We start from the raw sequence: 72,089 nt of genomic DNA on the forward strand, positions 1-72,089 counted from the left end.
ATCCAGGGAAAAAGGGGCTTTACCAATAGATTCAGGGTCAGATAGCACCCAGGTACAGATATGCATTAAAGTGCATAGGATCCCTGGCGTGTCCCTTTAAGAAAGATCTGAGACAGAGACTGCTGGACAATATTGCTACAAATGTGGAAATCTATTTCGTGGACAAGCAGACAATGTGCCCAAACAGTAGACAGCTCCAAAATTGTTTAGCAAGCACTCTACCAAACAAGTGCTTATATTACATTAATTTACATAACGCCAGCAGATTCTGTAGCGCTGTTACAATCAGTGGAATAATTTCAAGTGACACAGAATAACAAACTGGTACAAAAGGAGAAGAGGGCACTGCTCTTGTGAGTTTACAATCTAGTCAAAAGTGAAACCATAGGGGAGGACTGCTTATATGGGGGTGAGTTCATAGGGTCCGGATAATCTGTTGAAGTTGTTGATCATTCAGATGGCTTGATTAGGATGATGGCGAGAGCATTAGGAAGAAAGGTTGCAAGCTTCTCAAATAAGGTGGGTTTTCAGAGACCTTTTGAAAGACGGGGGATGGAATTCCACAGAAGGGGTACAGCATAGATGAAATCTTGAATACGGGAGTGAGTAGAGATAGAAGGGAGACGCAAATCATGAGAGGAACGAAGAGGGTGGTTAGGGGTGCATTTTGGATAGGAGTGTAGTGACATCGGGGGTGCATAGTTGTTAAGGGTTGTGTAGGTCAGGGTCAGAAGTTTAAATTTAATTCTGAAGGGTATGGAGAGCCAATGGAGTGATGGAACAGCTGAAGAGGAGTGTTGACAGAGAAAGATTAATCTAGATGCAAGTGTTGAGGATGGATTGGAGCGGTAAAAGGTGGAAGACTAGTTAGTAAGGAGTTGCAATAGTCCAGATGGGATATCACAAGGAAGTGGATACATTTTTTGGTTGTTTGATTGAGGTAGATATTTTTCAGGGGAAGGCCGCAGGATTTTGTGAGGAACGGGATGTGAGAAATGAAGGAGAGAGCAGAGTCAAGTATCGGAGTCAGCTGGATAGTGGCGTTGTCAACAATAAGAGATGTGTCAGGAATTATGGACAGAGCAGTAGGTAATGGGACGCCATCCATGATGCTGAAGAGTACTTTAGTATGCATTTTTTACACTAAAATTAGACAAAGATAGCCCAAGTAAACACAAAATGCTGTTTTTAAATATTATGTATAAAAGAAAAAAACTATCCAAAACTACCTCATCCTATATGAAAAATAACTTTTTCATATAGGATGAGGTAGTTTTGGATAGTTTTTTTCTTACCCTATTTACCCTTTAGTTACTAAAGCTACCATTAAACAATTGTAATTGCTAATTGGATTCAAATTTTCTAGCCAGTTCGAGGGTGGCACAACCACTTATTAGTTATAGGGGCAATTACATTTTCACATGGGTGATACAGGTTTTGATTTCATTTTGTGTTTACTCACTTTGTCTTTGTCTAATATTAAAAATTTTCTGAAACATTTAAATGTGAGAAATAAGCAAAAATATGAGAAGTTAGGAAAGGGTGTTAGGGATATTAATGAGACAAAATAGGCAAAACCAATTTCGTCACACACACAAAATAACGACGCTACCAAATATTGTAGGACCACTTCCACAATATTAATTTAAGGAGATACCCTATATTTTATCTCCGATCCTAAATTCTTTCAGATCGCCGAAAATTATAATTCAAATCAAATATATATCACCAAGATAGTCAATCAGAAATATTTATTTATTGTGAATACAATTTATAAAATCTATATATGAGTCACACAGTGCATAATATAAAACACAACGTTCTTAAAACATGTCAAAATTAAATCAATTCAAATACAATATATTATCGATAGTTATCAATATGAATTAGTACTATATGAGTCTAACACACAATTAATTTCCAGTCCACTCAGCAACCAAAAATTGATAATAATCCGGGCAGTAATAAAGATATCACTATTTCTGTTATATTAGTTTAACTAATATGACAAATTAAAAAGTAATTTAATAATGTCTACGAGTATTAGTGAAATTCCTAATAGATGCAAATGATGTCAAACTTCATCTACAGGTAAAAATACCTTTTCATTATTGTTATTATCACGGGTTATAAGCTGCAGTCTCACAAGCCGCCATATACAATAATGCAATATATTATTTCCCAGAAACAGGGAATTCTATATGAAGAAGACAAAATTCATCTCTATTCAGAATAATAAAACAATTATATTTACCACCACTTGTTGCTGTTGTCCAACTGGTCCTTGTAGAAGTTAATCCAGGTTCAGTGGCAAGAAATTAAGTGGGAAAGAATATAACTTTCTAAAAGTTATATAGGTTAGGACTCAAAGTAACTCCAAGAGTGAAATATGGTGCCAGGATCTTTAGATTCCAATTCTCTGGGGTAAATTTGGTGAATCAGTCCGTCCTTTTCCTTTTTCTTTTTTTTTTCTTTCAATTATCCAAGACATAAGCTTAAAAACAGAGCTTATTATCATAGCCTCCACCTCTTGATTGGAATTCTCCAATCATAACGGTGGGTTTTACCCATTAAAATTAGGATTTCTACTCATATTTACACCGTTGTAATTTCTTAATTTACCTGTGAGAGACGCTCTGGTCTAAGAATTAACTTAAAACCATTACATATGTGTTTGGAATTTATCCTTGGTCACCCTAATCGCCAGGTGTTACCTCCTAGATAGTAACTCAGGCCTTGGTAGTCTTACCATGTATCCCCCATTCCAAGTTACATTTCTAAAGATCTACAGCGTCTACTCCTTAACTTTCTCATGGAAGATAACATTAATTGTATCATACATACGCTGAAACATCATTATACATGAATACTCCTTTGTTCTCAATTATTGAGGGAACAAGGACAAAAAGAAATAAAATGGATCTGACTCCATTTTGTGTTCATGTAATATACAGAATATGTGGAATACATGTTTTCTATCATAAAATATCTGACAAGGGACACATGCTTTTTCACAGCACTGTATCAAATACAATAAAGTTATTAAAAGGGTCACTCCAGCCATTTTACAATGTATGACATAACTGGTGTTATCATAAGCTGTTCATATGAAAGACCAGAAACATGTCATGTATTGGTAGCTGTGAGGGATTGGGGTTCTGGAACACAGGGGCAGGGAGGCTGACAATTTTGCATGGTGCCACCAACCAGTAGGGTCTGGTAGAAATACAGGACCACTTAGGCAGAAGTGAAAGCTAAGAAAGATAGTGAAAGATAAGAATCAGATCAGGGGATAGAAAAAACATAAGACAATCTAGGGGTCAAGAGCCTGTAGTAGCACAAAAGAACTCTAAGAACTAGGCATGCTTTAACTAAAGACTGCAACAATACTAGAGCAAGGGCATCAGACAACCGAGCACCAGCTGGAGGGTGTGAGGTTAGCTTATAGGAGGCATTTTCTACTCCCCTTTCATGTGTTAGTCTTCACGTCCAATGGATGCAAAACATCGTATCCCCCCCCCCATACACACTCCACACACTCCACACACTCCCAAAGCCTGGCAGTTATTCTTGCGCATCTCTGCGATACACTGGTTGTGATCCTGGGATGACGTGCAGTCTACAGCCTGGTGCTGTGGCCCCCTTCAAGGGTGTGGGACAGCAGGTAAGGGGCACCAGCTTTGCAGTACTGAAGTACATGACACCTGACGGTAGCATAGGAAGAGTCGCAGAAGTAAAGTTTTCTCTCAAGGTTATGTTTTATTAAATATGTAATCTAAAATTATAGTAGAAATTATTCTGATCAGTGCTGTATATTGAAAACATTAACTAGGACGTCTGTAAAGTGATGCTATCAGTGTGACTTTTGAACATCTGATGTATTAGTCATATTACATTGTAAAATACTGACTCCAAGTGGCCAAATGTAAGCATGGAAACTGATCTATAAATACCAGCGATGGCAAACGTTTTTGGGCCCTAGTGCCCAATTTTCTACATGAAACCAAGATGCAGACCTCAAAGTGCCAACACTGCATATTAACCATGGAAAGGAAGTTTTTTCGGTACAAAATTACTTTAGTGTGCCTCAATTTGCCCATCAGAGCCGTAGCTAGCTCCTTTTGCGCCCGAGGCAAGAATGGAAAATTGTGCCACCCAGCTATTTTTGTTACAGAGGCTATTTTATTTACACTGCCCTTACACAAGACTGCCCATAAACACAAATACACTGCCCTTACACATGTATACACGTATACTGCCCATCCACGCTGCCTTTACACACACCTGCCCATAAACACGCTTAGATGGCCGATTATTTTTTCGATTAATCGGATAAAAAAATTAATGTACATTTTTCATTTATTTAAAATAATTTAATAAACAAACAGGATGTTAAAAACAAATAGCAGAATAAAAAACTTTTAGCCTAGGCTTGCCACACTGCCTCCCAGATATGCCACTCCGCCCTCCCCACATATGCCTTATATACCATTTATGCCTTATACCCCCTGATATGCCTTATACCCCAGATATGCCACTCCATCCTCCCCAGATATGCCTTATACCCCCCAGATATGCCATAGTGCCCTCATAGATTCACAGACTCGTTCAGAGAATCGTTCACAGCACACTAACACAATGCTTTTATAAATAAATACAGGATTAATCCTGACTGCCCCCTGGATTTAGATTCCCCTTAGTTTGCCTCTAATGGCACTTTAACTTAACTTTATTAAATTAATCCTCAGTCCTCAGCTTTAAATTAACCCTAAAGACCCCATTAACCATAACTGCCTCTAAATTAACCCCAAATACCCCGTTCACCATAACTGCCCCTAAATTAACACTAAAGACCCCATTAACCATAACTGCCTCTAAATTAACCCCAAATACCCCGTTCACCATAACTGCCCCTAAATTAACACTAAAGACCCCATCAACCATAACTGCCCCTAAATTAACCCTAAAGACCCCATCAACCATAACTGCCCCTGAATTAACCCTAACGACCCCATTAACCATAACTGCCTCTAAATTAACCCTAACGACCCCATCAACCATAACTACCCTTAAATTAACCCTAAACACCCCATTAACCATAACTGCCCTTAAATTTACCCTAAACACCTCATTAACCATAACTGTCCCTAAATTAACCCCCACCTCCCCTAACTTTCAGCAGCCCAAATATTAATTTTATACTTACTGTTAGATGAGTTGCTGAGCAGTGTGGATGCTATAAGGAAAGGGGCGGGGAAAATCATCAGTGTGATGGCAAGGAGGGGCTGGAAATTAGAAAGGGGCATGGCCAATCATCAGAGTGACAGCAGAGAGGAACTGGGAAGTAGTAACCTCTGTAAGTGAGTTGGTTGTTGCAGCCCTACTACCTTTACACATACCTGCCCATAAACACACATATACGCATACACTGCCCTTACACATGACTGGCCATCCACGTTGCCTTTACACATACCTGCCCATGAACACACATATACACAAACACTGCCCTTACACACACCTGCCCATATACACTGCCTTTACACATACCTGCCCATATCATCATTTGCCGGCACATAGTGATTAGGGAGCAAGGAGACCTTGCACTCCTTAATGTTGGGCCGGTTAGAGAGATCCGTGATCTCCCCAACCAGTCCTGCAGGCTGCAGCTGTTGATGGGGCAGCTGTGCATCCCCTCGCAGCTGAGTCCAAGGCAAACAGACCAGTATGAGCCATATTTGTCCCCAAACAGACCAGCATGAGCCATCTTTGTGCCATAAACACCCTGCTCAAGGCCTCTGTCTTGCACCTCTGCCGCGGTGCGCGCTGCTTCACTGCTGAGCACCGGGGTATGACATCATATTCCGGCGCTCAGCATGGACTGAGGGTGGCAGGGAGTGGAGAAAATGCCGAATGCTTGGTGAAAATTTTTTCATAAGCGACCGCCCGGTGCCCCTCTCTCTCCTCTGCTCCCTGCCACCTGGGTGCCATGCACCCACATCGGCACCTTCCTGGCCTTCGTGATAGGACGGCCACCTGGCACCCCTGATGCTTTGGCGCTCTGTGTGGCCGCACAGCTCGTACACCCGCCGGCCCTGACAGTCGGCAAACTGGCCGCCTGCCACAACCGAAGGCTTTGCGTGCCCAATGTGCCATAGGTTCGCCATCACCGATATACACTGTATATCTAGCTATATATATATATATATATACACACTAACTGGTCACTTTATTAGGTACACCTGTTCAATTGCTTGTTAACACAAATAGCCAAATCAGCCAATCACATGGCAGCAACTCAATGCATTCAGGCATGTAGACGTGGTCACGGCAACTTGCAGAAATCCGAACAGAGCATCGGAATGGTGATAAAAAGGGGATTTAAGTGACTTTGAACATGGCATGGTGCAAGACGGGGCGGTCTGAGTATTTTAGAAACTGCTAACTGTACTGGGATATTCACGCACAACCATCTCTAGGGTTTACAGAGAATGGTCCGAAAAAGAGAAAATATCCAGTGAGTGGCAGTTGTATGGACGAAAATGGCTTGTTTATGTCAGATGTCAGAGAAGAATGGGCAGACTGGTCCGAGATGACAGAAAGGCAACAGTAACTACTAGTTACAACCAAGGTATGCACAATACCATATCCAAACGCAGAACACATCGAACCTTGAAGCAGATGAGCTACAGCAGCAGAAGACCACACCGGGTACCACTCCTGTCAGCCAAGAACAGGAAACTGAGGCTATTATTCACACAGATTCACTAAAATTGGACAATGGAATACTGGAAGGGAAGAATGTTGCCTGGTCTGATGAGTCTCGATTCCAGCTGGGACATTTAGACTTTGGCAAAAACAACATGAAAGCATGGATCCGTCCTGCCTTGTATCATCGGTTCAGGCTAGTGGTGGTGGTGTAATGGTGTGGGGGACATTTTCTTGGCACACTGTCAGCCCCTTAGTACCAAATGAGCATCGTTTAAACACGACAGCCTACCTGACTATTGTTGCTCACCATGTCCATCCCTTTATGACGACAGTGTACCCAACTTCTGATGGCTACTTCCAGCAGGATAATGCACAAAGCTCACACTATCTCAATCTGGTTTCTTGAACATGAGTGCACTGTACACCAGTGTCCTCCACAGTCACCAGACCTCAATCCAATAGAGCACCTTTGGGACGTGGTGGAACGAGAGATTCGCATCATGAATGTGCACCCGACAAATCTGCAGCAACTGTGTAATGCCACTATGTCCATATGGACCAAACACTCTGAGGAATGTTTCCAGCACCTTGTAGAAAGTATGCCACAAAGAATTCAGAAGGCAGTTCTGAAGGCAAAAGGGTGTCTAACCTGGTACTAGCAAGGTGTACCTAATAAAGTGGCCAGTGAGCAGGGGCGTAACTAGAAACTTCAGGGCCCCGGTGCGAGAATCTGTTAAGGGCCCCCCCCACCCCCAACCCAATCTACCCCCTCTCCCTCCCTTCCCCATTCTCACTATCTACCATCTCCCTACCCCCCATTCTCACCATCTACCCTCTCCCTACCCCCCATTCTCACCATCTACCCTCTCCCTACCCCCCATTCTCACCATCTACCCTCTCCCTACCCCCTCTCACACTATCTACCCCCTCCCACACCATCTACCCCCTCCCTACCCCCCTCTCACACCATCTACCCCCTCCCTACCCCCCTCTCACACTATCTACCCCTTCTCCTTACCCCCTTTGTAGGTCACTTACCGTGCAGTCCTGTGGTGGGGGCGCGAGGCTTCTTTTTTGCTGCTCTGCCGCGCAGCTTCACTGCCGAGCAATGCTGAGTCATATGCTGGCACTCAGCATAAAGCGCCGACACCTGAGACAGACGCCTCACGCTCCCACCACTGCAGTAGGGGCAGCGCTGAGGCAGGCGGCTGCGGCAGGCGGCTGCGGCAGGGAGCAGAGGAGGCAGAAGAGACAGAAGGGCGCTGAGCAGTTGCTGAAAACGACCGCTTGGCACCCCTTGGGCCCCCCTGACTGGCAGAACTCCAGGGCCCGGTGGAAGTCGCGACCCCTGGGACCCCGGTAGTTCCGCCACTGCCAGTGAGTGTGTGTATATATATATATACATATATATATATATATATATATATATATATATATATATATATATATATATATACATACATATATATATATATATATATATACATATATATATAAATATATATATACATATATATATATATATATATATACACACATATATATATATATATATATATATATATATATATATATATATATATATATATACATACACACAGTATCTCACGAAAGTGAGTACAACCCTTTACAAGATTGCCAAGACCCTAAAACTGAACTACAGCACGGTGGGCAAGGCCATACAGTGGTTTTACAGGACTGGTTCCACTCAGAACAGGCCTCGCCACGGTCGACCAAAGGTGGCACCCCCCTGATGAGCGGCACCCGGTGCGGACCGCCCCCCCCCCCACCCCGCTAGGTATGCTACTGCCTATATATCTATATGAAATGTGGGGATAGGCTTGTGGGGTAGGATGACACTCCTATCAGCATGTACTGGCTGTCTGGGCATGATAGGAGTGTGCAACTGCTAACATCAATCACACTCATCCTGGAACATGGGCATGATAGAAGCATTGCTACTGTGCCTGCTTGTGCATGATAGGAGTGTCATTGCTATATTAAATATATATTATTACTAACAGCAATCCTATCATACCCAGGCAGCCAGTACATGCTGGATCCTGGGCATCATAGACGTGTTATTGCTGTTAGCAATCACACTTCTATCAGGCCAAGTCAGCCAGTACATGCTGGAATATGGGTATGCCTAAGCATGATAGAAGTGTGATGCTATATGTAATCATATATATTTAATATAGCAATGACACTCCTATCATGCACAAGCAGCCAATACATGCAGATAACCTACAGCTTCCCTGTGCCCTGCCGCCCCTACTTACACATCCATGCTATCACATGCATATTCATTCACAGGGTCGGCCCGACAATGGAGCCGAGTGGGGCAACCGCTCCAGGCGGCACTTTTGAAGGGGCGGCAAAGTCCTTTTTTTTTTTTTTTAAGCGAGAGAGAAAGGGGCGCCGAGTGGTTTTCGCTTACCAAGCTGTCAATACCCGCTCGGCGCCCCTCTCCTCTGCGGCGAGTCTTCCTGTTCGGTCTCGGTGCCGGCTTGTAATGCTGAGCACCGAGACCGAACAGGGAGACTCGCCGCAGGACTGCTGAAAGGTAAGTACAAGGGGGGCGGTAGATAATGGGGGGGGGCGGCAGGGACGGAGGGGGAGATAGGGTAGATAAGGGGGGGGGGGCCTTTTAAAATTCGCCCCAGGCGGCATTTTGCCTTGGGCCGGCCCTGTTCATTCATCACAAACATTCATTCCCTCATTCACATATACTCATTCATACACCCTCCCCCAGCCTTACCTGAACTGCAGATCTTCCGGTGTCGTTTGCAGACTTTTTTGTTTCTGCATTTTGCCGATAATGCTATTTTCGGCCGATACGTTTCGGCCACCGATATATCGGTGCATCCCTAGAATTTTCAATTCAGTGCATCCTTGCTATATACTAAGCCAGCTAATTAAGTGGTAGGCCTACACCACATCAATGTCTGCCTCAGTAAATAATGATAGTTATGCTGTACCATTGTCAATGTTTGCCTCAGTATATAATGATAGCAGTTATACTGTACCACCGTCAATGTTTGCCTCAGTATATAATGATAGCAGTTATGCTGTACCCCCGTCAATGTTTGCCAAATGATAGAAGCTATGCAATTTTAAAGTGTGTGTGTGTGGGGGGGTGCCACATACAGGATCCGCCCCAGGTGCCAAATACTCTAAGTACGCCCCTGATAATAATATTGTTGCAATGAAAAAATTGTACCTTGCTTTTTTAGATTTGCACTGAAGCGCACTTTCGTAACTTTTACTTTTTAACACTAAACTAGACCACCTCCATTTCCAAATTCACCCAACAATTCAACCCCTCCACACTGAAGAAAACAATGTTTTATAGGATGTGACTACAGGAAATGGATCACAGTAAAATACTGACATCAGGGGAAAAGGTATTTTTTTAAGTTTTAAAATGGAACATTTTGTTTTGTTTAACTCACAACTGATTGAGAGAAAGGTGGAGGGAGACAGACAATACTTCTCTATCTGAACTCTGTTAAATCATAGTGATTGTATTAACATCATGAAAGTGCCAACTAGGGCTAGTTACAGTTTATAATTGAATATTGTTTTATTGAGCCTGAGAACGCTGTACCTGAGGAAAGTCCTGTTCTACTGGCCCAGGGAGGAAATTGCGAACTCCAAGTTCTTCAAGAAGGACCAGCTTAACCTGACAAACACTTGACTGATTCACATTAGCAGACAGGAGCTCTGCATATGTAAATGTAGATGAGATGGAAAGATGAGTGGTCATCTAGGCTATAGTATAGTATATATAGCCCCTTGTGCCAAAACATACCATCTGTCCATTGGCTCAGGGCTGATTCAAGGCTTTGGTGGGCTTGTGGCAAATAAATATAATGGTGCCCCTCCCACACACATACCAATACCCAACTAACGCATTCATGCTTACACACAAAGTTTTGGACTGGCCTGGGGGCTACCTGCCCCTGTGTGCCAGTGTGGCACCCAGGCACGCCACTGCTCCCATACACTTCCACAAAGGGGCCAGCCTTTCCCCTCTTCAACCAATCATGGTAGAGGGTGTACCCATAAACTTCCCCATTTCGCAGAAGTGTAATGAGAGGCCAGAACAATGCAGATTCACAAGAAAGACAGGTGCAGAAACGCTTCTTTCTACACCAATCTATCCTGAAAGAACATGTTTTGGAGACACATATTGTTGCCCCTGTCAAAGTGGCCATAAGGGCTGGCTCTGGTGGGCCATGAGCATATGCCCACTTATTAATGTGGCACTGCCTTGGGTACACTACACTCTATGTTGGTCTACTAAAAGTGATGTAAAATTAATATAAGTTTCTTAAGACTCAAATTTAGGACTTGCATTCTCTAAATGTTCAACTCAGCATCCAGTGTTTTGCATTGTTTTATTGCTGCTTAATGCTTTAGCCCCTTCGTGACAATGTTTGATTTTATTTTTTGTACCCTTCTAACTTTTGTAACTAGACACTCCATGAGCATTTAAACTGCCAGTATTTTTAACTCTTTCCATGCAAGAATTTATGTGAAAGTATAGCGCAAATTTTAGGACTTGCTCAACCCCTCTATCTATCTATCTATCTATCTATCTATCTATCTATATATATATATATATATATATATAATCACACATACATTGGACTTTTTTTATAGTTTGTTGGAACTGGATGGTTCCCCTGATGGTGACACCAGTGGGAAATTATTTTTACATGTTATAATTTTTTTTTACATTTATTTATGCTACTAATCACATTTTGATTAGTAAGCTAGACTTTATTGGCTTGCATGGTTGAATGCAGTGCCTGTGCTTAGGGGGAGCCCAGAGTTGTTTATTTTTTTAAAGGGTACAGGGGCGTACCTAAAGTATTTGGCACCTGGGGCGGATCCTGTATGTGGCACCCACACACACACACTTTAAAACTGCATAGATTCTATCGTTATATACTGGCGCAGACACTGAAGGTGGCATAGCATAACACCTATCACTATATACTGAGGCAGACATTGACGGTGGTACAGCATAATCCCTATCACTATACATTGAGTCAGACATTGACAGTAATTCAGCATAACTCCTATCACTATATACTAAGCCAAACTTCATTGTGTGGCTTAGTAGTAGGGATGCACCGAAACTTATTCTGGACTGAAACCGAAAATGCAGCATTTACCTGGCCGAAACTGAATATGACCCCCCCACCATAAAAAAAATCTAACACTTTTATTTAACCCCTTCGTGACAAAGGCTGATTTTACTTTTTGTACCCTTCGTGACAATGGCCGTTTTAACATTTCTGCGCTGCTCGTGTTTAGTTGTAATTTTCTTCTTTCCCGTTTACTGAACCCACACACATTAGATATTGTTTTTTCCAGGACAAGAAGGGCTTTCTTTAGATGACATTGTTTTGATTGTATCATATTATTTACTATTAAAAAAAGTATAAAATATGGTGAAAAATTTAGAAAAAAATGAGTGTTTCTAACTTTTAGTTGAAAAATCTTTTACTCCTCTATAAAAGGTAATGAAAAAACCTGCTAAATAGATTCTACTATTTGTCCTGAGTTTAGAAATACCCAATGTTTTTATGTTTTTTTGCTTTTTTCTACACATTATGGGGCAAAAAGTACAGGTAGCGTTTTGCTATTTTAAAGCCTTTTTTTCCAAATCTGGTAATTCTTCCCCCCATGTGCCATTTCGGGTATCTTTGAAGCCGGCCAATGCATTTTACCCCATCAAGTCATATATTTTTGAAAACTAGACACCCCAGGGTATTCCAAGTGCTAGTATTTTAACCCTTTCCAAGCACTAATTCTACCATCAGCCTTTGTCAAACTTTATGGTAGTCATTTTTTTTGCATTTGTTTTTTCATACACATTTTACTTTAGGTATGAATAAACAGGTTCTGGTATATGTCACTATCATAAAACAACCCAATATGTGTTTAGCAACATCTCCTGAGTACAGCGATACCTCACATGAATGAGTTTGCCTGGCTGTTTGGGGGCAAAAGGGCCACATTTGGGGCATGCGCATTTTCAATGTTGAACTTTGGCATTTGGGGATCCACTGCCCATGCCCTATTTGGTACATCTTTGAGCCGGGCCATTTCAGTATGCCCAATAAAGCCATATATTTTTGAAAACTAGACACCCCAGGGTATTTCAAATGCTAGTATTTTAACTCTTTCCATGCACCATATCTACCACCAGCCTTTGTCAAACTTTGTGGTAGTCATTTTTTTGCATTTGTTTTGTCACACACATTTTACTTCAGGTATGAATTAAAAAGTTCTCGTATATGTCACTATCACAAAACACCCCAATATGTGTTCAGCAACATCTCATGAGAGCAGTGATACCCCACATGAATGATTTTGCCTGGCTGTTTGGGGGCAAAAGGGCCACATTTGGGGCATGCACATTTTTCAATGTTGAACTTTGGCATTTGGGGATCCACTGCCATGCCCTATTTGGTACATCTTTGGTACATTTCAGTGTGCCCAACAAAACCAAATATTTTTGAAAACTAGACACCCCAGGGTATTTTAAATGCTGGTATTTTAACTCTTTGCATGCACACATTTTACCACCAGCATTTGTTCAAAGTTTGCAGTAGTATTTTTGTGTGTGTATTTTTCCCACACACACCTAATTTATGTATGAATTTACAGCTCCTGGTATATGCTGCTGTCACACGACACCCCAATATGTGTTCAGCAACATCTCTTGAGTACAGTGATACCCCACATGCATGGGTTTGTCATTTTTGGGGGGAACTAAAAGGCCACATTTGGTACGTGTGCATTTTTCTAATTGGAAATTAGATGTGTGGCCATCCTTCCCCCCGTGTTAATTGGGACATTGTTGAATTTTTTTTTAAAAGTAGACACCCCATGGGCATTTAATATGCCAGTATTTTAACTCTTTCCATGCGAGAATTGTTTGAAGCTAATGTGCTAATTTTAGGACTTGCTCACAAAAATATATTTTTAATATATATATTTTACATTTTTTTTGCCTTTTTTTAAAACATTTTTAACATTTTTTTTCAACTTGAAGGTTCCCCTGATAGTGACATCAGAGGGAAATTATTTTTACATTTTACTATTTTTTTACTATTTTTTTTCTAATGATTATTAATTTTATTTTATTTTTAATTTATTTTTTTCTAATCACACTGTGATTAGAAAGCTGGGCTCCATTGACTTGCATGGTTGAATGCAGTACCTGTATTCAACCTGCAAGTGGAGCCAGAGTTCTCTAGAGGGTCAGGAGACCGTCTAGCGAACTTTTTCGTCTTTATTATTTTTTTTCCCGGGCCGCCGCTATCTTGCTGATGGCGAAGATAACCGGCAGCTTACATCAAGAGGTAAGTGTTTGGTGTCGCTGGATGCCTCCTGATCGAGGCATTCCAGCGACACCATTTAAGTTTAGGAGGTGATCGTTGATCGCCTCCTAAACGCTTTTAAAACGGGCGTCCGCCGCCATACATTGTATGGCGGATGTTGACGCCCCGGGGAGGGGCCAGACATGGCCCCTGATTCCGATCATGGCGTTGCTGAATGCCTCGAGGTCGAGGCATTACAGCAACGCCATTTGGGTAAAAAAATCGATCATGGATCGATTTTTTTTACCCGTTTTAACAAATGACGGTCCTGGCACGTCATTTATCGTTAACGACATGTTTTTCCGTGACGTGCCCGGACCGGCAATTGTCATCAAGGGGTTAAAGTAAGTCACACACCGAAATAGGACAAAAAATAAATAAATAACAATATTAATATATATATATATATATGATTGTTAACAGCAATCACACTCCTATCATGCCCAGGCATAGCCAGATTCCAGCATGTACTAGCTGACTTGGCATGATAGGAGTATGATTGCTAACAGCAATCACACTCCTATCATGTCCAGGTTCTAGCATGTACTGGTTGCCTGGACATGATAGGAGTGTGATTGCTGTCAGCAATCATATATATATATTAATATTGTTATTATTATTGTTCACATGTGAACTCAGCACTGGAGGCATAGAATCAGACATACAAAGCCCGTATTTTCAAGTATACAATAATAATGTATGGAAACATAGCATTGCAGGTATAGATCAACTGGAAATCACATAAAAACTCAGCAATAAAGGTAGAGATAAAACTACAGGCATAGATGATAGGTTGCACAACCCAAAGCCAGCCCTGGCGTCCACACTGCCCACATAGAACCTGACCAGCACCCAGATTACACACAAAGGACCTGCCATATTTGTCCCCAAACAGCCTAGCATGAGTCAACTTTGTCCCCAAACAGCCCGGCCTGTGCCATCTTTGTCCCATAACCACCCTGCCTCTGTTATCTTGGTCCCCAAGGCTCAAACATCCTGCTTCTGCCATCTTTGCCTTTCCACAAATCAATTATACATCTATCATACACACAAACACTTTTACAGTCACTCACTAATTCACACTTCCATTCACATAATTAATTCACACAATCATTTATTCTCTCACTCATTCACACAAATTTTCCACATTCATTCATTCATTCTCTCACCATGCATCCACACATTCATTTATTCTCTCACTCATTCTCACTGTTTATTTATTCCAATATACTTACTACCCACCTTCCCCCCCTTTTCTACCCTCTTCTCACTCCCTTCTGCCCTATCTACCCCCTTCTCACTCCATTCTGCCCTATCTACCCCCTTCTCACTCCCTTCTGTCCTATCTACCCCCTTCTGCCCTATCTACCCCTTCTGTCCTGTCTACCCCCTTCTGCCCTATGTACCCCGTTCTGCCCTATCTACCCCTTATCACTCCCTTCTGCCCTATCTACCCCTTATCACTCCCTTCGTTCCTGTCTATCCCCTTCTGCCCTATGTACCCCGTTCTTCCCTATCTACCCTGTCTCATTCCCTTCTCCCTATCTACCCCCTATCCCCTCATCTCACTCCCTTCTGCCCTATCTTCCCCTTCTCACTCCCTTCTCCCTATCTACCCCCTCCTAACTATCTACCCTCTCCCCCTTTGAAGTTCACTTACCTGGAACAGCATAGAGTGATGGGAGTTATGATGTACTTTAGAGCGTAATTATAGAATGAAAAAGACATTGGAATGGTACAGCATAACACCCATCACTCTCACACACATACCAATCCACACATACTAATCCACACATACCAATCCAAACATCCCAATCCACTCTCACTGAATGCTTTCCTACCTTTCCTCTGTCACTTTTCTTCTTACAGCAGTCAGCTCCTTTTCCTCCTCTTCGCTCTTCTTCTTCTTCTGTCTTCTTCCGGTTCAGAGGTCACAGACGGCAGTGGGCGCGGCTTCAGTGTTGTGCGCCGGGATCTGACAACAAACCCCGGCGCACAGCAGCAGTTGCCGCGCGCATTGCAAGGGAGCGGTATCGGAGGTCTTTAACCCCTTAACGTCCATTGCCGGGTCAGGCACGTCATGCAAAACGGTCACTTAACGACCTATGACATGCCTGACACGTCATGAGACTTAAACAAGCTTAGAAAGTGATCAACGATCACTTTCTAAGCTTAAACGGTGTTGCTGTAATGCCTCGATGTCGAGGCATTCAGCAACACCGAGATCGGCATCATGGGCCATGTCTGGCCCCTCCCCGGGGCGTCAACAACCGCCATACATTGTATGGCGGTGGACGCCCGTTTTAAAAGCGTTTAGGAGGCGATCGACGATCACCTCCTAAACTTCAATGGTGTTGCTGGAATGCCTCGATCAGGAGGCATCCAGCGACACCAAACACTTACCCCAGGATGGGCTGTGACCGCTCCGGAGAGTGGTCACAGCCGCAGCTGCATGCAGTCTTCACCATCCGCAAGATGGCGGCGGCCCGGGAAAAAAAAAATAAAGTTGAAAAAGTTCGCTAGATGGTCTTCAGACCCTCTAGGGAACTCTGGCTCCACTTGCAGGTTGAATACAGGTACTGCATTCAACCATACAAGTCAATGGAGCCCAGCTTTCTAATCACTATGTGATTAGTAAAATATTAAAAAAAATTATGAAAAAAAAAGGGAAAATAAAAAAAGCTTAATTTAAAAATTATTATGCATCAGAGGAACTATCCAGTTCCAGCAAAATGTATAAAAAAAAGTCCAAAAAGAATAAAATAAATAAAATTTAAAAAAAGTTTATTATTATGAGCAAATGCTAAAATTAGCACAGACTGACCGAAATGGGGGGAAAAAAGCGCACTTCCAAAATGTGGCATTTTAACCCCAAACACCAGACAAACCCATGCATGCCTGGTATCACTGTACTCGAGAGATGTTGTTGAACACATATTAGGGTGTTGTTTGATAGTGACGTATACCTGGAGCTATACATTTATACCCAAAGTACAACTTGTGTAAAAAAAAAATACCAAAAGAATACTACCCCAAAGTGTGGCAAAGGCTGGTGGTAGAATCTCATGCATGGAAAGGGTTAAAATACTAGCATTTGAAATACCTTGGGGTGTCTAGTTTTCAAAAATATATGGTATGATGGGGTAAATTGAATTAGCCGGCTTCAAAGATGGTCCTATTAGGACATGGGGGCAGAATGACCAGATGTAAAAGTTCCAAGTTAAAAAATGTGCACTTCCTAAATGTGGCGTTTTACCTCCCAAACAACCCGACAATCCCATGCATGGGGGGTATGACTGTACTCGGGAGATGTTGCTGAACACATATTGGGGTGTTGTTTGAAAGTGTTGTATACCAGGAGCTGTAAATCCATACCTGAAGAGCAATTTTAGCGATAAAAAAACACAAAATAAATTACTACCACAAAGTTTGACAAAGACTGGTGGTAGAATTAGTGCACGAAAAGAGTTAAAATTCTAGCATTTGAAATACCTTGGGGTGTCTAGTTTTTAAAAATATATGATTTGATGGGGTAAGTTGCATTGGCCGGCTTCAACGATACCCGAAATGGCACATGGGGGGAAGAATTACCAGATTTGGAAAAAATGGTTTTGAAATAGCAAAACGCTACTTGTACTTAATGCTCCATAACGTGCAGAAAAAAGCAAAAAAACATAAAAACATTGGGTATTTCTAAACTCAGGACAAATAGTAGAATATATTTAGTAAGTTTTTTCATTAGCTTTTTTGGATGAGTAAAAGATTTTTGGGGTAAAAGTCAGAAAATGTGTTTTTTTTTAAATCTGTCATCATATTTTATTATTTTTTTTATGGAAAATTAGATAATATGATCAAAACAATGGAAAAAGCCCTTCTTGTCCTGAAAAAAACAACATATAATTTGTGTGGGTTCACTAAATGAGTGAGGAGAAAATTACATCTAAACACGAACACCGCAAAAGTGTACAAACAGCCTTGTACCAATGGTACAAAAGGTAAAACACAGCCTGGTCCTTAAGGGGTTAACAGACCTCCGGCTCCCTTGAGTGATTTTAAGCCGGTTAAAGGATCTCCCTTTAACCGGCTTAAAATCACTCAAGGGAGCCGGAGGTCTGTTAAAGACCTCCGATACCGCTCCCTTGCGAGCCTGCTCCTCCAGCGGCGGACATTACTGTCCGTCTCTGGAGGGGCACCCCCCTGATGAGCGGCACCCGGTGCGGACCCCCCCCCCCCGCTAGGTACGCTACTGAAAGGGTACCACCATCTTGGGCGTTTGTGAGAGAGCAGTCACAATGCCGCTATCGAGGCATTTCAGTGACGCTATTTAAGCCTAGGCCTAACTTATTTTAAATCAGGCCTCCATTGCTGTATTTTTTATGATGGACGTTGACATCTGAGGGAGGAGCCACACAGAGCCCCTGCTGCAGATATCAGTGTTGTTGAATGCCTCGACATCGAGGAATTACAGCTTTGGGTGAAGAAAGCAATCATAGATCGCTTTCTACACCTGTTTAAAGTCGTCAAGGGGTTAATATGCAATTGCAAACAACACATTTGTTTTTCTACTGTTTTGCCAGTCATATTACACGTTAATTCTTTTGTAGTCTAGGAACTAAGGACAGAGCACATATTAAGATGCGCACCAGATAAGAGGCCCACGCCAGAGGTCTGGAAGGGGACTATACTGTTTCTGTGTGTAACAGATGTAGATGTGTTTTTGTGATATCCTCACATTTTGTAAGTATACAATGTGCACTGTAGAATTTACTTTAGTTAAGAGGACAAATGAGTTAGCTATAAAGGAGGAGGAAATACATATTGCTGTGCTATTTACATCTGTGTGAAGAATGTATGAGCTGTAGTTCTTCAGTGCTACATTTAAGAGGTGTTTGTGCTCTGGGAAGAAGGGAGTTCCAGAGATAAGAAACAGACAGGGCAGTACAAATGGAGACAAAGACAAGAAGACACAGAAACAGAACGCATAGAAGACGTATGCAGATGTATTCACGTTGAGCACAGAAAACATGTTACCAGTTTCCGAGGATTACAGAGCACTGTAGGTAAGAAAGGTTTTAAAAGTCATGTGTTACTTCTGGAGAAGTCAGATTAGGTTTTTAGTGGTAAGAAACAATGACCCCAAAATAACCTCTTATATCAATGAATAACCCTTTGGGGAAAATAAATTGATAGAGTAAAATGGAGACGCTTACAATACATCAGTTATTAAATTATATCCAGTAAGTACATCATTTTCAATCAATTGTCACCTAAAACCAACTCCACTAATCAGCAGATTGTTAAAGGGCCAGTTTATTACCTAGGATACAAAGAAAAATTAATATAGCCTTATTAGCCCAAGAGAAGATGGAGTCTTTACTCAAAGTTTGTACCTTTAAGTAGGGATCCTTCTGTATGTGATATAATATAATATATGTATATATATATATATATATATATATATATTATATGTCTGGGTGTTTGGGGTAAACTGCAAGAGTAATGGGAAATGCATTCAACTGTGACCTTTATTGTGCGCACACATTGTATTATATAGGGATGGTATTTTTCCTAACACACACTTCACAGGGATTCCAAGACTCCTAGTTTACATAATTTTGTTAATGCTTTTAAATTAGTCATGTTTAAAAATAAGTTACTATAAGAACTGCCACCTTGTAGAAGAATGATAAATACAACAGTGTAATTGCATTATTAATCCTGTGCAGTTAAAGTCAGTTTCTCCTATATAATCTATTATTCCCTCAAATAGGGTATATGGCATATTTATCTCGTCAGTAGGCTGCCAAGCAATGCGTGATAAGTTTTTGTTACTTAAAGCAGAAAAGTTTTAGATTGTGCTTTCCCAGTGTGATTAACAGGCAGTAAATCCAGGGTTTGGTACATTGAGTGGTGCCTTTCCTTTCCAGACTAAAGAGCTGTATTAGAAACATAGAAAGTGACAGCAGATAAGAACCATTCAGCCCATCCAGTCTGCCCAATCTCTGAGTACTTTCCTTAGTCTTTATTCTATATCTAGCTTGGCCTTATGCCTGTCCCATGCTTGCTTAAACACCTTTAACATCTACCACCTCTGCTGGAAGGCTATTCCATGCATCTACTACCTTTTCAGTAAAGTCCTGATGTTACTTTTAAACCTTTGCCTCTTTAGCTTAAGACTATGTCATCTTGTTGTGGTAGTATTTCTCCTTTTAACTGTCTTCCTTTATCATGTTGATTCCCTTCAAGCATTTAAATTTTTCTATCATATCCCTGCCTGAGGCGGCATCAGAAGTGCCATTAGGAGGGGTATTCTCACAAATGTTTTTTTTGTTTCTGACAATACATGGCTTGCATTAGGAAGTCTGACACTCTTGCTTACATAAATATTTTCTTAATTATTTGACAAACTAAATTTCCAAATAGTAAAGGATCATAAACAGGCATAACATATAAACTTTTGCAACATTTATTACTTCTTTACAACCACATCACTAATATATATATATATATTAGTGATGTGATTGTAAAGAAGTAATAAAAGTAATATATATATATAGCAATGAGAGATGGGATTTTCAAAACATGAAAGTGTTGTGCTTCCATTGTCTGGGGAAAACCAGTGACAGGTGAACTTTGCTCCTGGTAGGGCCACAGAGGACACTAAGTCCAAACCTTTCTCTTCTGGGCTACACTCCTCATTGGGGATATGCAGTCCCTTCCTTCCCAGATCTTCTTGGCCCCTCACAAGAGGAATGCGAGAGCCACAAGGTCAACCCACGCTCTCTACTGAAAAACCGCATTTTCTGGGAACCCACCTCCACTGTGGCATTTTTAGTGCAACCTAAAACCAGAATCCACATATGCTCATAAAATGTCACCAAACAGTGTGATTTGTGCAATTTTTCCCCACCCCACGGCCAGCCATAAGCAAGGGCAATTTAAGTGAGAGGTTAATAATATAAAAAGGGCAAAACAATACAAAGAGTGAACATGGTGTGCTTGCCAACCCATGCTGGCAGAGGGAAAACAAAGTAGGCCCAAATATCACTCAAAAAGCAGACACTTTGACAGCCCTCAGGCTTCATAAAGCAACCCCAGCCTTAAACGCAGAGGACCAAGCTTTCCCTCTCTCACAAACACACGTGACCTTAAGCAAGTGGCCAAGAAGCAATAAAGCAATGCGAGATATAAAAGGCAATGCGGTGACAGCCTGGGAACCAGTTACATTATATCATAATTTCTCTCATTGCGCTTGTTCCACAGCTCGGGACTCATGTGACTCTAGGGCACCAATCATAAGGCTAACACTCAATTTCCCTAAATAAAGCGCGTACTGCCGGTCACATGACCTGGGAAAAAAATTGCAAGCGACGAAGAGAGGGCGTTCCTCGGGCTAGAACTAAAAACAGTAGTTTGCTCATTTCCCTGCTCCCGCCTACTTCCCCTAGCTTGTCAGTCGCCACATCGATTTCTATCGACTGTCGTGAGGGGAACAAGTCCCGCCTCCTGTTAGTAACACGTTATTCACTGGCCATTACATGGTGACGCCTCCTGGTTTCCATAGTAATAGCGGCTCTCCCTCATGCGCCGCTGCTGCCCGGTTCTGTTTGTAAACAGCTCCGGAGACCCTCCGCCCCCGTCCGCCTCCACGTGCTCCCTCCCACCTGAGCCACCCCCATCCAAGATGGCGGCGGGTGGGAGCGGCGGCCTGTCGTTCCCCGGGGTGGTGGGTAACAGCGCCCCCAGCAACCGCAGCGGGTCCTCGGCTTCTTCGTATAACTACAGCGGAGGGGCTGCGGCCTCCTCCCCTGGCAACCAGGCGGCTGTTTCTTCGTCCGGAGCCTCCCCTCCTGCAGCTCCTCCCCCGCCTCCCTCCTCCGCCGCCGCCGGCCTCCTTCACCGGGAACCCGTGTACAACTGGCAGGCCACCAAGACCACGGTGCGGGAGAGGTTCACCTTTCTCTTCAACAACGAGGTGCTCAGCGACGTGCACTTCCTGGTGGGGAAAGGTCTCGGCAGCCAGCGCATCCCTGCACACAGGTAGCAGATCATAGGCATGCACCTGGTGGGATTTACGTAAGGCACACGTTCAAGCTTCGATCACCTGATTATGTCCACTGAAACATTTCGTGTCCCCCCCCTTTCACTGTATAAACATCCACTTCTTAGCTAGCGAGTCATCTGGGGGCCAGTACCCCTGTCCATCATCTGTTTATGGGGAGTGGAGGGGCCAAGTATATGCCAAGGTGAAAGACACGTTACCTAGACAGTTCCGAGTGCAGGTGTGTACTATGTGCTCTCGTTATGTTGTGGAATGTCGCTAACCTGACTTCCTGGGTTGCCCATGGCCAATCGTGGAGGTGTTTGGTTTGAGGGAGAATGTTGTCACTAAATATAGAGTGAGTAGTGGATGTCATTTTAAAAGGTAGTGTAAATCGCACAGTCACACATCTCATCTAGTTGGTGTACTTTAATCTAGATGATATCATCATGCTGAAAATATTGTACCCGCACCCAATCTTGATGCATTTGTCTCAAAACAAAAATTAAGATGCACATTATTAGTAAGGTAACTAAATGCATATTATTAGCAAGGTGACTAAATGTTAATCCTAAATATAACATCCATAGGGTTTATTTACCATGTATGGATGTTGGCAGTTTAATGTTGGATTTGAAGTTTTGCCCTACTGCATATCTCTTAGTGTTGGCCGTTGGTTTTAGAGATTCTCGGTTTTATTCTCCGAGTCTGGAATTTGCAGGATAGGTTGGCCGCAATTTATTTCTGTTGCATAATTTCATACAGGTACCTATGGATTATGATTATAGAAATAGTGTGAATAGTCATTCTCGTTTTGTAGTATACGTCAACCGCTTTTTATTAAAACCTTCCTTTTTTTATTTGTCTGAACAGAAATAGTGTGAATAATCATGATCATTTTGTTCTGTAGGTAGGGATCACTACATGGGGAGATTAATTCCACTAACACAGTCAAGATTTCTAAAGGCATGTGAAGGGAGTCCAAATTGATATACCATTTAAGTGACGTTACAATCGAAGCTGCTTTCTTATATGTCCTCTTTCATAGCTCCAGCACCCGGTGATTAGGAATTACATTTTTACCATTAGAAATATTTTTTCTCATTAAAATTTTGGGACACTGTGACATCAAGCTAATTAGTCAATTCTGCTGTTTCCTGGGGAGAATAAATTACATTTCAAACTTTTTGCAGTAGCATGAAAAGATGATTTTATACAATACAATTTGTATCTAATCTCCATTTTATACAAGATTTTATGTTTTTATTCAATTTTTGGTCTCTTAAAGGCTGCTGGAGACTGTTACTAAGTGAATGATAGAAAAGGTAGTAATTAATTTGCTTATACTTGTTAGGTTTGTCTTGGCAGTTGGGAGTGCAGTGTTCGATGCTATGTTTAATGGTGGCATGGCTACAACATCCACTGAAATTGAACTACCAGATGTTGAACCAGCTGCTTTCCTTGCTCTGCTGAAGTAAGTCACCTTGTAGTTTTGTTTAAAAATTTATGCTCCGGTTGTTTGAAACAGACTGTTTTACATTTTTGTTTGGTCGACCTTTCAAATGCACGGAGGGGTTCTACAGAATCCTCCTATATGCATTTTTTTTCTTTTCCCACCGCTCCTAAGTTTGCACAATATGTCTTCAAACGCATATCTTGCCTGCTAAATCACATGCACGTGATACTTGCAGCCAGCCATTGGTGCTGGCTTACATGAGAATTCAAAATGGTCTTATGAGACTCATGCTCAGATGGTGCTCCCATTGACTTCAGTAGGGCACCTTCCTGCCGCTAATAAGTTGCTTCAAGGCACCAGCAGGGGGCAGTGTACAATGGCTTCTGCTAGGGGTAAGTGTTGAAGAATTAATATTAAAGTACTTTAGTATAACCTATTTATTGATGGGGTTGTATGGGACACTAATGTGTCCATGGATAAATGGGTATTTTATTATTTAGACACAGGCCATAGGACTAGTTGGAAGTCAGCTACAAGATCTGCATATTCCGTAACCAAAACAAAATAAAAACTTCCTTTTTTTACAACCCAACTACTACTACTCAATAATAGTATTCAGTATTGCACAGGGCTGGACAGATCAACACATTTTAGGGCTTAAGGCTGTCACTTTGGGGTTCATTCCTTAGATAACCTCCCTGTGACAATGACTGAGCTAGTTCTGTATGACCTCACTATTTTAAACATACTATACACAGGGCTAGAAGCTCACTGGGTTGTGCTCTGTAATGTAAAGTGAGGTTAGGGAGATATGAATCCAGTAGTGTATGTGTCTTTCTTGAAATGACATGACATGGCAAAAATATTTTGCCTCATCTCTGCCTTCTGCCCCCCTCACTTTTCTCTCTCTCCTTCCTTGCTTTCATTACACAGGGACATTTAGTGTTGACCCTTCATAATGAATAATAAAGTGAGAGTTAAAACCACAAATATTTCTTTGGTGAATAGACCTCCCACTCTCTCATTACCATCTCCTTCCCTTCTATGCCCAATTTTTTTTACAATTAACATCCCCCTCCTGCTCCATACTCAGGTAATGTTTGCTATCGTAGGTTCTGAATTGCCAAGTGGGAGGAGGGAGTCACAGTGCAACAAGCAGACTATTATTGGACCATTCTTTAAGCCCCACACAGAGTGATGGACGATTCCACGGTGAAAAGTCTAATAAATCTTAGTTTCACAATGCCCTACATTCAATCTTACAAACACATTTGCTAAACATCCAACAATTGCCACTGATTTCATAGTGAATAAAAACCACAGACCAGGCCACCTTCTTCCATTGTATACAAAAAACAAAATACTGTCTGCGCTTCTCACCCTAATAAAGTTGGCAACAAATATATAAACATAATATAAATGAGAGGTTTTGGTTATATGAATTGGCCAAAGCATAATTAAGCTCACCCGCTTCATCAAGGCACACTCTCAATAGGGTGAGAACCTACTCTCGCCTCCTACATAGTGGGCACACAAAGCAGTTTATACTGCTACCAAAACCAGATTAATGTGTTGGGGGAGGTGCAGTTAAACCTCCTCCCATTTAACCCCTGGACAGCAAGCTGCAACCAGACTGATGAGGAGCCAACAACCTCAAATATATGCAAACAGGGAAAAAGAAAAAATGTCGGTGCGCTGAGCTAGTCTCAGGCTCAAATAATACAAATGTACAAATGTATGGTAGGCCTCATATTATACATTTGTATTATTTGAGCCTGAGACTAGCTTAGCGCACCGACATTTTTTCTTTTCCCTGTTTTCACCTTCCATTGCTCTGTGGTCCAGTTCCTATGCTCACGTGCCCATAGAAGGCACTTCCGGCAGTGGACAGGTGGCACAGGCACCCTGACTGGTCTGCGGCTATGGCGCTTGTTTGTTGGATTTGACCACATGGCCAGCCTTCGCCCCCCTCCTCGTGCATCATGACCCGGATAAGTACTGATCACTGCAGACCGGGAACACCACAAGAGCCACGGTTTTGGAGATGCTCTGACCATCACAATTTGGACCTTGTTAAAAGTCGCTCAGATCCTAACATTTTTTCTGCTTCTAACACACTCTAAAAACTTTGAGGATGGAATGTTCACTTACTGACTAATATATCTCACCCACTGACAGGTGCTGTGATAACAAGATTAACTGTGTTATTCACTTCACCTGTAAGTGGTCGAGTTAGGGCTGATCAGTGTATATGTGTGAGTGTATATATGTAATATATGATATACGTCAATATTGGAGACATGTCTGATTATAAACTTTATTTACACTGTTTGCACTTTAAACTTCATAATGGTGACCCCTGTGAATTAAGGATTGATAAGTCAATCAAAAATAAAGGAACTGACGAGACCCCAGGAAAGGAATCCATGAAATCAACGTGCGTGTAAATTATGTGCGCTACATTTCAAATATTTGGCGTCACTTAGAAATCTCCTTGTTTTTTGGGGGGAAAAAAGCAATCTGTCCATTAAAATGGCAGCTGGATCAGAGCTGCATTGTGGACATTTTGCAATTATGTTAGCACAGCTACAAATTAACCTTTTTTTCCATGAACACGGCTAATTGAAGTGATTTTTAACGGTCGTATACGTTGTACAACTTAATTTGCGGTCCTTTTTACAAAACAATAGTAAAAAATTTTTAAAATCAGTTCATTTTCAGTGTATATACATTTGGTCTAATGATAACAAATGCTTTTTTAAGGTTTCTGTATTCTGATGAAGTGCAGATCGGTCCAGAGACTGTCATGACTACGCTGTACACAGCCAAGAAATATGCAGTGCCTGCTTTAGAAGCACATTGTGTGGAATTCCTGAAGAAGAATCTCCGCGCTGATAATGCTTTTATGTTGCTCACTCAGGTAATAAAACATGCAGTGAGATCTGATGTTTGTTTTTATTTATATAAAGTGTAGACCATATGTATTTGACAATCCATGCTCTTCTTGTCCTGAAAAAAACCCAATATATAACTTGTGTGGGTTCAGTAAAGGGGGAAATAAGAAAATTACAGCTAAACACGAGCAGCGCAGAAACGGTAAATCGGCCATTGTCACGAAGGGTACAAAAAATAAGCAAATATAGCTAACCGGTAGCTTTATTTGTTATTGAACTCCTGTGGTTATTTGTCTTCTGCCAACAATGCAAACACTGAGAATCACAGTCAAGTTGTACTTCAACAACAGGAGGAGCTTTCTAAACTAGAAATAAAAGTATTTCTGTTTTGTAATGTTTCTGCTTAACATTCACTTCTTTCCATCATGCTGTTCTTTCTGTACCTACAGGCTCGATTGTTTGATGAACCTCAGCTTGCCAGCCTTTGCCTGGAAAACATAGACAAGAACACCTCGGATGCCCTAAATGCTGAAGGTTTCACTGATATTGATTTAGGTAATCTGCTTAAAGCTCTTCCTGCGCTCTTGTTAAGGACATGGTGATGTCCATTGGGAAAAGCATTTTTCTTGTACATAAAATACAGTGCTTTACGGAGTAACGTAGGTTAATTCCGTTTTGTTCTTGTAAACTTCCCTCATATGCGGACTGAGGCTGCCATTCTTGTTAGTTGTCATATTTTGGATGATTTTCAGTGCTCAAACACCACACTGAACGGCTTCTTTATGAAATCCTCCATGGCTGGTTGAGTTATTCTATTTTTTTTTACCGGAAGACGATAAAGAGTCAGAAACATAGAATTTGAAGTTGAATAGATACCATTCCGTCCATCTAATCTGTCTGTTTTTCTTGTTGTAGCAGTAGTGGTGTTTGACTAGTAGACTCTACCAAGATAACACAACTAGAGTACATAAAATGCCTAATATGCTGTTTGGAAGAAAATGGCACTGTACGTTTGTTATTTTAATATGATACTAGAAATAAAGAGGTGGGGAGTTTCCCTTTGAGGATTGTTCTGCATGCATGAGGTTATTCGACCCTAAGTATAGGATATTTGTATTCTGTCTCACAAAGTTTCCCTGTCTGCCACTTCAGGGGTAACTCTTTTCTTATAGCAAACCTCTACAGTAACATTTTAAGTTATTAGAGGACCTCTTTTTCTTTTTTCCCAGGTGGAGAACAGTAAGAAAACAAAAACTGTGGAAATCATGGTTTTGACACATAATTGACATGGTTAATGTGTAAACTACATTTTTTCTTAAGAACGCTATACGTTATTTTGGGGTTTAAAAGAAAAATTTTGTTTTTCAAGGAAAGAAAACCTATTGTCCTCGTACTTAGCCTCCCCGCAAACCTGCTGCTTCCTTTCTATTCTAGCTAGTGCTCTCGCAGCATAACAAGGCACAATTGGGTTCCGTGCAATAGCCAATGCTGCATAACACGATGAAGCAGTTATCAGGAAAGCGAACTTAGTGTTTCCGAGTGAAGGTTTGCTTAGTTTACAAATAGTGAAATGGTTAGTTGAGTTATGTTTCTTCACAACTAAATTGGGCAGGACTACCTGGTCATTGTAACGGTGTTCTTTGGTAGTTGTCGGGTGTGTGTCATTTTCCAGCCTCGATAAGACGCTGTCTCATTGCACACGAGGGAGGTATCAGAGCACCTTGTATCGTTTATAATTTTTATGGCAGTGTTGTATAGTGTATTATTCTTGTCTCTCACTTCTCTTTTCTACTCTTCGCAGACACACTGGTTGCAGTGCTAGAAAGGGATACGCTGGGGATACGTGAGATCCGTCTCTTTAACGCAGTGGTACGCTGGTCGGAGGCAGAGTGCCAGAGGCAGCAGCAGCCAGTCACATCGGAAAACAAACGCAAAGCTCTTGGCAAGGCCTTGTCTCTCATCCGTTTTCCACTTATGACCATTGAAGAGTTTGCTGCAGGTATAAGCAAATAATATCTATGGTAGACATTTGTGATATGACAATAGCACGAGTGGTACTTCATAAAACATAGTTTTCGTTAGATGTTTTTCTTTATCGGGAACATGCTTTACAGACTGTCTTATGGCACGATCAGATCCAACATTACATTTATTAACCCATTCAATCCCAGGGGTTTTTGGTACCTCAAAGCCCGGAGCAATTTTGCCATTTTTGGGGTATGTCGGTTTAGCAATTATGCTCCTTTCCTGTGAATAGTGTACCCATGTAAACTGTATATTGTTTTTTCAAGGAGAGATTGAGCTTTCGTTTGATACCATAGTTGGATGATTAGCTGAAAATTTAGAATGAGAAATTTAGTAAAAACTAGCAAAGATTAGAAAAAAACAACTAATTTTTTTTTACATTTTCTCTCTGAATCCTCACAAAATTAGGTAAAGTGATGGAAAATCCCCTCCAAGTTTATCAATTCAGGTGTCCTGATTTCAGAAAAACCTAATTTATATAGATTTTCCAGACTTTCCCAGCACCAGGGAGCATACTATAAGGTGTACAATTTTGTATACTTTTTATGCCTATGGCTTAACGGGTTTGGGGGTTGTGAACGGGGGCAGGAGGGTTATACTGGCTAGATGTTATGCTAGGGCAATGGGAAGTAAGGTTTTTTTTTAATATTTTTTTTTATATATTTTTAGATTTTTTTTTTGTATTTTTTTATATATTTTTTTAACACAGAAATGGTTAGAGGTCCTCTTAGGGACCTCCTGAACATGCCAGTGATGTCACAATGACATCACAGCTCACATTATAATTTTTTTTAGTATTATTTATATTTTAATGATTTATTTAATATTATTTTTTTTATGAATTAACTTTTTTTTTTTTTCAGCTTTTCTCTTTCAGGACGGCAGGGGGAGTCACTCCCCTCCCCGCGATCCCCCTGCACCGATCACACTGATCTCTATGGAGGTCCTCACAGACCAATGACGCAACCCGGAAGGGAATGCCCGATCGCGTGATCGGGCAGTTTACAGTGTAACAGCTTACCAGCTTTCATGCCGGAAGCTGTTACAGGAGATCGGACAGCAGAAAGCCGGCAATGCCAGCTTCTGCTGTCAGTGGGGAGTCCAGGCTGTCTCCCGTGCAGTGGCAGGGATGTGTCCCTAACGCTGCACGAAGGGCTGGATGTCCCGGGACGTCCATAGGGGATTCTTAATAGGCGTTTTTTGGACGTCCCGGTACGTCTATAGGGGAATGAAGGGGTTAAGAACAAAGTGCAACTACAATAGTACAAAAATCTGTATAAAAAATATAAATAAATAAAAGTCACAGTATATACATGTGTGCAGTCATCTTTAGGTCAATATCAGATTCCATAAAATGTTTACTTTTTGACTAGTTCACTTATTGATTTCTGACCTAAAATGTAATTAAGTTTTATGGAGACAAACCCAATGGTTATGTGGCTTGCTTCGCACATCCTGCTTGTTTCAAAGCACAAGGGTTAAATATAGCTTAATTTGTAAATTTGCTTCCAAAAATGGGTGAGAAGTCCCCTCAAACGATCTCTTATTTTAGTGCAAACAAATCATCATATCTTCTGTATTTGGATAGTTTTCAGGATAACCTGCCTATTAAATATGTTTATGTAATTCTTTATATAGTTCTCTGCAGACCCTTAGAACACACAGCTTACACAGTGTGTATCTGTGTGTATGTAATATATAAATAAAAAGGGGCTTTGTTGTATTTGTCTTATTGTTATGTCTTTGAAAGTGAATAGGAAAAATTATATAATTCCTTGTTTGTTTTTGTTTTGTTTTTTTTGGCTCTAGGCCCAGCTCAATCTGGTATTCTTACTGATAGAGAGGTGGTCAGTCTTTTCTTGCACTTCACAGTGAACCCAAAGCCTCGTGTGGAGTTCATTGACAGGCCACGGTGTTGCTTGAGAGGGAAAGAGTGCAACATTAACCGCTTTCAACAGGTAGAAAGCCGTTGGGGCTACAGCGGCACAAGTGACCGAATAAGGTATGGTGCTTCTGGTAGTAATTTTATTTAAAAGGGTGTTATAGTTATATGATATCATTGATATGATTGTTTTAATATTTTCCATGACTGCTCCTTTAAAAGGAACGTCTCCTTTGAGCATAAAATGCAGTGTTGTATACATAAAAACCAGGTTTTTCTCAAAGCTAACCTACATTTATCTCATTTTGTTCAATAAACTTCCTTTGTCTACAGACCTGGAGGCTACAATTTTTGCCAGGCATGTGATATTTTGCATTATTGTCCCTGCTCAAACCACAGGGCACTATGATAAGGTGTCAGAGTGTTTGTCTAGTAGAGTAGGCAAAGATAACAAAGCTAGAACACACAAATGACTCATATACAGCTGGATGATATTATACACAAGTAAGAACTTCACAGCACATTTTTTTAAAATTCATATTTAATCTACTATTTTAAAAATTGAAGTATTCCTGCTATTCACAGCCTTTACCTCTTTTTCTCATAATACAGAAATACAAATGGTATGTTACAACTTAATTCTGTCTATAACTAAAATTAAATTCTTGTAAAACAACATTGCAATGATGTTCTGTTTTTACATATTAAAGCAGTAGCCATATTCAGGACATAATTGAGTAACCATTAGTTACTGTCAAAGATAAAAGCACTGTTGTAGAAGAATCATTGGTCAGGTTATGGATCTGAAAGAAAATGAAAACCAAAGAAGAAATTATACATGTACAGTGAAGGAAAAAATATTTTTTGTTATTCTGTCTCTCACTGTTCAAATTAAAATTATCCTGATAATGTCTTTGTCAGTGGGCAAACGCACAAAATCAGCAGGGGATCAAATATTTTTTTCCCTTCACTGTACATAGATGAGGATCACACATCATCAATAACGCCACTAAGAAGAAAACAATTGTGAATGAATGATTTTACAAACCCCAGCTACTGGGAATGGAGAAATGGTGCAATAGTCAACAGTGTATCAATAGCTCTCTATAACACTGGCTTGTATGGGGAGTGTGTCAACAATGCTGCCCATCCTCAAGACACACCACCCTTGCAGTGAAGTATGATGATTGCTGTGAGGCTGCTTATCAGCAGGACCTGTGCGTTTTGTTATAACTGAAGAAAGAATCGAGCAAGACAGAGAAACACTGAAAGACCCCCTCCAGGTCAACTCAACAAGTTAATCTAGGGATTGTTTGCATGACAATGATCCCAAGCACAAAGTCACAGCTGTACTTGAATGGATCTGGAACCAACAGATAAATGTGCTGGAGTTCGACTAGGCCTGATTCAATGAACCATTCAGTCTGGCTGTTTCTCACTCGTAAGACCACAAACCTTGCTTGTTAAGCATACTAGTTCAGATCCCCAAATAATATAATAACATGAACACATGGTCTTCAAGAACAGATTTTATTCAAAGTTTCGGGTTATTTGTTACTGGGGAAGCCCGCGTCGGCATCAGCCAACACCCATGGTCGAGAGTACACTAGACAACAACATAGTTGCATGTTCAAGCAGAGCTTCCGATTAATCAGTGACAGTGCAAGTAGATCCTAATTGGACAATATCCCAAGATTTTGCAAGTGCTGTATGTGTCTTCGCATGTGCCTATGGGTGATGGCCCAAGGTTTGCATGTGTGTGGCTATTGAACAGTGCAAGGCAGAAGACCAAGAAATAACAGTATGGAATAAACAGCAGCATGAGCACAACAAAACAGTTGTCTGGTGTAATTATATTTTATGAAATGATCAAACTTATTTAACTTCCTTTTCATACTTGCTTGGTGCAGTTATTCTCTCATGGATTTTCAGAAAAAAACCCCTGTCGCTGTGGGCAGATGTGTACTTAGGTTGGCCACTGCTTACTTGTGTGACTGCCACCCTCTGCTGACCACTGGAATATCATATATCCTAGCACTCGCGCTGAGAAGATTACTATGAAGGCTGCTGTAATGTAGAGTAAATGGGATGGTGACAAGGGAGATCTCCCCAACTGACAAATGAAGCAATGGCACACAAGATTACTAGCTTACCCATGAGAGAGCCCTAGTGTATGGCAGGTGCACATCTGTCGCTGTGGCCTTTTAAGTCAATTTAAGATAATCAGCAGCTACTTGGCATGTGATCCTGATCTTTGCTGTAAGACAGGACAGTGATATTTGAAATGTTTGTATGCATAGGATGTAGGAAAATCACTGTTCAATGTTTGCTTTGCATTATATTGCGGTTTATACTCTGAGAGTACCACCACTGTTGATGCCCACTCTGGATTTAGCCCACTTACGTCTCGGCTTTAAAGGCAGACACATCTAAGTGGTAGCCACATAATCTCTACCAAATTTTATTGACTATTGTTTATTCAGTGGAAGTTGCCTTTGCTTACAGCAACATACCCTGGTGGTGTGTGCATATTGTGGAAGTCAATTTCTAATATGTCCTAATGAGGAAGAAGATTACTTACCTGTTGTCATGGCTTTTGTTCTAGGGAAGGTCACTAAACTTTAAACTTAATGTAGTGGATTTAGATGGTTATACATGTATGTGTAATATGTACACACAAATCTGAAATTATTTACTGAACAGTATATGACGTTTGGTACTCTGCAGCGGTTCAATTTAGTACAAGCTACTGAATTTTAGTTTATTCAGTTTATCTGTTTTCAGCATATTTTTATACATGCATGTATTTTTGGAAGGGTTGTATAGAAAAGAGGAATTAATGGTTTTTGATCAACAATGATTTTTAGTTTTAGCATTTCATTCATCAGATGGGTTTTGTGCTGTCTTTTTGGGAATCTTTTATGAGAGGTACATAGATTAGATTTAAATCTTTGGTTTGTTCTTTATAGTCATTTTTTAATTTGAGATCTGTAAGAGAGCCCCCCTTACATAAGTAGGAAGTGGAATTGTTACTCCTAGAGATACAGGAAACAAGTCGAATCAATGTACCTGTTGAGCCTGGTGTCCGCATCAAGCCAGATAGCCTGGTATCTGAAAAAGAAAAAAAGCTACGATCTACAGACCTTAAAGCCTCAAAGTAAATTTGTTTTGCAAAACATGGTATTGATAGATACATTTATTTGAAATGACTTGACAGGTCTGCTTTAACAACATAGCCAGGTTTTCCTTAAACCTAGTTTATATTACTATATACAGCACTGTGTTTGAAAGACTGATGTTCGTATTTCCATGTTATTTCCCCATAAAGTTCTGTATGGTGCATCAACTAAATGGTTGCATTCCTTCTGTGCTCTGCCAGTTTTGAGAAGATTTTTTTGTTTGTTTTAGTACTTTTTGAAACTAGTCCTTTGTAATGGTGTGTGTTATTTCAGATAAGTATTTTCACATTTCAAGATAAGAAATGTATTTGCAGTGGTGTGTGCTGATAAACTATTTAAGAGTCAAGTTCTCTGTTGGCTAATATTTTCTCTTCACAGAATGAAATATTTATGTTAAAACATTTTCTTCTAATTGATTTTCACAAACAAAACCTTTGGTACACATATGGCTACCTTTTTGCATCTTAGGTTTTCAGTTAATCGAAGAATATTTGTGGTGGGTTTTGCTCTCTATGGATCAATACACGGACCCACAGATTATCAAGTAAACATACAGGTAAGCGTCATTAAAAGCAACTGCTTTTTAGGCATTTTTAGCAGTATGCCATAATATATGGAATTATTTTATATACATATAAATATAAAAGAGACAACACAGGATTGGAAAAATAAATCCTTTTACCTTTACAATATTTTCTAGAATTGGCATGTTAGTGTATAAATAAAAAGTCGCTATGGGCTGAAAAAATTTTTTGACGTCAGCAGGGAGAGGGCGTCCAAATCATGTCTTTGAAATCTGGCATGTTTACAAGAACATAAAAGCCATGATACAAAAGAAAATGGTGATATTTGGACATCATGCAGTTCTTTTATTGTTTGAATTAAACTTTAAAGAAAAGCTGTAAGCCACAAATTGTGAATTTGTTGTGGTGATAAGCAGTCCTGTTAATAAATTGACGTTTGTATCTCAGCACTTTTAACTTCCTAGCTTAAGAAAAGGGAGCTTTTTTATATCTTTATAGATATTTTTTTGTATCATATAAAATTGTTTAGTTATACTTTGCCAATGCTTATTTTGCCTTGTTTTCTTAAAAAACACAAAATTGAGTAATTGCTAAATGTATGGCATATAGAATAATTTTGTGATCCTTATTTTATGACAGTGCATAATGTTTTTACATACTCTGCTATACTTTTAATACAACATACTCAGCCCCCCCAGTTGCATCCTTAGAAATTGTTTACACTTGCAAAGTTGCACAGTAAACTAATTTGTGATGAAGATAGGTGTGTCTTGCCTCTAATTGAAGTAGAAGTGCAATCTTACTGAATCTGTGGTACCTCCACTGCCGGAATACACAATACCATTTAAGATGCAGCTCTCTCCTGCAGGGGTGTAACTAGAAGCCTCAGGGCCCCGGTGCGAGAATCTGTTAAGACCCCCCCCCCCCAAAAAAACATGATTTTGTTTTTCAACACACTATCTACCCCCTCTCCCCCCTTCTCAACCTATCTACCCTCTCCCTACCCCCCTTTGTAGGTCACTTACCATGCAGTCCTGCGGTGGGAGCGCGAGGCCTCTGTCTCGCTGCTCTGCTGCGGTGCACGTGGCTTCACTGCTGAGCGCCGGCATATGACGTCATATGCCCGCACTCAGAGTAAAGCGCCAGCACCCGAGACAGAAGCCTCATGCTCCCACCACTTCACTCGAGGCAGCGCTGAGGCAGGCGGCGGCAGAGGAGACAGAAGGGCGCCGAGCGGTTGCTGAAAACGACTGCTCGGCACCCCTTGGGTCCCCCTGACTGGCAGAACTCCAGGGCCCGGTCGCAATCGCGACCCCGGTAGTTCCGCCACTGCTCTCCTGGGTGTCCTCATATCTGTCTCTATCAGCTTTTCTGGCAAGACATCATCACCTCTTCCACCTTTGGTTGGCGTCCCCCAAGGATCAATGGTTGTCCCTCTGCTGTTCTCTTTATACTTCATCTCTTGGCAAACTAATCAACTCACTTGGCCTCCAGTATCATCTATATACAGATGATACCCAAATCTGATCTCTCTCTCCATCTCTCATGTCCTGTATTACCAATTGCTTGTCTCCTATTTCATTATGGATGTCACAACACTACCTGACACTTAATCTTTCTAAAACTGGACTTATTATCTTTCCTCCTGCCATCTCCACTCCAGTACCTGAATTCTGTATCGCCATTAACAACACGGCTATCTCTCCGCCAAACTGGGCATGATGCCTCGGGGTCATCCTTGACGCAAACCTAACATTCAGTCCTGTTGCAAGATCCTGCTGATTGCACCTAAAAAAAAAAAACCTCTCGCATCAGCCCATTCCTCACCCAAGAATACACAAAAACTCTGATTCATTCACTTATCATCTTGACTACTGCAAGTTGGCTGAGATTCCACTGTCTCGACTTTCTCCACTGCATTCTGTGCTTAATGCTGCTGCTAGGCTTATTTTCCTTGCACGCCACTCTTCCTCTGCTTCCCCACTCTGTGAAATCCTCCACTCCCTATTACCTTTTTAGAATTAAATTTAAAATGTTTGTACTAACATATAAGGTCCTCCATAACACTGCTCCTTCATACATTTCTGCCCTCATAAACCAATACACCACTACTCAATCTTTGTTCTTCCCATGGGCTAAGGCTCTCCTCTAACTTTTTCCGTCTCTAAGATTTCTTGCTGCCCCGTACCTTTAGAACCTACTTCCACCGAACCTTCGGCTTTCACCCTTCCTCCCAACACTCAAGACGCATACCATCTTAGTTGCTGTTACACACTCACCTGTCCCTGTTCCTTGTGTTTGTTTACCCCACTCCCACAAGGTTTAAGTTTGCCAGCAGGACTCTCTCCACCTAATGTATTGGTTTGTCTTAGTCTGTCAATTATAGTCTTGTCATGCCCTTGAATATATGTATTGTAAGAAGTGCTGTGTAAATTGTTGACGCTATATAAATAAGATAAGAAGAATACCAGCGTGTAGGATGAGTGAGGCTTGTTATTAGACCTTTTTTACTGAATACATGTCTGTTTCTCTACCAATTTCCTTCTTCAGATTATACACACCGACAGCAATACAGTACTTGGTCAGAACGATACTGGCTTCAGCTGTGATGGATCCTCAAGCACCTTTAGAGTCATGTTTAAGGAACCAGTAGAAATATTACCTAATGTGAACTACACAGCTTGTGCCACACTGAAGGTAATGCTAATTAAGTGGTAATAGGCTAAGGCATATGTGGCTATATAAGCAGCAGCCTGAGGTATTGTTCAACAGATTTTTTTTGTATAGATATATACCATAACAAATGAAACTACTTTATGTGTGTAATGGGGTTGTGGTTATTGCAGATGCTTATTTCAGATGCTTGTGATAAAAGATGTCTCCCAAACCAGTTTAATTTTCGGCCTGGATATAGCCAATGCAAACTGTGTTGCACAATGTGCAAGAGAATGAAATTACCTTTTCAGTAAAATGTAGTAAAGTACCTGACTTTTTCCTGGTTACTCTGGGCTGTTTTCATCTACAGTGCACTTGGTGCCATAACAAATGTGCTGTGATCTCAAGCGGTGCATTTATTGACCTCCTCTTATACCAGTGGTGTCAAACCTTCCTTTCCCTGCGCAAAATATAAGTGCCATCCGGTCCATAGCATAAAATTCCTTTTCCTTTTTGTTTGTTTCTTATAAAGTACATAATATATAGAAACCTGTTTTTTTTATTTTTTTAAAACTTTTAGGGCCCGGATTCTCACTATGGTACAAAAGGACTGCGCAAAGTCATCCATGAGTCTCCTACCACTGGTGCCAAGACATGCTTTACATTCTGCTATGCAGCTGGGAACAACAATGGAACATCTGTTGAGGATGGACAGATCCCAGAAATTATCTTTTATACGTAAGGTTGGAAAAACTCCCCCTCAGAATATCAGGCCAAGCTTCCTCACTGTTGGATGCACCACAAGTGCTAGGCTTGGATGCTTTGGCTGGCCAATATGTGTGTCTGGAAAATGGCACCTATTCTAGTGGGAACAGGGTAAGGAGGCAATACGTTGTACGTTAGTACAGTTTATCTTTAGTGCCACCCACCATCCATGTGCCACATGGCTAGGCATCTCCTTTTGGGTATGTCTAAGTAAACATTGCTACCACTGCTTCTTACTTTTCTCTGCCAGAGACTTAGAATTCCAAATCGATACACCAGCTGTGGCATATCATTGAGCAGTGGTTTACATTAGAAACACTGTGCTGCTGGCACCATACTTGGATGTTACGTTGATGTTACAGGCAGTGAAATAGTTTACGTCGGGAAACTGCTTCTTCTCAGTGGCGTTGATGGTTAGTGTATCCACACTTTTTACTCTTAGTGTGGGTAGGATGTCCTTGAATTGAACATGATATATATGGAAAGATGGCTGATGCTGGAATAATCTAGCACAGTAGACATTTTTGCCACAATCTCTAATCACACCTCTGGCATTGAATTGGTAAATGAGCTGTGGATTAAAGTTATCAGTATCCTTAAACAGATCTATATTTCTCTTTTCATTTTGTCTGTGACATTTCAGCTCCTGGTAAATTAGCACTTGGTGTATTATCCACACTAGGAGAGCTTCTGCCTTCTACCATGCCCATGATGCAGTGATTTTCAAATGCTCCTTTTTATAAGGTGAAGGGATGGAAACCACAGGGCACAATATTCACTTACAAAATGTGAAATTGATAATATCAAAAAAATGTATAGAATGTATTAAAGTTTTATAGCACTTAGATATACAGTCCCTTATAAGATAATGACTCAGTTATTATAATGTTACAGCCATTATTTTGAGGGGTAAATGTTACTCCTTTAACCAGCCTGCCGATTAAAATTCCATTGAACAATGTAAGTATCCAAATAGATCAAGAGCAGAAATGATGCTCCTACCTTAACAGGTTCATTGTATTTATATTGATTGTAAATGTAGTGGCTGCTTGCTTTTCCCCTACTGTTGCTTCAGCATTGTTAAAACAGGCCCAAATAGTGTGTCTATAAACTTGAATGTACTGAAAGGTCTCTATAAATGACCATTTGTCACAGTCTCAATTCAGCCAGCTTCTTTTTCTGTAAATATAAAATTAATAAAGATGTGCAACAAATGACTTTTTGTTTCATTTAATGGTTTTATTGCAGCAACATGAAGTAAAAAACCCAGTACACAAATTTGATTTGTCCAAATGAAAAACTTTTTATGGGCACTGGAAACCATCTTTGAACAGCTGGGTAATATAAGCCAACATCAAGCGTTATTGATATGCCTGGCACACAATATTATCAAACATAGTAGCAATTTTAACGACCTTGAGGTAATATGTAACAATGGGATTTAGCAAGGACTGTATTTATCAGTTGCTTTTCTCCCAGCCTCTCAATGCCTATAAAGTCAAACAAGAATGCCTGCACTTCTACAAAAATTGAGGCTCACTCAGTCATCGTTTAGAGGTAAAAACAAATATTTATTTTATTTGGGTCCATAGTCCAGTAACTTGGAATACAACAAAGTGTATCCAAAATATGCAATATGGCCAGTCAGATAAACCCGCCATTGTAATAGAAAAGAAATATGCTTAAAGCACTTTATCAAAAGCTAACTTCTCCCAAAAAGAAAATTCACTAAATATACATAAAAATTTAAACAATTAAAAACATGTACTAAATTGCGCTCTCTGCGGCCGCCATGGCCTGCATGCCGTTATGTTCATTTCCGAAATGCAATAAATTCAGATTAACCCCCTGAAGGATCGGGCTGTTATCTTTTTGTACCCTTTGTGACTGAGTACTGACATTTTTGCGGTGCTCGTGTTTAGCTGTAATTTTCTTCTCTCTCATTCAGTGAACTCACACAAGTTTTATATTTTTTTTTCTTCAGAACAAGAAAGGCTTTCATTGGATACAATTTTTTATAATTTCTTCTAATTTCCTGTACAAAAAGATAGTATGAAATGTTTGAAAAATATTTTACTCGTCTATTAAAGCGAATAAAAAAAACTGCTAAATAGATTCTATTTGTCCTGAGTTTAGAAAGCATTTTTTATTTTTCTTCAAATCTGTTAATCCAGTCCCCATGTCCTATTTGAGACATCAATTAAATTTGACCCCATCAAACAGTCTATCTTTGAAAACTAAGAACCCCAGGGTATTTCAAGTGCTGGTATTTTAGGTTTCCATGCACCAATTCTACCACAGCCTTTGGGGGGGGGGGCCCACAAAAATAAATTACTACTACAAACTATGAATTCAGCTCCTGGTGCATGTCACTGACAAACAGCACCCCAATATGTGTTCAGCAACATCTGACTACAGTGTGTGTGTGTGTGGGGGGGGTAAAAGGCCACATTAGTATGTGCATTTTTCAATTTAGAATTTTACCATCATGTCCTGTTTGGGAAATCTTTGAACCTGGCAAATTCAATTTTACCCCAATCAAAACATCTATTTGAAAACTAGACACCCCAAGGTATTTCAAATACTGATATTTTAAATACGTACTTTTAGGTATGAATTTACAGCCTTTGGTATATGTCGCTGCCAAATACCACCCATGCATGAGTTTGTCGGATTGTTTGGGGGGCTGAAAGGCCGCACTTTGGAGATGCGCATTTTTTTTTTTTTGTCATTTTGACATCTGGTAAGTCTGGGCCCATGCCCTATTTGGGACATCTTTGAATCCGGACAATTCAATTTACTCAAACCATATAAGACACTCCATGGCTTTTTCAAATACTAGTATTTAAACTATTTTTGTGCTAGGATTTCGAGGTAAATACAGTACTAATTTTAACACCTGCACATATTTATATTTAAAAAAATAAAATATATATATATATATATATATATATATTTGGATTTATTTATTTTTTACATTTTGCTGGAACTGGATGGTTCTCCTGATTGGGACGTCACATTTATTTATTTTTTAAATTTTATTAATCACATTACAGAGCTGGGCTCCATTAACTTCCATGGTTGAATGTAGTACTTGCATTTGTTGAGCGCCTACTAAGCTCTTTTATGGGTAAATCAAATTTTATTTTTCAAAGGTTTTGGGGAGGGATACAGAAAGGAAGAAGGGGGGGGGGGGGGACAAAGTACATTGCAATAAAGTACATTACATCAGGACTCCCAACACAACATCAAGCATGAGAGGACCCATGAGGTAGCAACAAGCCACGGGACCAGACATAAATCTGGTAGAGATAAAACATGCGGTAATTGAGAAATCACAGTGCCCAGGGGAAAGAAGGCGCACACAGATGAGAGCGGCAGCACCCACGAATAGCAGGTGACGGCGCCAACTGCACGGGAAGCAGAGGCGACGAAGTGTAATGTGTAATAAACAGGTGTGAGGAGAGAAAAAGGACTGGAAAGACCAATCAGTGGGGCCACCCAAATGAGGCGAACCCAACCTGGGACCAGGCATAAGGCAGATCGAGGTGAGTACGTGGCAATAAGGAATCAGGGCAGCACAAGGGGAAGGACCCACACGCTACATAGCAGAGCATATGGGCATTATGGAGCAGAGGAGCCTGATCGCAGGGCAGAGATGGCAACTATCAAGGGCGGGGGGGGACGGGAGAGGGAAGAGGGGGGTGATAACGGAGAGGAGGGGCGACGGGGAGGACGAAGGGAGAACAAGAGGGAGGGAAGAAGGAAGGAAGGGAGAGAAAGAAAAAGAAAAAAAATGGGGGGGAGAAAGGACAATGAATAGGAGAGCAGCCGAGAAGGCGAGACAGGAGAAGCAAAGGGTTTAGGGCCAGACACAAAGTCCAACCAATAGAACCACGTTTTTTGATATCTCTCAATCGCCCCGGTCGCAGAGAGGTGGAACTCCTCCAACACCCGGGGCTGTTCCACCCGGAGAATCCATTCCTTAAGAGTAGGTGGGGAGGCGCTACCTCAATGCAGGGGGATCAGCGCCTTAGCCGCCGTAAGGAGATGGCGGAGAACCGACTTCCGGAACCAGGAGACGGAATACTTCATGTGAAAAAGGAGAAAAAATTCCGGCGTAAACGTTACGGCTCTATCCGTAAAGTGATGCAATTGAAGATGGATGGATTTCCAAAAGGGAACGATATGCGGGCAGAGCCACCACAGATGGAGGAGAGAGCCTGGGACAGCAGCGCATCTCCAGCATCTATTCGGTACATCCGGGCGATAAGCGGAGATAACAGAGGGAGGACGATACCAATTGGCCAGCAATTTATAAGACATCTCTTGGTCTCTGTTACTCCTAGAGCAATGATGAGTAAGGACACAGACCTTCTCCAACTGTTCCGAGAAAAGGACAATCTGCAGCTCAGACTCCCAACGCCCCATAAAGGGGGGAGAGCCAGAGCTGAAGGCTTCAAGAAGTAAGCCATATAGACGCGATATACCATGGGATGGAAGGGAGGGCGCCACACAAAGGTCCTCGAACCTGGTTAAATCCCACAACACATTATGTTTTTGGACTAAGGACCTAAGCTCTTTTAAATCAGGCATCTGCTGCGATATACTATCGTATTTGTCAGACGTATATGTATATGTCAGACGATTCGCTAGGGAGGGGCCACATTGAGGCATTACGACAACGCTGCTTAAGCAAAGAAGATCACTTTCTAACCTTATTAATGCAATGACGTGCCAGGTTGTAAACTGACCCTTTTTCTGCAACGTGCCTGGCACTTAATTGGTCGTTAATGGGTTAAAAAAAAAAAGTACTTGCCCACCTGTAGTATTGACTGTAGCAATGAATCTCAACCTGCTCCTACACCGGGAAGAGGCAGACTACACGGAAAGTAAAGAAACTTTTAAATCTAAACGGCAATATGTATAGCTCCACTTCTGATCTTGCGTTTGTCTTCTAACGCTGCTCCAAAAATTCTCCATCTGCTTCTAGAATAGGTAACTGTGACGGACCCTGTAGAGACGGATGGTCTCTGCCGTCAATAGTTCCAGCGATCTCTTATGGTCCCCTCGGTATACTCCAGACTTCCAGTAACCAAGTAGTTACACTCCACGATGAAGTGTCCCTTGTCTCCAAATCACAGACACAGACACGGTCTTGAATAATTAAGAATCTCTTTTATTGTACACCAAACACCAACTTTATACCTGAGACCATCTTGAAAAGAACAATACATAAATACCAATCACAGTGCAGGGGGTGTGGTCAGGGACGGCCCACGTCCCATTAACTTAGGGACCAATCAAAAGTGGAGCTACCCTCCCTACCATATATGGATTTCTGTGTGTGGCTGTAGCAACCAATAGGGAAGGTGCCTACCTAGGAGACCCCCACAACCTTGCCACAGAAGCTCCTGTGACAGTAACTAAAGACAATAGGGCGACACCTAACCCGGAAGCATTGCCATTTTACAGAAGTTAACGGCAGGTTACTTCAGGCAAAAAGGACATTATGTCTACATGTAAACCCCCAAAATTTGAATATTTAAGCCTGAACATAAGACTACCCTATAAGAAAAATAGGCTGTCAGAGAGGAGGATCCAGGTCCACTGCAGCGCTGTGGGGGATCCTGCTCTCTGGTAGCCTGTGAACGTCTGCGTGATGTGCACAACCTCCGCTGCTGGCCAGCACGTCCACTGGGGCTTCTATGGTGGAGCACCGGAAGGTCATGTCACACTGATGCTTCGTAATGGAAGCCCTGGCCGAAGTGCTGTGCAGTGCACTGGCTGCTAGAGAGGAAGATCCAGATCACCTGCAGCACTGCGGGGAAGTTGGATCTTAGTCTTATATTCATAACTCTATTTGAGGTCCGATTATAAGACAACCTTGAATATAAGACAAGGGGTATTTTTCAGAGCATCGTCTTATATTCGAGCAAATACGGTATATCTTACAAAATATGCAATACATTTAGAAAATGGATTCTCAGAAATTTAAAAAAAAAAAAATGCTCCTCCCAAAAGGTCATATAAAGGTTGGCATATGAGGGCGCAAAGCCGTCCCCTGGAATTGAAGATAAATATTGTCAAAAATTAAACAATGAGTAAGACTTCAATAGACTGTAGCAAATAATCCACTGTACCCTTTGCATAATAAACCTTCCTTATGGGGTATGGTAGAATGAAGTCAAATCTAGACATCTGTACCCAGCACTGTACTATAATTTCTTGAAGAATGTGGTTGGTGTCCACAGCCTTGTGGACCTTAGGCAAAAAATGAAATAACAGTACGGATGGTTTGGCTTTGTATATGTACTGCACCTCATCAATACTAAGCAGGCCTGGACTGAGACAAAAAATAGGCCCAGGCATTTAAGACTGAGCAGCCTATTTTTTTTTGTTTTTTTGTTAAGCCAAATTCTGACAAATTCTTGTTGCCTATTAGTTATATTTAACCCCTTCGTGACAAAGGCTGATTTTACTTTTTGTACCCTTCGTGACAATGGCCGTTTTAACATTTCTGCGCTGCTCGTGTTTAGTTGTAATTTTCTTCTTTCCCGTTTACTGAACCCACACACATTAGATATTGTTTTTTTCAGGACAAGAAGGGTTTCTTTAGATGACATTGTTTTGATTGTATCATATTATTTACTATTAAAAAAAGTATAAAATATGGTGAAAATTTTTGAAAAAAATGACTTTCTAACTTTTAGTTGAAAAATCTTTTACTCATCTATAAAAGATAATGAAAAAACCTGCTAAATAGATTCTACTATTTGTCCTGAGTTTAGAAATACCCAATGTTTTTAGGCTTTTTTCTACACATTATGCGGCAAAAAAGAACAGGTAGCGTTTTGCTATTTCAAAGCCATTTTTTCAAAATCTGGTAATTCTTCCCCCCATGTGCCATTTCAGGTATCTTTGCAGCCGGCCAATGCAATTTACCCCATCAAGTCATATATTTTTGAAAACTAGACAGCCCAGGGTATTCCAAATGCTAGTATTTTAACCCTTTCCAAGCACTAATTCTACCATCAGCCTTTGTCAAACTTTATGTTAGTAATTTTTTTTGCATTTGTTTTTTCACACACATTTTACTTTAGGTATGAATAAACAGGTTCTGGTATATGTCACTATCATAAAACACCCCAATATGTGTTTAGCAACAGCGATACCTCACATGAATGATTTTGCATGGCTGTTTGGGGGCAAAAGGGCCACATTTGGGGCATGCGCATTTTCAATGTTGAACTTTGGCATTTGGGGATCCACTGCCCATGCCCTATTTGGTACATCTTTGAGCTGGGCCATTTCAGTATGCCCAATAAAGCCATATATTTTTGAAAACTAGACACCCCAGGGTAATTTAAATGCTAGTATTTTAACTCTTTCCATGCACCATATCTACCACCAGTCTTTGTCAAACTTTGTGGTAGTAATTTTTTTGCATTTGTTTTGTCACACACATTTTACTTCAGGTATGAATTAAAAAATTCTCGTATATGTCACTATCACAAAACACCCCAATATGTGTTCAGCAACATCTCCTGAGCGCGGTGATACCCCACATGAATGATATTGCCTGGCTGTTTGGGGGCAAAAGGGCCACATTTGGGGCATGCGCATTTTCAATGTTGAACTTTGGCATTTGGGGATCCACTGCCCATGCCCTATTTGGTACATCTTTGAGCCGGGCCATTTCAGTATGCCCAATAAAGCCATATATTTTTGAAAACTAGACACCCCAGGGTATTTCAAATGCTAGTATTTTAACTCTTTCCATGCACCATATCTACCACCAGTCTTTGTCAAACTTTGTGGTAGTAATTTTTTTGCATTTGTTTTGTCACACACATTTTACTTCAGGTATGAATTAAAAAATTCTCGTATATGTCACTATCACAAAACACCCCAATATGTGTTCAGCAACATCTCCTGAGCGCGGTGATACCCCACATGAATGATATTGCCTGGCTGTTTGGGGGCAAAAGGGCCACATTTGGGGCATGCGCATTTTCAATGTTGAACTTTGGCATTTGGGGATCCACTGCCCATGCCCTATTTGGTACATCTTTGAGCCGGGCCATTTCAGTATGCCCAATAAAGCCATATATTTTTGAAAACTAGACACCCCAGGGTATTTCAAATGCTAGTATTTTAACTCTTTCCATGCACCATATCTACCACCAGTCTTTGTCAAACTTTGTGGTAGTCATTTTTTTGCATTTGTTTTTTCACACACATTTTACTTCATGTATGAATTAAAAAGTTCTCGTATATGTCACTATCACAAAACACCCCAATATGTGTTCAGCAACATCTCATGAGCGCAGTGATACCCCACATGAATGATTTTGCCTGGCTGTTTGGGGGCAAAAGGGCCACATTTGGGGCATGCACATTTTTCAATGTTGGACTTTGGCATTTGGGGATCCACTGCCCATGCCCTATTTGGTACATCTTTGAGCCGGGCCATTTCAGTGTGCCCAACAAAACCATATATTTTTGAAAACTAGACACCCCAGGGTATTTTAACCAGTTAAAATGCTGGTATTTTAACTCTTTGCATGCACACATTTTACCACCAGCATTTTTTCAAAGTTTGCAGTAGTATTTTTGTGTTTGTATTTTTCCCACACACACCTACTTTATGTATGAATTTAAAGCTCCTGGTATATGCCGCTGTCACACGACACCCCAATATGTGTTCAGCAACATCTCCTGAGTACAGTGATACCCCACATGCATGGGTTTGTCATTTTTGGGGGGAACTAAAAGGCCACATTTGGTACGTGTGCATTTTTCTAATTGGAAATTAGATGTGTGGCCATCCTTCCCCCCCGTGTTAATTGGGACATTGTTGAATCCGGCCAATTCAATTTACCCCATCAAATCATACATTTTTTAAAAGTAGACACCCCATGGGCATTTAATATGCCAGTATTTTATCTCTTTCCATGCAAGAATTGTTTTAAGCTAATGTGCTAATTTTAGGACTTGCTCACAAAAATATATTTTTTATATATATATTTTAATATTTTTTTGCCTTTTTTAAAACATTTTTTAAAATTTTTTTCAACTTGAAGGTTCCCCTGATAGTGACATCAGAGGGAAATTATTTTTACATTTTACTGTTTTTTTACTATTTTTTTTCTAATTATTATTAATTTTATTTTATTTTTAATTAATTTTTTCTAATCACACTGTGATTAGAAAGCTGGGCTCCATTGACTTGCATGGTTGAATGCAGTACCTGTAATCAACCTGCAAGTGGAGCCAGAGTTCTCTAGAGGGTCAGGAGACCGTCTAGCGAACCTTTTCATCTTTATTATTTTTTTTCCCGGGCCGCCGCCATCTTGCTGATGGCGAAGATCACCGGCAGCTGCGGCTGTGACCGCTCTCCGGAGCGGTCACAGTCCATCAAGAGGTAAGTGTTTGGTGTCGCTGGATGCCTCCTGATCGAGGCATTCCAGCGACACCATTTAAGTTTATGAGGTGATCGTTGATCACCTCCTAAACGCTTTTAAAACGGGCGTCCGCCGCCATACATTGTATGGCGGATGTTGACGCCCCGGGGAGGGGCCAGACATGGCCCCTGATTCCGATCATGGCGTTGCTGAATGCCTCGAGGTCGAGGCATTACAGCAACGCCGTTTGGGTAAAAAAATCGATCACGGATTGATTTTTTTTACCCGTTTTAACAAATGACGGTCCTGGCACGTCATTTGTCGTTAACGACATGTTTTTCCGTGACGTGCCCGGACCGGCAATTGTCATCAAGGGGTTAATCGTGCTTTTGTCACTGTAATCAATTAGCATTACATAAATATATAATAAATGAATCATAACGTCATGCAATTTCTAAAGTGCCATATCTTTAATGAAAGATTCTATCTTTGACCATTTAGTTGGTACTTAGAAAGAGGTAGAAACTTTGTAAAAAAAAAACCCAAAAAACTTTCACTTAGAAACCAAAACAACTTTAACTTAATGAGGCCGTTTTGGTGTATATGCCCAGAAACAATATAATGGGGGTGGAACATAAGATACCACAGTCAAAACTGGGGGGCATTAATAATTTACACCATTAAATCATATTACTGAAAAAACATATATATATATATATATATATATATATACATACATAATACTTGGTCTTTCAACATGGAAAGCCTGAAGCCACAATTTAGTGCGACTAATCCTTAAATTAAATATTATAGAGTAAATAACACAACACCTTATCATTTCCACTAAATGATTTCAGGGCCTTGAATGTTTTGTCCCCTGAAGTCACTACAAATTCAGGAGGGCATTTTATCTCTGGATAAGTAAAAATGAAATAGTTCCTACTGTAAATTAAGTGCCAGGAAACAGATAACCAAACACACACACACCAGGAAAGGATTTTCCACACCGACACCCATACACACACCAGGACAGGCTCTGCCACACCGACACCCAGACACACACAGGACAGGCTGTGCTACACTGACATCCGAACACACGCTAGGACAGGCTCTGCCACACTGACATCTGAACACACACACTAGGACAGGCTCTGACACCCAGACACACACACTAGAATAGGTTCTTCAACACCGTCATCCAAACACACACCAGGACAGGCTCTGCCACACTGACACCCAGATGTGGTGTTTAAACCAAATATAAAAATATATCTCACCAAGGTTCGTCTACATTCAAAGGTATTTATTATAAGGTAACAACACAGCAAACACATTTATCTCATATACACACGCATAGCCAAACCCCACAGGACAACAACCCCCTTTTATCTCTCTCTCTATACATATAACAATTCCCTTCAACACAATTTGATCTCACCCAATGTTAAGCCTCCAGATCCGATAATAGCTCACTGCTGGGAGCTGACTCTTACCACATCCACCATGGAGGAAAAGGAAAAGAACTGAAGGAGTTCATGTGTGGCATTATATTATATATCCTTCATTTGACATCACATCCTGTTTCATCACTTCCTTTATTGAACTGTGGGAGGGAAGGATTCTAAGAATGCCCACGTTAACCTACTTCCTTTGTTTATGGAGACAAGACAAGTTACCACACCAGACACACACCCAAACACACACCAGGACAGGCTCTGCCACACTGACACCCGAACACACACCAGGACAGGCTCTGCCACACTGACACCCGAACACACACCAGGACTTGCTCTGCCACACCGACACCCAGACACACACACCAGGACAGGCTCTGCCACACTGACACCCGCATTCGGAGGGTTTCCACGGAAGGTTTCACTTTGGTATTGATTTATGTGATGGTCGCTGCCCCCAAAACAGCCTGCCTGTGGCATCTTTGCCCCCAAAACAGCCTGCCTGTGGCATCTTTGCCACCAAAACAGCCTGCCTGTGGCATCTTTACCCCCTTACACATCCATGCTATCACACACACACATATTCATTCACTCGTTCACAAATATTTATTCACTAATTCACAGATAATCATTCACTCATTCAGATATTCATTCATACATTGATACTCATTAATTCCCTCATTCAGATACTCATTTACAAACATTTATTCACTTACTCCTTCACAGATACTCATTAATTCACTCACTCACTCAATCTCACATACTCCTTCATACAGCCTCCCTCACCCACTTACCTGAACCGATGATGTACGCGCCGCTTGCAGACTTCCGTGAACATCCTGTTCTACCGCACAGGGGAAGCAGACGCACAGCGGGGTCATGTGACGTACATGACGTATGTAACGTGACTCCGTTGGATTCCTGTTTCCCCCGGCGGTAGAAGAGACGTATTTGGAGGACTACCAGGACTACCAGGACTTTTAAAGTACACACTATTTTTTTCTTTGTATACTTTGTTGGGTTAATTTTAACATAAGTTTACAAAATAAATGTAATTTTAATGCATCCTGGGATTTCCAAACATTTGGTGTGCTTCAGCTGCTACCTGCTTTAAAGAAGGATCTGCCTACCCTATATTAGGCACAAGCCACAACACTCAGAGCCAGGTAATTTTATGGCTCGGAGCAAGGGAGCAAAAAAACACAGAGACGTTTAGGTGAAGTGCCGACTTAAGGGCACAGCTGTATGATTTTCAGGAGCGCTGGTATTGTAAGCAAATTCTGCCGTGGTGAGTAGTTCTTTCCAATCGGATTGGAGGTAAGTACAGTAGCAACGAAGGTATGTTCCCAAGGTTTGGTTTGTTCGCTCTGTTTGACCATTTGACTGGGAACGGAAAGCTGTGGAGAGGTCTACGGAGATGTTCAATGAGTGACAGAATGCTTTCCAGAAACGGGAGGTGAATTGCGTGCCTCGATCGGAGAGTATGGATTTAGGTATGCCATGGAGTCGGAATACGGAATCAAGGAAGAGGGTGGATGTTCTTTTGGCAGTAGGGAGCCCTTTGGTTGGGATGAAGTGGGCCATTTTTGTCAACCGATCAACCACGACTATGATCAGGGAGGTCCACAATGAAATCGACCGTGAGGTGGCTCCACGGTTGGGATGGTATAGGCAAGGGTTGTAACAAACCTGCCATTCTGGAGGTAGCGGCCTTGGCACGGTTGCAAACGGCACAGGAATTTACAAAGGCCCTGACGTGGGTAAGAGAGGGCCACCAGAAATGGCGTTGGATGTCATAGATGGTTTATCTTTGTCCGCCGTGCCCTGCTGTGAGGGCATTGTGACAATGTTGCAGCACTAGAGCACATATGGTTTCAGGAACGTAGATTTTACCATGTGACAGGGGATACCCTTTGGGTGAGGTCGGGAGATCAAGGGAGGAAGCAGCTTTTTGGATATCCTGCAAGAAGTGGGTCGTGACACCCATGAAGTGGTGTGTTTGCAGTATTGTCTCCTCTTGTTTGGGTTTTGCCTCTTCTGGGGCATGCATTCTGGAGAGGGCGTCTGCTTTTTGATTCTTTGAACCAGGACGATATGTGACATGAAACATGAAACGGGAGAAAAACAGAGCCCATCGTGCTTGACAGGGATTGAGATGTTTGGCGGTTCTGAGGTACTCTAGGTTCTTGTGGTCTGTATACACCGTGACGGGGTGGTTGGCACCTTCGATAAGATGCCTCCATTCTCTGAAGGCTCTTTTGATGGCTAGTAGCTCCTTATCCCCTACGTCGTAGTTGGATTCGGCATCTGCGTGAATAAAAGGCCACTGGATGTAGGAGTCCTGTGTCGCAGTCTCTTTGTGATAGCACGGCCCCGGTTGCTATGTTGGATGCATCCACTTCGAGGAAGAAGGGTCTTTTGCGATTTGGCAAATGGAGAATGGGAGCAGATGTGAACGATGTTTCAGGGTGTTGACCGCCTTTTGGGCTGATGATGACCAACACCATTTGACGTCCTTTTTTGTGAGATGAGTCAATGGTTAAATTGTCTGTGAGAAGTTCCGGATTAATTTCCGATAGAAATTGGCAAACCCCACAAAGCAATGTACTTGCTTCTTACTTTGTGGTATTGGCCATGAGAGGATTGCCTCTATCTTGCGAGGATCCATTTCAACCTTGCCTGGTCTGATGATGAAACCCAAAAACTCCACACAATCCGTTTCAGTCTTCCATTCATCGTTTTGGCGCATTCGAAGCAGATTGTAGTAGGGCTGCAACTAACGATTATTTTAATAATCGATTAGTTGGCCGATTAATCGATTAATCGGATAAAAAAATTCAATTTTTTTTCAATTTAAAATAATGTAATAAAAAACGTACAATTTACACTTTCATCTCTTTATTGCAATGGCCTCTCTCTATTCACCTTCTTATTTTACTGACATAATAATAAAAGCTACAAGAACCCAAACACAGTGTTTCTCAAACTAGGTTTTAATACAAAGTTATTAGTAAATATTAATTCATATGTTAACTATTTTTCATATTTAATAAAAACTATGAGAAAAAAGCCTTGTTTAATTTTTTTTTTATTTACCAAACTGCCCCCGGTTATGCACATCTGACCCCCAGCTTGCCACTCTGCCCCCATATATGCCTTATACCTCTTATATGCCAGTGATATGCCACTGAGCCCCCTGATATACCTTTTACCCCCAGATATGTTTTATGCCCCCCTGATATGCCTAATATCGATATGCCTTATACCCCCTATATGCCCTGAAATTCATAATACCCCCCATACACCACTATAACTCACCCATACACCACTCTGGCTCCTCCCCCTCCCATACACCACTCTGGCTCCTCTCCCTCCCATATACCACTTTGCCTCCCCCTCCCATACTCCACTCTGGCTCCTCCCCCCTCCCATACACCACTCTGCCTCCTCCCCCTCCCATACATCACTTTGCCTCCTCCCCCTCCCATACTCCACTCTGCCTCCTCCCCCCTCCCATACTCCACTCTGCCTCCTCCCCCCTCCCATACTCCACTCTGCCTCCTCCCCCCTCCCATACTCCACTCTGCCTCCTCCCCCCTCCCATACTCCACTCTGCCTCCTGTCAGCAACGGAGGTTCACAAGACACCAGGGAGCCGGGTAGAGAGGCAGAGTGCGGTATGGGAGGGGGAGGAGCCAGAGTGGTGTATGGGAGGGTGGCTCCCATACACCCCTCTGACTCCTCCCCCCTCCCATACACCGCTCTGCCTCTCTACCCGGCTCCGTTACTGACAGGAACTTTCACTGCAGCTTCATAGAAGCCTCAGCGTAAGTGAAGGTGAGTAACGGAGGCTGTCTGTGCGATGCAGACCCCCACCGGCTGACAGAGAGGATGATTCTCTGTCAGCCGGTGGGGGTCTGCACGATGCGCACAGCCAGCCTCCGTTACTGCCCTTCACTTACGCTGAGGCTGCAGTGAAAGTTCCTGTCAGTAACGGAGCCGGGTAGAGAGGCAGAGCGGTGATGTATGGGAGGGGGGAGGAGTCAGAGGGGTGTATGGGAGGGGGAGAGAGACGGAAGTGAGAGACCGGCCGACAGTGAGGGGAATCCAGGTCCCCTGCAGCGTTGCGGGGGATCAGGATTCTAGTGTTATAATCCGATCTCTGTTTGAGGTCGGATTATAATTTTTATAATCGATAAAAATCGATTTGATTAATCGATAATGAAAATCGATTTTATCGATTAGTTGTTTCAGCCCTAGATTGTAGGCTCCTTGTGTAGCTTAGTGTAGACGGTTGCTGTTTGCAGGCGTTCCAGGAGTTCAGGAATGAATGGCAGAGGATATTTATTTTTTATGGTGATATGATTCATCTCTCTGTAATCCACACATGGACGTATGCTGCCATCCTTTTTTCGCGTAAAAAATATACCGGCTCCTGCTGGGGACGTAGAGGGTCTGATGAAACCTTTCTTTAGATTTTCATGGATGTATTCCTTTAAAATGTGTAATTCTTTTTCTGCCAGTGGGTATATTTTGCCATATGGTATGGGTGCCCCAGGCAGGAGATCTATAGGACAATCGTATGGTCTATGTGGTGGCAGGGTCTCTACCCCTTTTTTGTCAAACACAGCTTTATATTGTTCATACGCTTTGGGTAGCAAGATCTCTTGTCCTTTTTTCATATTCATTTCTAATATGGAGTGTATGAATCCGGTCGGTAGTTGTCCTCTATGATGGTTACTGACGGATGAGGAGAAGGTTAAGGTGCCTGTTGACCAGGTAATGGTAGGGTCATGGAGGCGTAACCAGGGTATCCCAAGGAGGGATACCCAACAGGGAATAGAGGTGAGGGAACCAGATCAGACTTGGATAGGTGTGGTTTGTTTAGTGAGGGGACCCGTTTGCAAAAATGACCCATCTACGACTTGTATGCGCAAAGGATTTATTTTGTCATGCACAGGGATGGACAAGGCATTTTCTATGTGGACTTCGAGGAAACAGCCGCTGGACCCGGAGTCGATCATTGACAGCCATATGAGTTCTTATTCCACTGCAAGGAAAGAGGAACAGATAAGGGTGGTGATATGGTGGTCAGAGTGGATGGCATGATAGCAAGGTCATTGGGCTTACCCCTGTTTCTCGCCTTTCTAGGGCAGGATTCAGCGGTGTGTCGACAGTTACCGCAGTAGAGACAAAGGTTCTCGTGCCTTCTGCGTTGTAATTCTGCTGGTGGCAGCCTTCCTTGAACCAGATTTGCATTGGTTCTTCAGTCTGGCCTGGAGAACGAGAAGGAGAGTAAGCAGCCGAGGAGTATCTTGGTGGTGCAGCAGGTGTTGCGGCCTTTTCTTGGCGTCATTCCCTCAGATGTCGGTCTAGCTGGATTGCTTGTTGGATAAAGGACTCCAATGATTCCGGAATCCCAAAATGAGCGAAGTCGTTTTTCAAGGGTTCAGACAACCCTAAACGGAACTGGTTGATCAATCCGTGTTCATTCCAGCGTGTGTCAGCAGCATACCGTTTGAAGTTGGTGATATAGTCTTCCACGGGTTGATGACCCTGGCGTAAAGCCCTGATAGCGGACTGAGCGGTTTCTTGTCGATGCGGGTCATCATACATGGAGGACATGACCGTAACAAAGGAATGCCAGGTCGAGACACTGGGATCATTGCTGCGTAGGAGGTCGTGGGCCCATTCCTGTGGCGGTACAGATAGGAGGGCAATCACAGTGCGGACTTTTATAGCATCAGAATGGTATGTGCGAGGTTTCAGTTCAAATAGTACGTCACATGCCATGATAAAAGACTGGTATTTGGTTCTTTCACACGTGAAACATTCTGGCAGAGGCACCTGTGGTTCTGGATTGGTTGTCAGTTCCTCAAGTGGGGTTACAACCCGTACAACCGGTGGTGGTTGTGGGAATCCAGGTGTAGGGGCCGCAGCTTGGGCCTGCAGGTCATGGACGGCTCGGGTGAGGGAGGATACCTGTCGTGTCAGGTTATCCAGTACGTCAGCCAGCTCAGCGAGCTCCATGGTATGGCTCAGATATTCTGTCGGGTTAGTAGTCGGAGCCCAGTATGCAAGGCTGGAGACGTGGGTGAATCAAAACGAGGTACCGATAGGGATGAGACATAGACGAAGTCAGGGTTAGCAGAGGTCGGTTCAGGCAGCGAAGGGTCAATATCCAATGAAACTATGATAAGGCAGCACTGACGTGTATACGTAGAGAGCACTGACGTGTATACGTAGAGAGCACAGTATATCTGAGCACTGAGTAAACTAAAGGACACAGATTTATAGGAAGGAGGGAGGGATACGCCCTCTGATGTCAAGATTAACCTGATTCTATACACCTGAGAATGTTGCCTTTAAGAAGAGGATGTGTATGCAGGTGCGCCACTAGAGGGTGTGCGAGAGATGGAATGTGTTCTCTGTCTCTGTTGGGATGGCCCTGCAGTTGTGTTCCGTCCGTCCTGAAGATCACGGTGCCGGGAAGAAGATTGCGGTACCGTCAGCGCCGGGGAGTGAGCGGGTCTGCCACGTCGGACCCCTCTTCGTGCGTCGCCATATTGGCGGCGTGGGTCGGAAGGAGGACGCGGCGTGGGACCTGACAGTAGGATATATATATTATCTACTTCTATATACAGACATACTGCACTATTATTTTTGTATTTCTGTTTTTTACGTTACATGTTACAGACACCAACAAGGAGCAAACTAAAGGAATGGGATGCTCTATAACTGAAAATAGCAAAACAACTCATTTCTGACCTTTAGGGTCCACCCTCCATTGAATGCTGTTTAGTACACTTCATAAAGTTATCCCATGGGGTTTACTAAAAAGAAACATATATGCATGGAAAGACATATCCAAACCACCAAGCATATCTGTTTAGCTCTCCCTTCCCACATTTCACTTGGTCTCCTCTCACATCTCCAACACCACGGGACCTCAAATTAAAATGAAAAAGGTAAATCCTCATAGTTTCGAATATCACATTAAAATGTCACTTAAAAGGAACATTTTAAAATAATGAACGGCTAGGCATTGGGATTTCTAAACATTTATCTTTTCAATAAAATGAATGGATTAGTATTTTTGTGATTTACATTTGCAATTTTAGTTTTTTTAAATAAAGCTGTAGTATTTAGTGATATGCTTAAAAGTGCTTTGTGCTCAATGGAACCTCTCCTGCCAGCTATCATAGTGACATCATAATAGAAGTCTCATATGTTACACTGGATCTCCACACACACAGAGTGCAAACAGTTTTGAAGGACCATCTAAAGACAGCTGGCTACCTGGCAAAGTAATCTGCGGAGTGTCGGCTCCCCGGCAAAGAGATCCACAGAGCGTCAGGTTTCCATCAACAGATTTGAAGACTGTCAACATATCTACGTTTTTCTTGTTGCTATGACATTTTTTTTTTTTTAAAACTTCTTTACATTTTAGTTCTAGTCAGTTAGCCTCTTAGTGCCCAGAGGGAGGGGCAGTTCTTCACACCCCAGAGATTTCCTTCAATAAACAAAGGTTTTTTCTTTCCTGTGGGCTGAAAAATGACTCTTCGTGAGTCCAGAGGCAGCTCCATCTTTAAACTATCCATACAATGTTTACTATTAAATAAAAAAAAGTTTGTTCTCAGAATTGTTGCTGTCTATGAGTAATTCTTTCAAAATACTATCACCTTAAGTTAAAATGGTATTATTCCAAAAAGTCTGATGTGCTAATGAAACTTATTTTTGGACTACCAATTTGATTTTATGTGATTGAAATTTGGTGTTACTGTAAAATAGACATCAAATGTTTTAGTTATTTATTGTAAAAACACATTTAACTAATTTAACACATCTATTAAAACTAAAGCATACACAGTCATTAGCTGAATGTGTTCAATGACAATAGCAAAAGGAACACCTTTGTCAGCAACTTTCTGTGTGACACAGATCCAGACGGGTATTGACAATGCCGGCACCTGTACTATTGTTCTTGTCTCGTCTACCGTTTGCCGGAGAACTCGCTGCAGAAGTTCTTCTCCCTGTAAAACAGTACAAGTGGAAAAACCCCAAGTAACGTCCACCAGGGTATCGATGATCCCAGCAGTGAGGAGGCTCCAGAATAAGTAAATATGTTAAAAATGATAGACAAAGTTCTTGAGTATGCCAGGTGATGTTTCTGAAACGGAGCGAATACCACAGAGAATGAGAAAACCATGTCTGGGGCAGGATTCGCTAAATTAGTAAAACCACAAAAAAACAAATGTAGTCAAGCTCAGAATCAGAACCAGGCGGGCCAAAGATCATACACTAGGTGGCTAGTCAGATGAACAGGGGTTAAATTCCAGAGCGTGTAGTCAGACGGTCCGGGTCATACACAGGACGGAAACAAAATCGAATCGATGAGCAAAAGGAAGGTCAGGAACGCCAAGGGTCAGGAACATGCCGATCACAAATGCAATCAGCTTGATATCAGAGCAAGGACCACGCCAGGGTAAAGAGACTGGATTTTTAAATCCTGCGCCGGCTGAAGCCACACTCCTCCAGCAGGGGAAGATTTTGTGAGAGAGGATCCCTTGCCCGTCACTTTCCCCTTACCCCGACGCAAGGTATGTCTATTAGGAACCCTGGAGCGGGTGACAGTTCTGTACCTGTTCCAGCCACCACAACAGAGCCAAGACATAAAGTGGGCGGCTGAGTTTCTTTGCCTTTTTCTATAAAGAGCTTTTTTTATAATAGCTAACGCAACATCCAAATATAAGCAAGCGTCTGTCATACAAGACAGTTTAAACCCAAAATCTATATGCATGTCATTTTCATGACCTATACTCGGACAGAGTAGCTCCGCCGTAGAGATCTTCTTTGCCACTGAAAGTGATTAACCCTGTGTATTCCCCCAATACATATATACAATAAATATATATATATATATATATAATCTAACATGATAAGATTAAAGGTATAATCACCCACCAGGCAGCCCAGAACCACCATACAGTTCTATTGCCAGCAATGCCCACCCGACAAAAAGTTACTATTTCAGGGTGAATCCGGCAGAGCGGTGTCAATCCCGGGGTACCATTGGAGAGCTAAGGGTCCAAAGATTCTATGATCTAAAAAGTGATGTGATCGAACGTCGGTACCCTGAGCGACAGTGTTGGAAACATCCCCGGGAATAGTCCATGCAGTAGCCGGGCCAGAGTACCATAGCTGCTGCTGGGTAAACCACAGTCCTAGAAATTGGTAATTAAACCACAGTTCCCGAACGAGTGTTGCCCACCACATGCTTAATATACCCTTGGTGGGGCAAAGGGCGTCCGTAGCAACACTGTTCCAATTGTCGGTGGGCATCTCCACGGTTCCTAGCTACCGCACAGTTCCACGAATTTGCGGCTAGGTCCTAGTCAGGCGCATTGAGTGTTTCCTGGCTTGTAGAGCCCCATAGCCGGCTAGTCCATAGGAGTCTGGTTCCGGCAGGCCAGACAGTGTTTTCCGGTCACCTGGTGCCCCTTTAAAGAAGGGACTGGGCAAGCAGGTAAGGAGTTGTGATGGATCGTCCTGTGCCCCAGACTGGACACATCTGCCCGTCAGCTCCTTCCCTCTCCCAGTAAGCGGACACGATGTGGCTGTCCAAAGAAAGCAGTTACAGAACAGCACTTCCCTCAATCATGAGACAGGACTTCATGCTTTGAGGTTAAAACAGAACTCTCTTTATTACAAACGCACAGAACTTATATACAATCTCCATTCACTGTGCACCGAATCCAACCCCCAATCCTATCAGCCACATCCCATCACAAATCCCATCAGCCACATCCCCTCACAAATCCCATCGGTATACAGGGGATGTATCAGGTGAGGGGATTAAGAGATTGTCACGGAGCTGGCTAGTCCGACCGACTACCTCCGCTGTCTTGTGCTCCCTTAGCCTGGGACAACACACTTTCCCCGGTTCCCCAGTCACTCGCCGAGACTCAGTGTAGGGTAAAACCAAACGAAGACTGATTTATTTTAGACACACAGAGCTGGATATATCCAGCAAAACACACATTAACATAAAACAAGATATTGGGACACAAACCGCCCCCTTAATCTGCCTCCCAGAGACAACAGGGGCAGTAACGGGATTAACAATACAATAGGTGGGGGGAGACTGATTTATACAACATTAAACATCAAAGAATGGTGGTCACTCCCTGGTGGCAGATCCTGGCTGTCTGCTGGAGATAATCCCCTCAGCCAATGATGAGATGATACTGCTGGGGGTAGCCACAGAAGTCTTTACAAACCCAGGGCCCATAGTCAATAGGGAGGAGGCTGGCAGTCAGGCTTCTCCAGTGGCCCCAGTGATGGAGGCTTCCGTCACAATTCTCCCCCCTTCGAATTGGACTGACATAGGATGAGACCCCAAACGGGTTGACTCCGTAGTCAGTCAGTTTATTTGGCCCATTAATTCCCTCCCAAAATTGATGCTCCTGCTGCTGCTGGGGAGATGGGCCGGCTGCGCCATCTCCCGGGTACCGCTGGGGAGGGATGCCTCCTGCATCCCCTCCCTGGTGCTCCTGTTGCCGTTGAGGAGGGAGTTCCGGTTGATCCGGTCCTGGAGTTAGGTTCTGCTGCTGGGGGGGCGGGTCGGCCGCTGTATCTCCCTGAACTCCTGCAGCTTTGGTAGGTGCTGGGCAGAGGCCAGCGATGCTCTGCCTGGTTGCCAGCACTTCAGCTGGGGTTAGGGAATCTTGTGGGTCGGCCTGCCGCTGGGGAGGGAGGGCCGGTTCCTCTGCTCCCGGACATGTGAGCTGCCGCTGGGAAGATGGACCTGCTGTCACATCTCTCGGTTCCTCCCACTGCCGCTGGGGAGGAAAAACAAGTTCCTCCGCTCCCGGACATGTGAGCTGCCGCTGGGGAGAAGGGCCGGCTGCCACATCTCCCTGGATCCCTGTAGTCATTGCAGATGTGGGGCAGAAGCCAGCAGCGCTCTGCCCTGTTGCCAGCTCTTCAGCTGGGACTAAGAGATCTGGGCAGACTGCCCAGCATTCTGAGGCCCCCGGTGTGGAGACCGCAGTGTTATCCACCCCTCTTGGGTTAACATCCTCAGATGTAAAATCAGTTAGATCCACAATCTCTGGATCTGGTTGTGGAGCACAGTCGCACAGCTCCAGTATCGGATCTGGATTAGCTGCCCAGTATCCCTGTGACTCAGGGGTGGAGACCGCAGTCCCATCCACCCCGCCTGGGTCAACATCCTCAGGTGACCACTCAATAACATCCACAAAATCCACACAATCCCTGGACACTGGGGCATTCTGTTGAACGCGGTCAAACAGTTTTTTATACGCCTTCTCCAGTTCCCACTCCTGCGTAATTAAAAAGTCTAAATCACCTTTAAGTCCTAGCGCATCTGGGAGGTCCCACTCCCTGAAATCCCGGATGTCCTCAATCCGCCACTCCGCTGTGCTGCCGAAGTCCGGATCCTCCTGAAGACTATCCCATAATAATCCAGGGCCACCAAAGTCATAGCCCTCTGGAGAACAATCTTTCGCAGTTCCCCAATATGCTTGCTCTGTATACCACTGCAGAGCCCTATAGTGATCTTCCAGCTCTACCTCCTGTTGGACCAGCTTGTCCAATTCGGATACCCATTGCTCCTGGGGTTGCTGTCCCAGGAATGACATCCGTAGTTCCCGCTGGTCTCTAATCTTTTGTTCGGAGCTTGGAAGACACTGACCCCGGCGTATAACAGCCCTCTGCCATACTGACCGTCGAACCACTTGCCTCAGGTTCTGGTATTGTTCTGTAGGCAAAGCAGTGGTGTAGCAGGAGAGGATGACCCGCAGCAGCCCCTGGAATTCTGATACCACATCCATGTCCTTGTCAAGGCGACCGAAGTCTGCCGTCCTGTCGGTTAATCCCGGTAGAAAGTAAGTGTCCCTCGGACTAAGAAGCAATCCCACCGCTTGCCACCAATGTCACGGAGCTGGCTAGTCCGACCGACTACCTCCGCTGTCTTGTGCTCCCTTAGCCTGGGACAACACACTTTCCCCGGTTCCCCAGTCACTCGCCGAGACTCAGTGTAGGGTAAAACCAAACGAAGACTGATTTATTTTAGACACACAGAGCTGGATATATCCAGCAAAACACACATTAACATAAAACAAGATATTGGGACACAAACCGCCCCCTTAATCTGCCTCCCAGAGACAACAGGGGCAGTAACGGGATTAACAATACAATAGGTGGGGGGAGACTGATTTATACAACATTAAACATCAAAGAATGGTGGTCACTCCCTGGTGGCAGATCCTGGCTGTCTGCTGGAGATAATCCCCTCAGCCAATGATGAGATGATACTGCTGGGGGTAGCCACAGAAGTCTTTACAAACCCAGGGCCCATAGTCAATAGGGAGGAGGCTGGCAGTCAGGCTTCTCCAGTGGCCCCAGTGATGGAGGCTTCCGTCACAGAGATACAATGGTTTTCCTCCACCTGTGTTATCCCCCCTGTAGTGCGAGTGCCGTCTGGGCAGACAGGGCTGTGCTGGCTGATTAAGAGCCCCAGCCAGATTATAGGATCGTCTCTTTGAAGGCTGGAGCTGCAGCCACATTCAAACAGGGTACACATAAATATAATAATAATAATAATAACAGTGAAGATCAGACATGGTTCTTCACATTACTCCCCTCTTGTGCAAACGTCCGGCAGACACAGCCAGATCCCTAACGGATCGGCTTGGGGATGACCGGGCCTCTACTGTCTCTAGTCCTGCGGGGTAGGGAGAGCGGGCGTGCGGCCTCTGGGGCACCCTGGCAGCCCCATGTCAGTCACCCAGGCTCCTGGGCCTGGCCCGTAGTCAAAGGGTAAGAGGCCAGCCCAGAAGCCTCTCCAGTGGGCAGCCCTCTTTAGTCTCCTCTGCAGGCATGGGAGACCTTTCTCCAGGGCTTCCTTTCCCCTCTGGGCCCCAGACTCGGCTCCCTCCCAACCTGATGGAACCCTCCCATGGTTACCCTGACTACGGGCTTGTCCCGAGTCAGCTCCACATTCCCCCACCCAAACAACAAGAGCCCACTCCAAAGCAGCAGCAGTTTCACTTACCCCTACCTGGCTCTCCGAGCTGGGGCTCGTTTTGCCCACTGGACCATGCCGCTGGGGAAGAGTGCCGGTTGCCCTTCCTCCCATAATTGGTGACGGCCGCTGGGGAGGGTCGCCGCCTGCGCCCCCTCCCGGATGCTCGTGCTGGGGAGAGCCAGATAATGGGGGTGTAAGCAGTGCAGGGAAGAGGTCAGCGACTCTCTGCCCGGTTGCCAGTGCTTCTGCTGTGCACCAGGGAACGGTGCTGGGCAGAGAACAGCGTCACTCTGCTCTGTGGCCAGCTCTTCCGCTGGTCGTTCCCTGCTAGCAGGTGGGGACCCTTCGCTGTGGGGCGGGCAGAGGCCAGCAGCACTCTGCCCTGTTGCCAGCGTTTCAGCCAGAGCGAGGATTGCTGGTGCAGGACAGAGGTCAGCGACACTCTGCCCGGTTGCCAGTGCTTCTGCTGGTGCAGGGAAGGGTGCTGGGCAGAGAACAGCGTCACTCTGCCCTGTGGCCAGCTCTTCCGCTGGCGGTTCCCTGCTAGCAGGTGGGGACCCTTCGCTGTGGGGTGGGCAGAGGCCAGCAGCACTCTGCCCTGTTGCCAGCGTTTCAGCCAGAGCGAGGATTGCTGGTGCAGGACAGAGGTCAGCGACGCTCTGCCCGGTTGCCAGTGCTTCTGCTGGTGCAGGGAACGGTGCTGGGCAGAGAACAGCGTCACTCTGCCCTGTGGCCAGCTCTTCCGCTGGTGGTTCCCTGCTAGCAGGTGGGGACCCTTCGCTGTGGGGCGGGCAGAGGCCAGCAGCACTCTGCCCTGTTGCCGGCGTTTCAGCCAGAGCGAGGATTGCTGGTGCAGGACAGAGGTCAGCGACTCTCTCTCCGGGTGCCAGCACTTCTGGTTGGTCCTCGTTAGGCGACAGGAACACTGTGCTGGGGGATGAGCAGAGGCCAGCAGCACTCTGCCCCGTGGCCGGCTCTTCTGCCACCTCTAGTGGAAACCCATAGACCGCTGCCTCAAATTCCGGCGACTGCATGGGTTCTATAATTGCCCGGAAGACTTCCTCCCAAAAGTAATTGCTCACTTTCACCTCTTCGGGCTCTGGCTGCAATACCAGGGGCAGAGTGGCTGAACCTTCAAGTCCGGAGGCTTGCCAATTACAGTGAGCGGCCTCCGGAGCTCACTCTGTAACATCTGTCGGCTCACACTGCAGGGCGTAGCGCCCCTTGAACAGCGCCAAGTATTCTGCCTCGAGGCACCATTCTCTGTCTACTAGTCCCTCAAGGTCTTGGCTGAGTTCACTTGTTGCAGTGGGCGGCAGGGCTCTCCGGCGCTTGTCACTAATGTCCCGCCATCTGTCCATGTTGCCATTGCCAAAGACACCCCTTTCCTCGAATGCCTCCCGAACAGGCCAGGCCCGCCAACATCCATCCCTTCCGGAGAATGGGGCTTTCTGGATTTTCGCTCCGGGCCTCGGACTTCCCAGTATATGGCTCGGTACTCCTCTTCGAGCCCAATCTCCTGTCGGACCAGCCTCTCTACCTCTGCAACCTCACCTGGAGACGCAGGTCCCCGTAACAAGTAGAGCCTCCCATTCACCTGGTCCCTGATTCGTTGTTCTAGGGTGGGCAGATGTTTACCTTGGTGTGCGCTCCACTTTTCTAGGGCCGCTCTCCATCTCACGAGCCGGGCTCGGGTCCGTCTCTCAAACTCCCATACTGGAGTCTCCGATTCGAGGGTCTCGACTCCCCTCCAAGTCACCCCGCATCCCGGTGACTGTTCAATCCACTCTATCTGTGGATCCGTTTGGCTCTTCCTCGCCAGGGTATAACTTTATTCTGCGGCTAGTTGCTTTGGACCGCTGCCACCAATGTGACGGATCGTCCTGTGCCCCAGACTGGACACATCCGCCCGTCAGCTCCTTCCCTCTCCCAGTAAGCGGACACGCTGTGGCTGTCCGAAGAAAGCAGTCACAGACCACCACTTCCCTCAATCATGAGACAGGACTTCATGCTTTGAGGTTAAAACAGAACTCTCTTTATTACAAACACACAGAATTTATATACAATCTCCATTCACTGTGCACCGAATCCAACCCCCAATCCTATCAACCACATCCCATCGCAAATCCCATCAGCCACATCCCCTCACAAATCCCATTGGTATACAGGGGATGTATCAGGTGAGGGGATTAAGGGATACAATGGGTTTCCCCCACCTGTGTTATCCCCCCTGTAGTGCGGGTGCCGTCTGGGCAGACAGGGCTGTGCTGGCTGATTAAGAGCCCCAGCCAGATTATCGTCTCTTTGAAGGCTGGAGCTGCAGCCACATTCAAACAGGGTACACATAAATATAATAATAATAATAACAGTGAAGATCAGACATGGTTCTTCACAGGAGTCTTCCCAGAAATCCAACAGTGCCCCACACTCAAACATACTGTCAGGAACTGGGTCCATACAGGCGACTGTAATGACCCAGAGCGCCCAAAGATGGAGTTCAGGAGTTATTGCGCAGTAGCGGAGTAGGACAGGGCATGGTGCAGAGCGACTGCACTTTCCCGGGTGGGCACCCTGGATCAGGCATCAGACATAGCACTAGAATCATGTGCAGGATGCTGCCAGCTGGGAGAATGGAAGCTAAGCAGAGTATATAAGGGAAACATAGCAAGCAAGGGGGACAGAGCAATGAGCATAACAGACAAAGCACACATAAATAAAGGACTAGCCTAGGAGTATGTGATAATAATTGGAGATTCCTTCACATCATATGGCCATAGAATGCTTAGCCCACCACTACGCCAAGGACATACCTTTAGACTGCAGACTGAGACAATTATAACAGGTGGGGCACACCTTATAAAGGAAACCGAGCTGAAGCAAAGAGCAGAACAAGAATCCAGGAATCAGAGGTTCAGGACAGAACATAACGGAAATCCAGAAATGGACCACAGTGAGACAGGGAAATAAAACAGGTTAACGTGACACTTACATTGCCCCTAAGCCTCTGACCCTCTAGGTTTAGACTATGACCTGTTGTTCTAACATTGTTCTTACTTTTAAATAAGCTTGCCTCTTCTACTTTGTTCATTCCCTTTTAAGTATTTAAATGCTTCTATTGCATCTCCGATCCTCTTCTTTACTCCAAGCTATATACCGTATTTGCTCGATTATAAGACAAGGTTTTTTCCAGAGCCTCCTGTCTTATGCCCCCCCCCAACTTACCGGTACTTCTGAGTCCCCGGTGCTTAGTCCTGGCAGCATGTACAGCTCTAATGGATTCGCGTAGAGCTCTTCACTCTGCCCGGACTAAGCACCGGGCAGCGTGTAGAGCTCTACGCAGTTTGCGTACACAACTTCCGCTGCAGCCGGGAGGAGGTGCGGTTAGCAGCGGGGGTTGTCTGCGTCCATCGCGCAGACCTTCCCCGGCTGTCAGAGATCAGAGTTCCTCGTGATCTCTGACAGCTGGGGAAGGTCTGCGCGATGGACGTAGACCTCTTCACGCTGCCCGGACTACGCACCAGGGACTCAGAAGTACCGGTAAGTTTGGAGGAGGGAGGGGGAGGAAGTGTTAAATGGGGGGCATAAGGCATTTCTGGAGGCAGAGTGCTCTGTGAAATGCCTTTTAACCCCCTTAATGCCACTCTGCCTCCTGAAATGCCTTATACCTCCCTATATGCCACTCTGCCCCATAATATGCCTTTTAACCCCCTAAATGCCAGAGTGGTATATAGACGTATAAGGCAATTCTGGAGGCAGAGTGGCACATAGGGGGTCAAAAGGCATATCATGCGGCACAGTGGCATTTAGAGGGTAAAAAGGCATTTCTGGGGCAGCGTGGCAAGCCAGGGGGCAGATGTGCATAACTGGGGGAGGCAGGTTGAAAAAAAAAGAAAATAAAAACAAAATATTTTTCTCAATCATAGCTTACCGGTAAAACTTTTTTCCTAGGGTCGTCTTATATTCAGGCTTTTTACTTTTCTTCATAAATTAATATTCAGATTTTGGGGGGTCGTCTTATAATCAGGGTCGTCTTATAATCGAGCAAGTACGGTATATTAAGATACTTTAGTAAACAACTAAATCTGCTACACAAGAGCACCAAGCAGGACCCCATCGTGGCCACCTCACCCTCACTGTCCCCAGCGTCACATAACTTTCTGGTGCTCAGACATAGAAGCTCTAGCGAAAGTGCTGGCCAGCAGCGGAGGTTTCACAGGCTGCACCCACTAGACACCAGCGAGTATGGGAGGGGGGCATAAGGCATATCAGGTGGGTATAAGGCATATCTATAAGGAATATCTAGGGGCAGTATGGCATATCAGGGGCAGAGTGGCAAATAGGAAGGTATCAGGCATATCTGGGTGGCGGAGTGGCATATCAGGGGGGCACATTGGCATTAAAGGGATATAAGGCATATCGGTATAAGGCATGTCAGGGGGGCAGAGTGGCATATAGGGAGGTATAAAGCATATAGGGAGGTATAAGCATATCTGGGGGAGGAGTGGCATATAGGGGAATATAAGGCATATCAGGGGGAACATTGGTATATAAGGGGGTATAAGGCATATCAGGGGGCATAAGACATATCTAGGGGGTATAAGGCATATCAGGGGGGCACAGTGACATATAGCGGGTATAAGGCATATCAGGGGGCACATTGGCATATAGGGGGTATAAGGTATATCAGGGGGCACAGTGGTATATAGGGGGTATAAGGCAAATCAGGGGCTATTAGACATATCGGTGCAGAGTGGCATATCAGGGAGGCAGAGTGGCATATTGGAGGTATAAGGCATATCTGGGGGGCAGAATGGCAAGCCTGGGGTCAGATATGCATAACTAGGGGGTAGGTTGGCAAATAAAAGGAAATAAAAACAAGAAATGCGATCTTGTAACTTTAAAATATAGCTTTTATTATTATGTCAGAAAAATAAGAAGGAAATTAGGGAAATGCCATTGTGATAGAGATAAAAAAGGTTAATGATGTAAATTTTAAGTTTTTTATTGTGATGGTTGTTTTTAACACCCAGTTTGTTCATTCCATTATTTTACATAAATGAAAAATTTGCATATTGTTTTTTTCCCAGCCCAGTGTGAGCCATATTTGTCCCCAAACAGACCAGCATGAGCCATCTTAGCCCCCAAACACCCCAGTGTAGGATATCTTTGTCCCTAAACACCCTGCCTGTGCTATTTAGGTCCTCAAGGCTCAAACACCCTGCTTGTGGCATCTTTGCCTTTTCCCAAATCACTTATACATCTATGATACACATACTTATACAGTCAATTACTCAATCATTCATATAATGATTAATTCTCTAAATCATTCACACAAATCATTTACACATATTCATTAATGCATTTTCAAAAATATTCAAGCAATTCATCCACACATTAATTCACTCATATTTTCATTCATACACACACAATTCATGTACACTGGTTCCTCTATGACATGGCAAACATAAGAACACTTTTCCTGAGGGCAATAAGGCAGCGCTTGCAGTACCGTCCTCTCCCCTGATTGTAGAATCGAGAGAGGATGTCACCGCAAGTGTCACCATGTTGCCCATAATTGGCGCTTTTGGTGACGTCTTCTTCCCCGATTCTTCCACCACAGCGCTGCTATTTTGGCGGAAGTTGCCTGGTTATGTCTGCTGAGATGGAGATGAAGAAGGAAGATGCCAGATAAGGGATTCAAGATAGAAGATGAAGAAGATGCAGAAAAACATGCAGAAGCGAAAGTGGTCAGCAGAAGTAGAAGTGGTCGGCAGAGAAGGTAGGGAAACATTTAGAGAGCATGAGAGAAAGTGAACGAGAATGAGTGTGTGAGAGAATGGATGAGGGTACTAGGGAACACATTTTGTTTTTGAATTAAAAATGTTTCTGAATGGGCAGAAACAAAATTTGTTGCCCAAAAAAGAATGTGCCAAAAATGAACAAAAAAATTCATCTGAATCGTTTTTTGGCCCATTTGCACATGTCAAATAGGTACTTTTATGTTTGCATTTTTTTGCTTTTTAGTGCTCTTCCATCTCCTCACAAAAACTGCCCGATCAACAACAATAATTAAACTTAACCCCTTTGTGACAATGGCTGACTTTATTTTTTGTATCCTTCGTGACAATGGCTGTTTAACATTTCTGCGGTGCCCGTGTTTAGCTGTAATTTTCTTTTTTCTCATTTACTGAACCCGCACAAGTTATATATTGTTTTTTAAGACAATATAATTTACTATAAAAATAAAGTATAAAAGATGGTGACAAATTGAGAAAAAAAGGACTTTCTCTGACTTTTACTTGAAAAATATTTTACTCACTGTGACAGGACGCCCTGTATCCCGACTGGGTACTCCTGCCAAACGTTGCTTCCTCCTGCTGGGACACCAACAATTAACCCCTTCAGCGACAGGCAGAACCAGCGTTGTAGATAGAAGGGGGGACGTCGCTGCATCGGAGATGCGTTGGCACTGTGGCCATCCGAAGCTTAGCTACACAGCGTGGCTATTGTCCTGAAAACGACAATAAAGGATCATTGCAGCCCACCCCAAGCATCAGGCAACACTCATGTTGAGGTGAAAACAGGACTCCTTTATTTTAACCACATACAGAGCTATATATATACAAGTAAGAAAAGGGGCAAATTACCATGTCAGGAAGGAAGTAATTAGATCAAATCCTGCAACACAATATCCGGGGGAAGGACAGAATGACATGAGACATAAATAATTACATTAGTTGGGGACGTAGACATGGAATGATGATAGACATATAAATGGCTTGAGACAGACAATGGCCAGGACACAGAAATGACAGGAGCTCACAGGATTAACAGCTACCTGTTGTTTAATTGATAATTAGGTATGCAGCAGTGACACCTAGTCATACCTACAAGGGACCTTAAAACAAGGGCTAACTCACACAATAACAGTGGAAACACTTCACACCTATAAAATCAACAATGCTCCCAATGCAAAGACAATGAGCCTTCTTCCTACAACAGGATGTCCAGCTGACATTACAGTTTTGAGACTCTGAGTAGTAAAACCCGTACCTGGGGAAAATCAGTAGAAACTGACCCTCTGTATTCACACACAGAAGTCTCTACAAGGCCTCGGCCCATAGTCGGTAGGGAGGAGGCTGGCTCTCAGGCCTCTCCAGGGGCCCCAGTGATGGAGGGTTCCGTCACACTCACCTATAAAAGCGAATCAAAAAAACTGCTAAATAAATTCTACTATTTCTCCTAAGTGTTTTTGCTTGTTTCTGCAAGCTACAGGGCAATAATTACAAGTAGTGTTTTAATATTTCAAAACCATTTTTTTTTAAATCAGGCATCCGTCCCCATACAGTATATGATGGACGCTGACGTCTGGAGGAGGGGCCACACGGGGCCGCTTCTGCTGATCTCGGTTTTGCTGAATGCCTCAACATCAAGGCATTACAGCAATACCGTTTGGGTGAAGAAAGTGATCACTTTCTACAGCCATTTAACATGCCACATGCACATCAATTGTCATCATGGGGTTAATAAGATGAGATAATAGGAGGAATAATCATGCAGGTCTTGAAAATAAGGAGATTTCCCCAATGGTATACATGCAAGAAGGATTTTGTGTAGAAGAAATTGCAAATGATATCAAGTTTGTATATGCTGACACTGTCTGTTTACATATTTGACGGAATTCTTCCCCTCAATAATGTGTTTTTTTTAACAAAAAAAGATATATTTTTTTGTTTTTTATGTTTTTTTTACATACTTGAACTCACAATAAATATTTTTTTGCATGTTTCTATGGTTTCAAATAAAAAAGGATGTATAATTTGTGTGGGTACATCAACATAGAGGAGAATCTTAATTAAACCCAAAAATACAAAAAACATATGGGCTTTATGGTTCTAAAAATCCTGGGACTGAAAGGGTTAAGATCTTTACATTTTTACATTTACATTTTTAAAAATAGTTAAATGTGAATAACTTTTAGTATGCTTTACCAAAAGTCCTGACATTTTTAGTATATCTCTGGATATATGGGCTCTTGCATTGTGTAGAGTTTGGAGTAAATTGGTTAATATTTAAATTCATTTTTGCAAGTAAAGTCACATTAAGCTCCCCAAAAACAAGCTTAATGCCACACATTTGCAATGTGGGAAACCAAAATCGATGAGACTTCTAGGTTAAGGAAGTTAAAAACCTATGTCATGTAAAAATATGACGCAATTGATTGACATTTGGAAACATTTTGACATAGCTATCTCCTTTTACGCCCGAGGCAAGAATGGAAAATTGTGCCTCTCACACTATATTTTTACATTGGTGATTTTATTTCCACTGCCCTTACACACTACAGCCCATACACACACACATATGCATTGCCATATACACACACCTGTCATTTACATGCATATACACTGCCCATATACATACACAAACAATGTCTTTACACATACCTGCCCACACACACGCTGATCCAAACCTTATCACCTCCTAAGCTTAAACGGTGTTGCTGGAATGCCTCGACATTCAGCGACAACGAAAACCCACCCCTGGACGCACTATGAACGCTCCAGAGAGCAGTCACAAACACCAATGCGAGAGATTTTGCCTCTCCCAAGATGGTGACGCCCATAAAAAAAACAAGTTCCTAAGAGGGTCTCTCCACACCCTCCTGAGAAGGCAGGTGAATGTAAAATTGAATTGTCCAGATACAAAGATGCCCCAAATAGAACATGGGGCAGAAGGACCAGATGTCAAAATCGTAAGTTGAAAAACTGAATTGCGCATGTTTCAAATGTAGCCTTTTAGCCCCAAACTCATGCATGGGTGGTATCACTGTACTCAGAAGATGTTGGTGAACACATATTAGGGTGTTGTTTTGAAGTGACATATGCCAGGAGCTGTAACTTTATACCTGAAGTACACAAAAAATATTACTGCCACAAACTTTGACAAAGGCAGGCAGTAGAATTAGTGCAAGGAAAGTGTCAAAGTACCAGTATTCAAAATACTCCGGGTCGTCTAGTTTTTCAAAATATAGGGCTTGATGGGGGTAAATTGAAGTGGCCGGCATTAAAGACGTCCCAAATAAACACAATAGGGTGCAAATAACTTCAGCCCAAATCTAAAAGTCCAAAAGAGAAGCACGCTCGCCGGATAGTAGGCCGTATCAAATAATCAGATTTCCAGAGCTGTCTAGTTTTTGAAAATATATAGTTTTAGGGGATAAAATTAATTATGGGATCTTTACTGTGTCTCAGGTGAGACCTGGACCAAGCAAACTGATCTGTCAAAACTCCATGTTTGAAAACTGTGCATGTGACAATTTTGAACCCGCAGTGAATAAAAGACATGCCCTACCCATGTATATGGGGTATTCATGTACTCGGGGGTTGTTTCTGAATACAAATCACAAGTTGTTTCAGTAATTTCACGTACCCAGGGAAAATTACTGAAGTACTGTGTTTGGATAGAATAGGTTTGTTAAAAATGAAAAAAATGAAATTTTACTGCAACATTTAGGACAGATTGGTGTTAAAAATACTTTAAAATACTAGTAAATACTAGTAAAATACTTTGGGATGTCAACTTGGCATACTACATTTAAAAAAAATCTTATTTAGAAACAGCAATGTGCATTATTCATATTTAACCCTGTAAGTGCCAAAATAAATGAAAAAAACAGGCATACATTTTTAGAGGTTTTCCATTTGCACTGGTCATAGTCTTTATAAGTGAAACTGAAAATTTTGTCTTTTTCTCCTAATTTTCCCTACATTTTTAGATATTTTTCATACTAACAGATATATAATTAATATTTCAAAAGAAAGCAGTAGTTGTGCTGAAAATAACAATATATAATGTGTGTGGGTGCACTAAATGAGTTAGTGGAGAATCACAGTTGAATAAAGAAAAACACAAATACGGCTCTGGTCATTTAGCACAAACATGTTAAGAAAAAAAACCTTGGTCCTTAAGGGGTTAAAAATGCACGGTATCATTTCTATGTATTTAGAAATGTATTTATATATCCAGGAAATTGATGGGGGTTGTCTCCAGACAGAATATTAGAATTTATCAATTTACCTTGAAAATGGCTACAAGAGACAAGCAAAACACAGCCACATAATACAAATAATACTGATAATACTAATAATAATATGTTATTAAAATGTTAATAAAAAAATACCCTTCCCTGTAGTGTATTTCTAAAAGTTTCATATTTTCTGTTGTATGGGAAAGTTGCCCCTGGGGCTGTGTGATGATTGTATTCTGTAACCTGGGGTAAAATATATATAGAGAGAGAGACATGATTGCAACCTACATTGCTTCGTGAGTGTTTTAAAATACAACGCTAAATTAAGGGATGGTTTTGACATAATAATCTTCCCTATAATAGAGAGGTGAACCCGCCATTTTGTCGTTTCGATTGGCGTAAACTGATTGGACGGCAAAAGTGCAATATTCCGTCATAGGGTTGTCGTCACCTCGCGCAGAGCTGAAACCGTTGGTTTACCTGAACTGCGACGGTAAGCCTGCGACCTTAGCGCTTATTGTGAGATTGCTTCGGATCTTACGTTTTTTTGAGGTGAGGACCCGTTATCCGAGTTCTCCTGACGCGGAATCCCTTCGGAAGTTTCCCGGAAGGTGGC

The 72,089-nt window shown here is 42.8% G+C and overlaps 1 protein-coding gene across 1 annotated transcript; it reads left to right on the forward strand.

The window, feature by feature from the left end:
- Positions 1 to 21,693: 21,693 nt before the first annotated feature.
- On the forward strand, positions 21,694 to 37,509 carry LOC149279365 (BTB/POZ domain-containing protein 2-like). Its single transcript, XM_089501253.1, has 9 exons — positions 21,694 to 22,151; positions 23,507 to 23,626; positions 26,372 to 26,528; positions 26,952 to 27,057; positions 28,304 to 28,501; positions 30,337 to 30,529; positions 34,057 to 34,144; positions 36,663 to 36,809; positions 37,348 to 37,509. The coding sequence occupies exons 1-9, from the start codon at positions 21,694 to 21,696 to the stop codon at positions 37,507 to 37,509; spliced, it is 1,629 nt and encodes a 542-aa protein (XP_089357379.1).
- The last annotated feature ends 34,580 nt before the right edge of the window (positions 37,510 to 72,089 follow it).

This window comes from Sceloporus occidentalis, unplaced genomic scaffold (genome assembly GCF_023333645.1).
Source record: "Sceloporus occidentalis isolate IW3139 unplaced genomic scaffold, rSceOcc1.0.p SCAF_169, whole genome shotgun sequence".
Taxonomy (NCBI): domain Eukaryota; kingdom Metazoa; phylum Chordata; class Lepidosauria; order Squamata; family Phrynosomatidae; genus Sceloporus; species Sceloporus occidentalis.

Excerpts from the sequence above, each read along its gene's own strand:
- LOC149279365 (XM_089501253.1), top strand. The coding sequence starts at position 21,694 with ATGCGCCGCTGCTGCCCGGTTCTGTTTGTAAACAGCTCCGGAGACCCT. Across the intron at positions 26,529-26,951 it reads CTTTTATGTTGCTCACTCAG|GCTCGATTGTTTGATGAACC; the intron begins GTAATAAAACAT and ends CTGTACCTACAG. Across the intron at positions 28,502-30,336 it reads CATTGAAGAGTTTGCTGCAG|GCCCAGCTCAATCTGGTATT; the intron begins GTATAAGCAAAT and ends TTTTGGCTCTAG.